Raw genomic sequence first — 72,089 nt, 5'->3', positions numbered from 1 at the left:
AAGTTCCCTTCCAAGTCACTCACCATCCTGGCTTGGAAATATATCACCGTTCCTTCATTGTTGCTGGGTCAAATCCCTGGAACTCCCTCCCTAACAGCACTGTGGGTGTACCTACACCACATGGACTACAGCAGTTCAAGAAGGTAGCTCACCACCACTTTCTCAAGGGCAACTAGGGATGGGCAATAAATACTGGCCCAGCCAGCGAAGCCCACATCCCGTGAATGAATTAAAAAAAATATTGAGCTCCTGGAAGCATCCTGTGTGATAAAGTAAATAACATAAATGATGGTATGATTGCTGGAGCAGTGCCACAGATAGATGCTGCAATGTGTTAATCTGACCTCAGATGGTCCATATTTATTTTTCAGATTTGTTGCTGTTTGTGAAAGAATATACTTAGAAAGCATTTCTGATCTTGCCTGATGCCTTCACCAGCTGCTGTCATATTGGGTCATTCAAATCAGCAAATTCTTGGTTCAATTTCTTACCTTTGCTGAGAGCTGTTTGTAACCACGTTGGACGATCTTAAACCCCAAAAGAGCATGGGTTGGGATGGGCTCAAATGTTAAATTCTAATCACAAACCTGACCCCAATCCACCTCCAACCCATCCAGGTTCAATAGCAGCAGGACAAGGAGCAGGCAGCAAGCATACTTGCTCCCAGGAGATGGATTGGCACTTTACATATTTAATAAGACTGACAGTTTTTTTTATTCATTCACGGGATGTGGGCTTCACTGGCTGGGCCAGCATTTATTGCCCATCCCTAGTTGCCCTTGAGAAGGTGGTGGTGAGCTGCCTTCCTGAACCGCTGCAGTCCATGTGGTGTAGGTAAACCCACAGTGCTGTTAGGGAGGGAGTTCCAGGATTTTGACCCAGCGACAGTGAAGGAAAGGCTGATATATTTCCAAGTCAGGGTGGTGAGTGACTTGGAGGGGAACTTCCAGGCGGTGGTGTTCCCATCTATCTGCTGCCCTCAGATTTAGCTGGTTTAGCAGTTGGACTGGAACACTACCCCACCCCAGCCCCACCACTCTTCAGAGCTGTGGATCGGATCCCCCCTCCTCTGGAGTCAGGGATCGGACCCAACAGCCCCACCCACGTTCTCCCAGCAACAGTTACAGGCTCAATCCCTGTTCCTGGGGCATAACACTTTAGGTGCTCACTGGCATGTTTGCAGGAGGGTGAGGCCATAACAGTCCCTGAGTAGTCTTCCTGCCACCTTCCTGCCAGCCCCAGCCCTGTCTGCAATTTTAGTGGGGTGGGTGTGGCGGCAGGTGAGGCCTAGGGCGGCTTGCCCATGCTCAGCCCAGTTGAGGCCCTTAAGTGGTCAATTGATTACCACTCAAAGGCCGCTTCCTAACCTGGCCTCAATTTTGATGCCGGCGTGAGGGGTTCAGGGAATGGGGAGGGGTTAGGGGATAGCGAGGTGGAGAAGCCCAGCAGGTTATTCTGCTTGGGCCTTGGGCAGGTGTGGTTGGGCATCTCCACGACTGACCCTCTTTAGCGATTGGGCAGCCCGCTAAGTGCCTAAGCCACCTGGGTACTACCTCCCTGCCCCTGCCCTTCAAATCATGCCTCCCAGTCCCCCACCCTCCCCTTCCTTCCACGCTGTGAGATCCTGGATTTCCCTGTGCCCTGCTTGTAGTCCCAGCAGTAGTCATCACTCCTGGTGGCGCTGCTGGGACTATGGACCTTCCAGTAAATCAGATTGGTCAGTGGCTCTTTGAAGTGGGTCCTCCTTCACAGTGAAGGAGGTGGGGGGGGTGTGGGGGTGGGGGGGAAGGCTCTTCTGCAGGCAAATAACATTCTGCAAAGCATCAAATGGCTGCAGGGCAGCCTGATCAATGGGGTCATTGTTTAAAAATAAGGGGTCACTCATTTAAGAAAGAGACGAGGCAAATTTTTTTCCCTGAGGGCCATGAGTCTTTGGAACACTCTTCCTCGAAAGGCGGTGGAAGCAGAGTCTTTGAACATTTTTAAGGCAGAGCTAGATAGATACCTGATTAACAAGGGGGTGAAAGGTTATCAGGGATTGGCAGGAATGTGGGGTTGAGGTTACATTCAGATCAGCCATGATCTTATTGAATGGCAGAGCAGGCTCGAGGGACCGAGTGGCCTACTCCTGCTCTTAATTCCTAAGTTCTCCAGTAGTGCGGATGGAAACCCCGTCATTGGAAAAACTCTGCCCTCCCTGGAGTCTGCCCCAACTGACTTCAAGCCAAACCCATCAATCAGACTGATGTCCAAGCAGGGAGCCTGTCAAGGAGAAAAGGCATGTGTTAGTTAAAATTCCACAGCATGTGGGGAAATCCAAACTTTCTATCCAAAGTCCTACCCCTCTCTGGCTTATGAAACCTGCCACTCTGAATGGCAGGGCCTATAATTGACCATCGTACATTGGGCTGTGGAAGGGAAACATCCTTCAAATGTCTTGTTCCGGAATGCTAATCCCAAACAGAAAATACACAAGTAGGCAGAATTGGATTTGACTGTGATCTCCGCTATGAATGATTATAGGGCAGGATTTTACATCCCACGGGTGGGCATGTGCCTGACCTGATCAGGCATAAAATAGCGCGTGATGATGTCAGGCAATCGCCCCGACATCATCGCGCACTCGCACAATATTTCAGCTGTGGGCATGCGAGAGAGTCGGCAGTGCGCCTGTCGACAATTAAGAGGCCAATTAAGGCCCTTAATCTATTAATTTAAAGCTATTTTCCGCTGCCTGCCCAACCTTACGGTGGGTGGGTGGGCGAATCAGCCAGGCGGCCTTTTGATTTTTTAGCAAACCTCATCCACAATTAAATAAAAAATAAATATAAACTTTTGGGTAGAAATTTTATTCTGTTTATGTTATTGTGAGTTAGTTCCATGTTATTTTCAGATTTTAAAAATCTTTCTTTTTGATTTTAAAATTCTTCAACTCCCTAAGGCAGCTCCCTGCCTTCAGGGAACTTTCAGTGCACGCCCCCCCACTGCCACGCATGCGCAAACTTTTGCGCACGCAGTCCTCCCGCCCCCTGCCTGGCAGCGCTGAGCTTCTCAGCTGTTAATTGGCCAGCCAGCGTGAAATTGCGGACGGGGGTCGATTGCAGGTGGTGGGCCGTTTCCCAGCTGTTCCCAGGCCAGCCTGCCTGGCGACCCAAAAACCCTGCCCATCGTCTTCAAGTACATCATAGGCAGCATTTTCCCCCCCGTCGGGGGCAAAGTTGAAGTGCGGGCACGCGGAGGCGCGCCTCCAATCGATGCCCCTGATCGGGGGTGCGCCGCCATGTTACGTTGGCCCGCCCAGCATGACGTCCGCATGGAAGCGCTATGCACTCCCTGTGCGGGCGGGGGGGAGGGAATCCCTAAACCTGAGAGTGTGCTCTTTCGCGCATGCGCATGAACGAGCGCACTCATCTCCCTGAAGCAAAGTGCTGGCTCAGGGAGATCAACTCTACTGTCAAAAAGTTCCGCCCGGTGTCACTGTACATCATTTTTCTCGTCGGCGAGTGGGCCCCGCCCCCCACTCCTGCCCCGTGCTTTGCCTATACTTGACAAATGGTTGCCAGAGGGCAATCTCCAGCCATGGAACCAAGTTCTCAACGTGATTCATATTTTCAGGAGAAGGAAAGAGAAATTGAGAAAAATATATTTACAGTTTGATGATACTTGATTGCCAATATGGATTTCAAGTTACTTGTTGTACTTTAAGAGAAGATTATTTCTGTATTTTATCAAATATTTGCTTTCCCAGCTTAGGTTGGTCCCAAAACTCACATTGAATATTAAGTTGTGGTTGGCAGATGGTCTGCTGTCACTTGGTAATGAGCTCTGTTGCTAAACTGATGATGATGTAACATAATTTGCTTATTTACTTGTGAAACAAATGATGTCATCAATCTGTGCTCTTCCTGAACATGCTGGGCTAGTGCAGGTACCAGAGACTGACAAAGAAATAAAACTTCCACAGTTCTGTCTGATACTGCAGTCAGCTTGCTGTGATATTCAAAGTATTTTATTTGTCGATGAAGCTGTGCTCATTAGTTGGTTTATTTTTATATTCAATGATCCACACACATTTTATTACTTGCTTTTCTAGATTCCTTAAAAACTGTAGAATTGATTCAATCGATTTAGCATTGCCATCATATCATTTTTTTTGAGTGGTGTGTCTGTATTTTGCAGAATGAAAGTTGATACCACCATTCTGTGACACATGATTGAAGCCCATGGGATCAAAAGGGCAGAGGCAGTGTGATCCAACATTAGCTAAAAGACAGAAATCAGTGGGTAGTGGTGAAAGGTTGTTTTTCAGATTGAAGGGATGTTTGCAGCAGTGACCTCAGAAGTTGGTATTGGGATTTTTGATTTATGTCAGTGATCTGGACTTGGCTTTGAAGAGCATAAGCTCAGAGTTTGCAGATGACACAAACTTAGTAATGCAGCAAATAGTGAGGAGGAAAGTAGTAGGCATCAGAAGGACATAGAATGATGAAATAGGCAGATAATACAGAGAATCATAGGGAACAAATTTCATTGGTGCAGTAAGCGTTGCAGGTCCACACCTGTGACCTGTGTTGGGTTACTCATTGATATAGTTGAAGAATACTACATGGACCAAGCAGCTAGTGGTCAGCAGTGCTGCCTGTCCCCAGGGAATCAACATAATTCTGGGTAAAGATGCTACATAAATGAAGTTCTCATCCACACCAACCTAACAGACAGAGGGAGGCCATTTCATCCATCATGCCTGTGCAGGCTCCTTGAAAGAACAGATATGTTTAATCCCACACCCCTGCTTTTTGTCCTCATGACCTAAGATCATCTGGGAATTAGCCACACCAACAGCCATCGCCTCTGTTGTCACCATGAATCAATTCCTGAAGAGCTGACTATAAGATTCTAGTCTTTGAATCAATCCATAGCATAGCTTCCTCTCTATTTTTGCAAATTTCCCCATTTCTCTGTCCCAACCCTCTCTTTGCACTATATGTATTCTTTCTCTCTCCACTTTACTATTGGTCAAGATTCAACAACCAGTCCACTTGTACATTCCAACAATCTTCCTAAATCACCTTCTCATGCTTCCTCTCTTTCCTTCTCAAAGAGTCACAGAATGTTTCTGCACAAAAAAACTCATTTAGCCCATTGGGTTTGTACTGATATTTTTCTCTATGAGCCACTATTTTGCCTGCTGTCAACATCCCTAACATGCTTCTTTGGCAAGCAAATAATTCTTCTTGTAAATATTTATGGATTATTCTTCAACAATGTGTATTTTGGTAGAGAATTTCACATTTCAACCACAAGCTCTAAAGAATGTTTCTTGTCTCCTCATTAACTGGAAGTTAAATGGATAACATAAATCATTGTGGTTAGGAGTGTTTTTGTTGCACTAAACTGCAAAAGCTACAGCTAAGTTTTCATCTTGACTACAAATTGTTTAATTTGTGAATATCCATGGTAGTGTAAGCATAGATCTTGTACAGTAAAATTATAGATTGTTTCCACTTTGAAACAACATGGATACTTCAGTTACTGTAAGGATCCTTTGCAGAAAACATAGACAAATAGAACTTGTAATAAATGTGGTTTTGGTGTCAAATGTTGTAAAGCACTTCCCAAAAATTCAGAATTGTACTGCATAATTTCCAGCACAGTGAGATTCAATCTTGCTTCTAAAAGGAGGAAGGGAATACTGGAGGACAAATCACCTTATCTTCTTGGCAATCTCCTGCATCAGATTATGGTATAGTGTTGGAGGTCACATCCGTGCTCCTGGTTACAGCCAAGGTTCCCTCTGCTGATCAGTACTTGATCAGTCTTTGCTGAAAAGGCAGAAAGGCTACAAGGAATGGTTGGTGCAGTAAGTTTGAAAAATTATAAATGACAGGAATTCTTTTAGTTGATTATATGCAGGAATAGCTAATTTGTTACAATTTTGTTTGGGACTGTTAATACTTAAAGAGAAACCCAAACGCCTCATCTTAACCAACGGAGCTACGCTACAAGATTTCACTTTTTTTAACAAAACAAACTTTATTGTATTGAAGGACTTAAACAAAATGAGCACTATTAACAATATGTTTTATAACAACGTATGTTATGCACTCAGGTTTGCTTCTTATTTCCCCCAAGAATTCTCTTAGAAGACACACCAATCTTAAAGTTATTTACTTCTGTAGGAGCCACCCACAAGCATGCCACAGCTCTCTGGAGAATTCTCCTTAGCTTTGGTTATTCTCAGTGGTAAAACTTATATTTACCCTCTCTTGACAGGTTTCCTCAGTCCCTTGTTCTGGTTACTTTTCCAATACTTTGAAGTTAATCTGCTTGTTGCTTTCTTTGGCACAAGACTGTGGGGACCACTGTAGATTCTCCCACTAGTTTAAAACTAGGCAATTTTCTAGTGTCTGTTCCCTCACAACATTCAAACTGAGATTAAACCTCATCCGCATTCCATGCAATTAATGATGAAGTTAGGTTTATACTCTGCTTACAATGCTATGAACTACTTTGATTATCTTCTCTGGTTGAACTGGAAACCACATGAGGTCCAAACTTCAACTCTCTCAGCAAAAACACCCAGATAGGTTGAAACCAGGGAAGCTTTCTAAACTCCACCCATCTCCATTATGACATATCATGCTTTTAACTGTCCTCAAACCGACCCTTAGATTAATTAGTCCTCATTTATGATGTATTTTTTGATCTGGTGAAGTAAATGGATTTTAAAGCCTTTCAGGGTTTACTAAATGCTTTTAAACTAATTTAATTCTAACTCCCAAAACAAAACATCTCTCTGGACTGTCATTACTGCAATCTCTAACTCTTTAGCTAAGTAAGTCTAACTGCTGCTTCATAGCTCTATTGCTTTTCTGATTTTATTAAACAAACATGGGTCATCTTTTGAACGAACATTTCTTGAGGTCTTCTAGCAATCTCCGAAGTCTGGCATTTTAATTAGCTTACTTTTACAACTTTAGTCTTCCCAGAAGTATAACTTACCTCTAAAATATTAACATGAACCATGCACTAGATATTCAAACAGCTGAAATTTATCCAAGGGAGAGAGAAACTGGATTTTTGATAAATTTTTCATCTAAGCTTCTAAAAGACGGAAGTTTGCAGAATTGACGGGTTGTATCAAAAAATAACATGGCAATAGAAAGCAGAAAATAATAATTAAAATTCATCGGTAGCATAGTGAGGAGTACAATTCAACAAGGATGCTTTGTGTGTTTCTTATTGCTGCCTTATTTGTAAGTCATACTAATAAATATTGTAGAGGGAGGGTGCTTGTGTAATACTGTAAAGTTTGCTTATGACATGAGTTAATGTGCAAATAGGGGAGATCAATTGCATCCACTGAGACTTGGATAATTAAGTGGATTTTATACAGAATTGGAAACTGATTGTAATGTGGATAAATGCAATTGGAAAGAGTGAGTTGATTTCCTTTGGAAAAGTTAGAGAAGAAATGGACTATGCACCATCCACTGTAGGAGCAGCTATCACTGACAGTGGGGGTGGGGAGTGCTCTCTGTGGGCCACAGAGTGCCTGATCAGGAGGGCACCTCCCACCATCCACCACCTTCCCCATTCATCTATATACAATTGAACATTCTCAGTACTTTAAAGCTCTCTCCCCCTCATGCCCTCATCCTCACCCCTTCACTCTCACACCCTCACCCCCCCACCCATGATTCACTTTATGAACTGAGCTCTCAAATCTATTATCACAGTTGGAAGCTGTTGAATAACCCATAAAACAATGTGAAGCACTTATAAAACAATAAGGCAGTTGGATTGCAACCAAGAGCCAATAAAACTCCATGGGCAGAATTTTACACCTCACGGGAGGACATGCGCCCAACCCGATCGTGCATAAACTAGTGCAAGAAGTAGACCCGACGTCATTCCACACACGCGCAATCTTCAGGTTGGCGGGTGCATGCTGGTGTCGGAGCTGCCATCAATTAAAAGGCCACTTAAGGCCATTAAAAAGCCAATTGATCCATATTTTACATTGCCTGTGAGATTTTGTGCTCATCGCACGGGCAAAATGGGTAGGCTGGCAGCCCACATTTTGCAAAACCTCATCCAAGGGTGGGATAAAAATGGTCAGCAGATTGCCAGTGTGAGCATTGAAGAGTTTAAGAGATAGTTTGCTGGTGGTTGCCTATTTGAACTTGACAGCTTCATCTCAGTTCTGAGCTTCAGTTTTAGCATTTCTAGGCTTCATTTCAGGACTCATTGGTGTCTCCAAGGTCCCTGGAGGATTTTGACCATGTGGACCCTTCCTGGTATCAGACATCCTTCTGAAAGCTTGGTAATGAGGATTCTGCTCTCTGCTGGAGGCACCTCCTCTGAGGAGGAAGAGAGGGGCAGAAGGGACAGGAGGCCAGTGTCCCAATGCAGCTTCCAAGGGAGCGACCTGTGGAAGGAGAGGCGCAGGCACAAGGGACGCAGAGCCAGCAGGAAGTCCAAGGCGGAAGGGGCTGCAGAAGATGCCACTATCCTGCCAGGGTTTACAGGCAGTGAGGCAGCTAACTCAATATGTCTGAACTGCCGAAATGCCGAAGGAGGCTCTGTCTCTCCAGGGAGATTGTGATCTCCATTTGTCAGATGATTGGGCCTGAGATCACCTCCAACTGTGTGGGTGGACACCCCATGCCAGTGGCCCTGAAGGTCACAGTGGCCCTCAACTTCTATGCCTCTGGCTCTTTCCAGGGCTCAGTGGGGGATCTTTGTGAAGTGTCCCAATCAGCTGTCCATAGTTGCGTCAAGCTGGTGACAGAAGCTCTGTTCAGGCAGGTAATGATGTTTATTCATTCCTTTACAAGCGAAGCCAGGCTGAGTGAGCCAGAGGCTTTGCAGCGATTGCTGGGTTCCCCCACATTTGGGGTGCAATCGACTGCACACATGCGGCCATCAAGGCGCCAGCAGGTGAGCCCGGTGCCTTCGTCAACAGGAAGGGATTCCACTCCATAAACGTGCAGATAGTGTGTGACCACAGGACGCAGATTCTGCAAGTCTGTGCAAGGTACCCTGGCAGCTCCCATGACTCAGACACTCCCAGTTGCCAAGGATATTCGGTGCTCCAGCCTGACTGGATGGATGGCTGTTGGGTGACAAGGGCTACCCGTTGAAGAGGTGGCTTATGATGCCTCTCCGCTACCCAAGAACAGAGGCAGATCAGCATTATATTAGCTGTCATACCTCCACAAGGGCGGTGATAGAGAGGAACATAGGTCTTCTGAAGATGCGTTTCGATTGCCTGGACCGTTCAGGGGGCGCACTACAATACCCCTCAGAGTGGGTGTCACTGATAGTGGTTGCATGCTGCGCTCTCCACAACCTGGTACCGGCAAGGGAAGATCCGGTGAGGAAGAGGATCTTGAGGCATCTCCACAAGCCACAGAGGATGAATCCAGTGCTGAGGGCGTGGAGGCAGACATCTGTATCCTTCAGGGAGGCAGGGACATCAGGGATGCCTTGATCCAATGCTCCTTCAGCTAGGCTGCCAAAGATCTGCTTCCACCTCATGCCAGGGCTGCCACCTCCATTCAGGGTGTCTGAAATGACCATTTCATTTGAACCCAAAGTCCACTCATTTCCTGTGCAATAAAGTTTAGAGTCATTCATGTTCAGCATTACATACTGGTGTACCCTGCACCAGAAAAAAAAAAGGTGAAGCATACTCAGGCCATTGTCACATAAACAAAATTTATGTACTTTTCACAATCAAAAAAAAAATTAACATGACCATCTCTGGTGTTCATTTTCACACCAGTAAACATAAACAAAACATTACAGAACGGAAGGTCACCCATGACCAGTCAATTTTGTGCTCAAGGTGCCTTAAACTTATGTTTGTTAGTGCTACGCCTTGGTGCCACCCTCGCTGGTGCCGGCATTGGAGGCAGCCTGCTGACTCTGCTGTCTTGTTGGCCTTGATGACCTTGGCGATCATCCTCCAGCCAGCGGAGCCTATGCTGGCCCTGCCTGGGAGGTAGTGGCCAGTGTCATGCATGGCATCTCCCCAGTCATCGCAGCCTCATGAGATGCAGATGCAGTCACTGGCAGAGGGGTGGAGGAGCTGCTGCCATCATCCAGAATGCCCTGAGAGGAGCCTGCTGAGACGACATGCAGCTCGAGTGCCAATGTGAGGTCGCTCTGGACCTCCCTGCTCGCCATTGGTGGATGGGCACCTAGCTGGAATACTGGGTGACTCGCCCATCTCCCACACTGGCACAGACCACCTGAGGCCATTGCCTGTGTGAGGGCTTGCAGGTCCGAGCACACCCCCAGGAACCCCTGATTCTGTTCCTGGAGCTGCGTCTCCATGAGAGTCGCCACTCTCTCAATGGAGGAGGCAGTGCACTTGGCCATGACGGTCAACACAGTGCTTATGCTCCGCATGGACTCCTCCACAATAGAGACCATGGCACCCATACTCTCATGGATCTCCGCCAGTTCCTCCTGCACATCTCACTGGATGTCCAACATCTGCCACCTAATGGACGACTCCAGAGGCTCATCATCAGCCTTCGACTCAACATCGTCCTGGTCCCCAGCAGTCCTCCAACTGCCGGCACCCTGGGCACTCTCTGCCTCCTCCTGTACCTCAAGCGGCTGTGATGTACCCTGCTGTGCACCGAGATACTAGCTGAAGATCTAACTCTCACTGAGGTGCTGGTATCTGCGCTCAGAGAGTGGGTGAGACGTAGCTGCAGATGAAGCCCGGCAGTCCCTTCGTGGCAGGGGTGCCTCTTCAGGGTCCTGTGAAAGAGTAAGTGCTAGTGAATCTAAAGGGGAACAATGACATGTCATTTATTTAAGTCATCACACTGTCACTGTGCATGCCAGGCACTCTGGTGAGACGATGGAGATTTGCATCATGGTGCCCCCATCTTTCAATGGGGACTCCAGTTTTGAGGCTCCCATCAAAGAAGAGACTGCACAAGAATGGTTGCACCACCTGAAACTCTCACCTCTGTGCACTGCACTCTTACCTCCGCCTGACACCCCAGCCTCTCCACGACCGGCTGACCGAGGTGTGTGGCGCCTCTCCAGCTCCAAGGCGTCCTGCTCAAATCTCATCAGGATTTGGAGGTTTGGGGGGTCTCCACCTGTCCACGACCTCCCAATGTTGTTATGGTCCGTCTTCTCCTGAAAGGACAGAGAAGCATTGATTAGTCCACCCTCTACCTGCAGCGCCATTGCAGCCTGGCCAACCCCACCTGAGGAACACCTTGCAGGGCACATCCGAGTCATGGCCCTCGAGTTGCAAGGCACTCAGTCCAAGCAGCCAGGGTTCAACCCCTTGGCCAGCTCCGGCATCATTGACATTTGGCACTCAGACTCTAACACTCTTGAGCTCCATGGGGGGGATGGCCAGACCATAACACTTCTCCACACTGATCCATGCCGACAGGGTACTCCCCCTTCCCGAGCGCAGCAGGTTGTTGAAACATTTGCGACACTGCACCCATGCGGTCTGCGCAACACCATGGCTGCTGACCTGGGCTGCCACCTCCTCCCAAGCTTTTTTTGTCAGGTGTGGTGGCCTCCTCCTTTCATCCCTGGGGACGAGGAGGTCCCTCCTGGCAGCCACCTCCTCCAACAGCACCGTGAGGCACTTATCCGACAACCAGGGGGGCCGGGTTGCTGCCCAACCTGCCATCCCACCTGGCGTCTCCATCCATTGTTGAGGCCATAGCTTCACTCTGCAGGACGCTCAAGAAATGTTCTTCCCTGGCAGCCTCCAAGGAGCTGCCTGTGCCATTTTTAAATGGCTCGTCGGGTCACCATCGTTCCAGGCGCCCGAGAAGCCCCCGCCCCCGCCTAGCCCTTCCTGACCATTGAGAAGCCGTGTTTCACGCTTGGCGGGTCTTCATTGGCCAGCCAGCGCGAAATCGTGGTTGTGGGCCGATCGCGGGCAGGGGCCTGTTTCCTGACTGGTCCCGGGCCCACCAATCACGCGCATGCACCTAGGGTAAAGTTCAGGCCCATGACTAAACAAAAAGACTATAGAACTGCAATCTTAACAGAAATCTAGACTAAATATATAAAAGCAGTAGGAAAAGATTGTTTACCATACTAGGCTGAGGGGTGGTCAGCTCAGTTGGCTAGCATGTGATTCAGAATAATCCAAAAGTGTGGAATTGATTCCCACTGCAGCTGTGGTAAATTGAAACCTACTTCTTAGCTCTGCCACTGGGAGTGGAAGGCAATGGCAAACTACCACGGACAAAAAACTGCCAAGAAAAATGGCTCAGGCTGAAGCATTAGCAGACAAAGAGCCAAGGACCTGCACTTGGGCAAGGCAGACATGAGGCAAAAATCTTTAGCTCAGCGGGCGGGCACGCGCCCGACCCGCTCGAGCATAAAATGACGTGCGTTGATGTCGGGTGAGCGTCCCGATGCCAACGCACAGTTGTGTGATATTTCATTCGGTGGGCACGCACCGGAGTTGGCAGGATGCCTGCCCACAATTAGAAGGCCTGTTGAGGCCATTAAAGAACCAATTAAAGAGACTTTCTTGCTGCCTGTCCAACCCTTATGATTGGCGGGCAGGCGAAAAGGCCAAGCGGCCTTTGCACTTTTTAGGAAACCTCATCCATGGGTAGGATGAAGTTTCCTAAAGCAAATAAAAATAAAATGAAAAATGTAAAATTTAATTAATAACATGTCCCTGTTTATATGACAGAGGGGACATGTTTTTTGAATTCTTCATCTCCCTGAAGCTCAGAGCTGCCTCAGGGAGATTTTCAAGCGCTCACTCGCGCACATACACAAAGTCCGCACTCGCCCTGTTCGCACTACCCCCAACTCCCCACCCCCGCACAGGCAGCGCTGAGCGCTGCTGCATGTGTTTCACGATGGGGTGGGCCTGATCGCGGACGGCCCCACCGAGCCCACCCGACAAGGGTGAAATTCTACCTGTATCCTGCCTTTTTTATCCAATAGCTCAACTCTTTTAACTCATCTGAAGACTTTTACACATTTACAATGTTGATCTTTTAATTTACAGCTTGCCAGTTGCAGAAATAACAATCTGGGCAAACACATTGTTTAAGGAACAGTTACATCTTCCAATCACAGCACTGTCATAACTTCATAACTCACCCTACTGAACACAGGCATAAGTCTTGCTATAGGATTTAATGATGGACTGTAAAGGAGGCAAACCCATTTCACTTGCCGTTTAAACTCGTGCTGCTTCCAATCCATGGTCCACACCTCCATGCAGCTCGTATAAAACCTGGCAGCTGCGAAAGTCTGGCCGCCTCCATGAAAATTGAAACAAATTACCAGGGGCAGGCCGACAATGCTGCTACTTGCCTCCTTCATAGGAAGGAGCGGACCCTGAGGCCTGCTCTCGCCCCCACCCCCATGCTGATGACCAAAGGTGGGATTGGAGGCAGGAATTCCGGCCGCCCTGCTTGGAGGTAATTTTATTTTTGTTCCCACCTCCATTTGGTCCCAGCTGGGACCATGGAAATCCAGTCCCTGGATTCAACATTCAGTTCAACAATCTCAGATCATAGCCTCTCCTTCCATTTTTCACAGAGCAGTTGCTGTAAATGATTCACCTCTCTTCCTCTGCATCCATCTTAAGTTTCTTTATTCGTCCCATTACCATCTTTTTTTGCCTTTCACCATCATCCCTCTTGTCATTTAATCTCTCCTGTCTTCCACCCTGTTACAGACTTTTCCTCTTGTTATTTCCTTCCACCCATCCCTTTCCCTGCTTCTGTGCTTGTGTAAGCCTGTTACGTCACTAACGTTTTCCAGTCCTGATGAACAACCATGAGCCTGAAACATTAACTTTGTCTCCCTTTCACAGGCGCTGCCTGACCTACTGAGAATTTCCAGATTTTTCTGTTTTTTAATCATCTTGTTGGATAATTATCTCAGGCAGATATCTTATAGAGGGGAAAGAAATTTTACACTGTTCTGCCTCTGATTTTTTGTCTATACTAATTCGCATCTATCAGTTTAATCAAGTCTACGATTCTGTCAATTTTCCGTGGGGGGCGGATTTTACATTCAAAGGTGGATTTACATGGTAAGCAAATGACTCGGGCCGATAAGGCCAATATTATATCGCGTGGAACTGTAAGAATAGGGCTTGAGCCATTTGCTCACCATGCAAGCTTGATGCTGAAATAGGGCATATCAAAGGCAAGATAATAGCGACCCGGATCAGATCATTTTGCGGTCTGTACCGTGCAAATTCATGAATGAGCGTAAAGTCGTCACTTTCAGCTCTGAAAAGTGCCCAGTCTACCGCCCCTTGCCCTTCCAGGGTAATCTATCTCAAAAACTTGAGCAACAGGTGAAGCTAGCTGTTTCATGCTGCTATTATGCAGTAGCAACACGAGTGGTATTCGCCACTAACAGGATGCTGCTGTCAAGCCAAAAAGACGTTCTGCCTATCACACAAATGAGTAATGTGGTATATGGATTTCAGTGCCAGTGTGATGCTAGGTATGTAGACCGGACATCCCAAAGACTGGTGGATCGTATCAAACAGCATGTCCCAGCCAATGTTCATAATGGGCAGGATACAGACCGTACCCAACCAGCCTCTGCTTCCAAAACTCAAAACACAGTGTCCAATGTTAGATGTGATTCCGCGACTGGTCAACATTTGCTGAATAATCCTCAGTGTGCTAAGAATTACACTGACAACCAATTTAAGATTGTCAGTCAGGCTCGCAGCGTGGCACATTTACGTGTACAGGAAGCTACATAAATTAATACACAAGGCCCTGTTCTTTGCAGACAGAAAAACACGTACACAAGTTGTGCCTGTTTCAGCTGAACAAAATAAGTGACAATCATTCACGGACTCATTCCTCAGGGCAATGCCTTAACCAATCAGAGTCAAGCTGCCTGGTTTAAATTTCAAACAATGCTTGGCAGTTAACTGTCAGTCACCATCAGTGGTACATTCTCCACCGCCAGCCAATCAGCACTCTCTTCACATACAGTATAAATTGTTGTCTTCCCCTTATATTGGTATTCTTGCAAGTGTCCTGATGATTGCAAGACGAGAAGCTTAAACATGTCTCTTTTTTCAGCAATACTCAAGTTCTGTACTACCAAATGACTATTAGAAGCACTTCTGAAACTAAAAGTTAACTTGGGAAAACACAGCCTGCACTTCCCTTCAGTTAGCGAAATCAAACCTTGTAAAGTTCACTGTATCACCCTTGTTTTCAACAGTCATCTATTTTGATGAGGTGCAAAGCTGGATCTTGTGCCCAGGGTTGTCCAATCTTTTCACCTGAGGGGCCACATTTCAATTTTTTTCTCTCTCAAGGGACTTTTTAAAATTCATTTATGGGATGTGGGCTTCGCTGGCTGGGCCTGCATTTATTGTCCATCCCTAGTTGCCCTTGAGAAGGTGGTGGTAAGCTGCCTTCTTGAACCGCTGCAGTCCCTGTGGTGTAGGTACACCCACAGTGCTGTTAGGGAGGGAGTTCCAGGATTTTGACCCAGCGACAGTGAAGGAATGGCGATATATTTCCAAGTCAGGGTGGTGAGTGACTTGGAGGGAAACTTCCAGGTGGTGGTGTTCCCATCAATCTGCTGCCCTTGTCCTTCTAAATGGTAGTGGTCGTGGGTTGGAAGGTGCTGTCTAAGGAGCCTTGGTGAATTCCTGCAGTGCATCTTGTAGATGGTACACACTACTGCTGCTGTGTGTCAGGGGTGGAGGGAATGAATGTTTGTGGATGTGGACATTCAGTAGCGCCACAGGGGCTGGACCGACAGGGTCTGGAGTCCTAGGATCACAGGGTGACCTAGGTCAGAGGTAAGTAATGTCGGGAGTGGTTTTGCTGGGTGGGGGGTCACCTGGAGAGGTGTGCAGGGGTGGGTGTTGGTAGCAATGACAGGTATATGGCTCTCAGTGACTCCCCCCCCAACTACTACTTCCCATTGTCAAGTCCGTTGATCAGGCACTGAGTGCCTTTGATTGAGGGTTCTGCTCCACCCCGCAACCCCGACTCCCCAGGAGCTGAAAAGCTGGCCGCACAGTTGCAGCTGTCATGCATGCCGCATGTCAACAGGCCCCCAACCTGCAGCTGACTTAATCCAACAGCAGTGTCATGAGGCCCTTAAGTGGTCATTAACTGGCCACTTAAGGGCCTCAGTTGGCTTTCCCTCACTGCTCACATCACTTCAACCCTCCAAGAACTCCCAAGCCCCATCCATGCCAACTCATGCCAACCCATGCTCCCCACACAGCTCCAATGGCCCTTCATATCCTCCATGCCAACCCATGCCCTTTCACCCACTCACAATGGCTGTTTATACTCTCCATGCCAACTCAGGCTCCCCCACCCACCCCCAGTGGCTCCTTATACCCTCCATGCCAGCTCACAGCGTTTTCATGCCCATTCAACTAGTATGCACTTTGTACGGGACCAATGAACCCTATAGTAACAATGACATATGTGGAAGAGCTTAGAAAAATAGCCATTCATATCTTTCCTAAAAAAAAACTGCTGTTACTACAATCCTATAAAAGTGTCAATCAACCAGACCTTATCGATAGCAGAAACTACATGCGCTTGACACCTCTTTATCTTGTGTAAATAAACATTGAGCAATTGACAAAATAATGGGGGAGCATGAGTTGGCATGGAGGGTTTGAAGGGTCATTGGAGATGGGTGATTGGGAATAGATTGGCATGGAAGGTATAAGGGGTCAATGGAGGTGTGTGAAGGGGCATGAGTTGCCATAGTGGGTATGAGGGGCCTTGGGGTAGGTGGGATGCATGAGTTGGTAGGGGTAAATGGGTAAGACATTTTGAAGCTATCTTTCAAAAGTTGCCCTCACCCAGGCTATCAGTCAAAACACCTCTGAGGGGCCGTGAACCAAGGCTCCTTGAAAAGCTGGCCTGACTACACGAAAATCGTGGGGTGCCTACCCCTGCAATGGATCCAGCCAGGTTGGGAGTACGGGGTACGGGCTTGCTGGCGAAAATCGGGGGTGTCGGGAATCCTGGAATTGGGTCCCGCCCACATTTTTTAAAGGCCCTTGGCGTCTCCCCGACTGCACGAAAATCCAGGCCTTTGGGCCTCTGCTAAGCCTTCTGCCTCCATCAATAAGTTTCCACTTTTACTGTCAATATATCTATTGAAAACTTAAGGATTCTGTTTTTCATTAGTTGCCGATCTATTCTCGTACTGGCTCTTCACTCCCCTTTTTCCCTTTTTTCACTTCTCTGTATTTTTTTATGTTGAACTTGATTCTCCTTCATATTATACACCTGACATCTATCATATGTCCCCTTTTTCTGCTCTATCCTTTCCTCTCACTCCTACATCATCCAGAGAGCTGTGCATTTGGTTGTCTTCCCTTTTCTCCTTGCGGGATCATACCTAGGCTGTACCCAAACCGTCTGCCCTTTAAAGGCTGCCATTGCTCCATTACATTTCTGCCTGCCAGTCTTGCTCCAATTTACTTGGGCCATGGATCAACCCCATTATTTTTAAATAGTTAAAATCCTCATTAAAAGAACACTCTATGAATGCACAAAGCATCAGCAACAGTAACTTAAAAGCTCATAACTGAATTTGCCAATTTGTCAAAAAATGTAGATGTTTGATTAGAGCTCAGTCATATCCCTAGCATGCTAAATGATCTAAGGGAAGCAGTTTAATAAACAAAATCATGAGCTTAGCTTTCACCCATTTTTTTTAAATTTGCATTTTTTTTACTTCTCATTAATATCATTTCTTGTCATCTTGAAGTACATACATAATAAACCAACAAATCAAATTAGCATTCTGGGCAATTAATTCAAAAATTCCATCATTTGGTGTCAAGTGTTTTTAAAGCGGTTGAAACATTTGAAAAGCTGAACATCTATTTATGCATCATTTCATTCCAAAGCATCAAAATATCAACTAAGAACTGCATAATTGCCTAAATGTCACCACGGTCCATTATTTATGCATTCACTGCATCATTGTAGGAAGTGATTGATGGAATCAGTGGTGTCCTCTTTTCTTTCTGAGATCTTGTGTTGTTTATACTGGAACACCTCTCTGTTTTGCCTCTGAATATGGAACCATGCTTGGCTGCATATTAAAAGCCTGAATCAATCTTGCAAAGCCCCGTTAAGCCAAGAAGTAAAACTTGGCATGTAAATACAAGGAGGTGAAACAATATCGGATCTAGATAATGTCCTCCCTTCGTTACACACAGTGGGCAGGAAAGATGGCTCTAAGTCAAAACTGGAAGGAAAGGAAAAATGAAAGTTACTTTTTTGTTTGTGCAAGGCAAATTATCCAGGAACTGCACCTACATGGAAGCATCCCAGCACAATTAAAGTTTCTCCTACCTCCCCCTGGACCATGACCCTACCACTGAACATCAAGCCATTGTTTCCAGGACTGTTAATGACCTCATCTCCTCTGGAGATCTTCCTTCCACAGCTTCCAACCTGATAGTCTCCCAACTTGGACGTCCTGCTTCTACCTCCTACCCAAAATCCATAAACAAGGCTGTCCCGGCAGACCGATCGTGTCAGCCTGTTCCTGCCCCACGGAACTCATTTCTTGCTATCTTGACTCCATTCTCTCTCCCCTTGTCCAGTCCCTTCCCACCCACATCCGTGATTCCTCTGACACCCTACATCATATCAACAATTTCCAGTTCCCTGGCCAAACCGCCTCCTCTTCACCATGGACGTCCAATACCTCTACACCTCCAACCCCCACCGGGATGGTTTGATGGCTCTCTGCTTCTTCCTCGAACAGAGGCCCGAACAATCCCCATCCACCACTACTCTCCTCCGTCTGGCTGAACTTGTTCTCACACTGAATAATTTCTCCTTAAACTCCTCTCACTTCCTCCAAATAAAAGGTGTGGCTATGGGTACCCGCATGGGCCCCAGCTATGCCTGTCTCTTTATGGGGTATTTGGAACATTCCTTGTTCCAGTCCTACTCTGGCCCCCTCCCACAACTCTTTCTCTGGTACATCGATGATTACTTCGGTGCTGCTTCATGCTCTCGTCTGGACCTGGAAGAATTTATTAATTTTGCTTCCAATTTCCACCCCTCCATCATTTTCACATGGTCCATCTCTGACACTTCCCTTCCCTTCCTTGACCTCTCGGTCTCAATTTCTGGTGATAGACCGTCCACCAATATCCATTACAAGCCTACCGACTTCCACAGCTACCTCGACTACAGCTCCTCAGACCCCGCTTCCTGTAAGGACTCCATCCCATTCTCTCAGTTCCTTCGCCTCTGTCGCATCTGTTCTGATGATGCCACTTCCCAAAACAGTTCGTCTGACATGTCCTCCTTCTTCCTTAACCGAGGTTTACCACCCATGGTAGTTGACAGGGCCCTCAACCGTGTCCGGCCCATCTCCCGCGCATCCGCCCTCACACCTTCCTCTCCCTCTCAGAAGCATGATAGGGTCCCCCTTGTCCTCACTTATCATCCCACCAGCCTCCGCATTCAAAGGATCATCCTCTGCCATTTCTGCCAACTCCAGCATGATGCCACCACCAAACACATATTCCCTTCACCCCGCCCCCGGCGGCATTCCACAGGGACCGTTCCCTCCGGGACACCCTGGTCTACTCCTCCATCACCCACTACACCTCAACCCCCTCCCACGGCACCTTCCCATGCAACCGCAGAAGGTGCAACTCCTGCCCCTTTACTTCCCCTCTCCTCACCGTCCAAGGGCCCAAACACTCCTTTTAAGTGAAGCAGCATTTCACTTGCACTTCCCTCAATTTAGACTACTGCATTTGTTGCTCCCAATGCGGTTTCCTCTACATTGGAGAGACCAAACGCAGACTGGGTGACCGCTTTGCAGAACATCTTCAGTCTGTCCGCAAGCATTACCCAGACCTCCCTGTCGCTTGCCATTTCAATACTCCACCCTGCTCTTATACCCACATGTCCGTCCTTGGCCTGCTGCATTGTTCCAGTGAAGCTCAATGCAAACTGGAGGAACAGCACCTCATCTTCCGACTAGGCACTTTACAGCCTTCTGGACCAAATATTGAGTTCAATAATTTTAGATCGTGAACTCTCTCCTCCATCCCCACCCCCTTTCCGATCCCCCCCCTTTTTTTCCGAATAATTTATATAGATTTTTCTTTTCCCACCTATTTCCATTATTTTTAAATGTATTTCCATCCATTGTTTTATCTCTACCTTTTAGCCTTTTTCAATTCCTTCACCCCACCCCACCCCACTAGAGCTATCTGCACCTTGCTTGTCCTGCTTTCTACCCTTAATTAGCACATTCCTTAGATAATATCACCACCTTCAACACCTCGTTGTCCTTTTGTCTATGACATCTTTTGGCTATCTACACCTATCACTGGCCCTCTATCCAGCTCTACTTGTCCCACCCCCCCTTAAACCAGCTTATATTTCACCTCTCTTCTATTTTTACTTAGTTCTGTTGAAGAGTCATACGGATTCGAAACGTTAACTGTGTTTCTCTCCGCAGATGCTGCCAGACTTGCTGAGTTTTTCCAGCTATTTTTGTTTTTGTTTTACAATTAAAATTTGATTGGCTGTCATCCTCTCTAAGTACACAACTTTATTTGTTGAAGGACGGCAATAGCATTGATTTCAAACAACAAATCCCTACAATAGATAGGTATTACAAGCACCTCAGCATGAGTTTGCAAAGTTGAAATGACTTTTTAATACATACATACTATTTGCTGTGGGATTTAAGATAGTGACAGGTATCAAGGCAGCTACTGATGGCCACTGTATTCCATGTAATTTGATGCAATCAACACTGAAGGATCACAAACTGTGGCAAAATCACCACAGTTTTAGTGAATGATAGTTGATAATAAGAAAATAAATCAATCAGTACATGCTACACAGTAGGATAACAGACAAATCAGAAGATATTAGGAAATGTTAGAGGGACATGTTAACCTCTAAATTGTGAGAGCAAACTCCTGGTTTGAGTGATTCACTGAAATTTACTGAATCACGGAATGTGTTATATTTGTTATGGTTTATAATGGCACAGATATTGCAGTCAGCAGCAAAGGGATGGTGCTCACCATTCACAATGCTGGCGTCTGCCCATTGGCTTTCCTTAGGGTGACAATGTAAACTCTACAGGGATCTCTGGCATGTATGAGCAGATCAAGCAACAGTGTGGTTCTTCAGCGTGGCATATTAGACGGAAGAATTCTCACTGAGAAGGCAGGCCTTGATATAAACCTGGAGATGTGTTCTGTGCGAGGAGTGTGAGAATTCCTGTGAGGCAGGGAAACCTGGAAGAATGGGTTTCCTGAATGCCCTGCAGAATTTAACTGCAAGGCACCTTTGAGGGAGGTTCTTGCTCATAGGCGCCCTGATGGACAGGTTGGAAGCTTCTTGGCCAGGATGTCTACTTCACAGGGTCAAAAACTAGGGGAACAGGTAGAGTAAGACAGGTGTGGAGTGCAGGAGGTGAATTGTGGGGGATCCTGACTGACCAGGGTTAACAATAGAATGACTGTTTAAAAGAAGTCACACAGCTTCCTTATAATAGTTTAATAAACAATCAAACTTGGAATCGGGCTGATTCAAGCTGGGTTAGGTTCCTGTTTCAAGTTTTTTTGTATTTTAAACTCTGACATGGCCCCAACTCACCCATTTTTAGAAGGTAAAATTCAGCTCACAAAGTATAAACTTATGGCAAAAATGTCTAATTTCATGATTCTTTTGTTTTAGGAGTATAACTTTTAGTTTGGGGATTGAAATTTTTAATTGTAAGATAAAGGAAGACCCCTGCTTTGAGAAGCTAATAAACAGACCTCAAGTAATTGCAGTTCAAAGGGTGGCCTTTGTTTATTTAATAAGGTCAAAGTTGGAAGTGGGAAAAATATAAACAACTTAGCTTCGTAATGATGCCTGTAATAAGTCTGATAAGATTGCAGTTGTTCTCATCAGAAAGATAGATTATTCATGTAATTTCCCCAGATCAAAGGAAGGTTGGAAAGCAACTGGTAAACAAGGGATGATCTTAAAGTATCTATGAACTTTTCAGATCAACGAGAGGTTTAAAGCTGGAGATAATTAGATTAAATCTTTATCTGGGACATCCTAGGTGTTCCATGGTGTCTTGGGGATTAATTGCAGGGAGGTTGTTTTTGGTTTTTATCTGTTTTTTTCTCACAGAAACAGGCCTTTTATGTCTGGAACTGGAATAACTTGGGAACAGGCGGAGAGAAAAAGCTGCCAGCAGTTGGTGCTTGGAAACATCTGGAACAAGTACCAGAGAGCTATTGGTCATAATTTTGACACCGGCGTGCAGGAGCAGGCCCAACGCGCTGATGCGTAAAATGACGCGCGGTGACTTCGGGCGTGCGTCCCAACATCACCGGGCGTCATTTCTATCTTTCGTTCAGTGGGCGTGTGCCTGAACTGTCAAAGGCCTGTTAAGACCATTAAAAAAACAACTAAAGTAATTATCAATGCTGCCCGTCCAACCTTAAGGTTTTTCAGGAAACCTCATCCACGGGCGGGATGAGGATTTCTGAAGGTTTTATTACATAAATAAATAATTTTTGCAGGATTCATAAACATGTCTCAGTTCATGTGTAAATGTGTAAATATTTTTTATGTTTCTTTATTCAAAAATTTCAATCAGTACTTCATCTCCCTGAGGCAGCTCCATGCGCAAAAGAACGCAAGCTCCAACTCTTCCCCCTTCCCCCTGCCCTCACAGTGCTGCACCACCAGTCATGTGTCAAGCTGGGTGGGCCTTAATTGGCCCGCCCACATAAAATGGCAGCGTGGAGCTGATCGCGGGCGGGGTTTTCCCCGACATGGGGAAAATTTTCCAAATCAGAAACCAGGGGTTTTTTCTGAAGTGGAATCACTAAGCAAGAGTGCTGTGAGGCCCATGCTTGAACTGGGGAGTCCATAATCGTGCTTAATCGTGAGGTGCTTAAGGACTTATAGGGTCACCTAGTGGAAAGACCCCAAGAAATTTCATACCTCAGAGAATAGCAGGAATACAGGAGAATCAAAGTAAGTTCCTGAGAGCTGTGGCACACCATGGCTTGATCCCAGGAGTACAGAAGAAACCGTCAAGATCCTGTAGAGTATAGCGGTGAAATGGTCGGAATAGAAATAGAATGGGCAGTGTCCTGTTGAGATTTTTGGGTTTAAAGAGGAAGTGTTTAAAAAAGTATTAATTCAGTGGTTCTTGTTTTGTTTAAGTCTTGTAGAGTAAAAAAGTGAAACATTGTGGCATAATTCTTTCAGTTAATAACTGGGAGTTCGAATTACTTTTAAAAAAGCTACTGGTTTCTACTGAGATCATAATAAAGTATAAATTACATTTAAATCATGGACAGAAAACAAAAGAAAGAAGGAAAGAAAGATGGGATTAAGAGAGAGATAAAAGAGACAGAACAAAAAAGTTAAAAAAATAAATCTCCAACAACAATTAAATTCTGAAGGAATGAGAAACACATTTGTAAAATTATTTTTTTGGGCCAGGAAGATTGTTTGGCAGTAAATATGAATTATTACACCATTTAAAATTCACTTACACCTGAATATGCCAGTCTAACTTGGAGTCCCATATTTACAGGTAATAAATGAGTAGTTAGAGCAAGTTCAGCAATCTTATTGAAATACTTAAGATCCTGAGGGGACTTGACAGGATGGATGCTGAAAGGATGTTTCCCCTTGTGCAAGAGACTAGCACTAGGGGACATTGTTTAAAAATAAGGGGTCTCCCATTTAAGATGGAGATAGAGAAAATTTATTTCTCTCACAGGGTCATGAGTCTGTGGAACTCTCTTCCCAGAGAGTAGTGGAGGCAGGGTAATTGAATATTTTTAATGCTGAGTTAAATAGATACTTGATTGACAAGGGAGACAAAGGGTATACGGGGTAGGAAGGAAATTGGAGTTAAGGCCACAATCGGATCAGCCACGATCTAATGAATGGCTGTGCAGGCTCAAGGGGCCGAATGGCCTATTCCTGCTCCAAATTCGTATGTTTGTATGTTTATGCCCTCAGTTGGATTTCAGTGCCAGGTCTGTCAGCAAGGCACTGGCATAGCACAGCCCGTAGAGAAGTAGGGTAACTCGGACAACAACTTCTGGATTTGTGTTTAATTGCGTATGTGGGAACTTTGAACGTTGCAGTCTGATTTATTCTATAATATCTTTTAAATGCACAATCCAGCCAGTGTATCCATAATGATGCTATTTTAATTTACTTAGCTGCATGTTCTGCCAACAGCAAAAATATGAACACCAAAATCTAAAGTCAAATTGAAGTGCCATTGACCATGAGATTTGAAATACAGTGATTTTGGATTATAATTCCTCACAGTAGTTTCTTTTGGCCTAGATTATTTATTTTTTCTGTCTGCCTCTTTAATCTCCCACTCTTAAGCCCATATTTCTTTCCCAATCTTCATTTTCCTTTTTGTATATGATACACGTGAAGCTAGCCACTGCATGCTGTTACTATGCAGTAGCAACACGAGTGGTATTGTCCACTGACAGGATGGGTCATCAAGCCAAAATGATGTTCTGCCTATCACACAAATGAGCAATGTGGCATTTGAATTTCAGGAACCAGCATGATGCCAGGTATGCAGGCCATACATCCCAACGATTGGTGGATCATATCAAACGGCATATCTCTTCAGATATTCGCAAAAGGCAAAGTACTGACTGTACCCAACCAGCATGTGCTTGCAAAACTCAACAATGTCCAACATTAGATATGATTCTGTGATTGGACAGCACCTGCTAAACAATCCTGATTGTGCTAAGAATTACACTGAAAACCAATTTAAGATCGTGGGCTCACGTGAACAGTTTGGCTCACTTACACATGCTAGAATCCACATACATTCACACGCAGGGCGCTGGCCTTTGCAGACAGAGGAACATAGAAAATGCCTACACTTCACACCCTTTTCAGCTAAATAAAAACTTAGGGAAGTCATTCCCTGGTTCATTCCCCAGGTCAATGCCTTGACCAATCAGGGTTGACCTGCCCGGTTTGAAATTGAACAAAGCTGGGCAGTTAACTGTTCCATGCTTCATTTTCCATGACACCTCAACCAATCAGAGTCCACTTGTCAACCGATCAGCATTTTCTTCTTATGCAGTATAAATCGTTGTTCCCCTGTTACAATTGATAATTCTTGCGAGCTATCCTGATGAGTGCAAGATGAGGAGCTTTGATAGCATGTCTCTTTTTTTCAGCAATGTATGATTCTTCATTGAATTAAATCAAATATTTAAATTCCTGGCCTAGGCCTGAATTTTTCGTCAGCAAGTTCGGGGTGGGGCCCACTCACCGACCCAAAAATGATGCGGGATGACGTCAGGGGGAACCCCCAACGTCATCCCGCCCCATTTAAATATTGAGGAAGGCGGGTGGACAGTGAAACCATCTGTCTGCCCGCTGACCTGTCAATGGCCAATTGAGGCCATTGACAGGGTAGTTGAACCAATTAAAGGCCCTCCCCGTCCAACCTTAAGGTTGGTGGGCAGGCCAGGAGCCCCAGCGGGCTTCTGAAAAAACATGAAACCTCATCCACTGGCGGAATGAGGTTTCATGTCTGTTTTTAAAAAGTTTAATAAAGTTTCTGTGCTTTTTATTAACATGTCCCACCTTGTGTGACATTGTCACATGAGGGGGACATGTTAATAATTTTTTAGTTTTTCTGTTTTTTAAGTTAATAAACCTTTCACCAATCTCCCTGAGACAGCACTTAGTCTCAGGGAGCAGTGCGCTCTTTTGCGCACATGCACGAAAGAGCGCACTTTGACAGTTGGGGAATCCCTGCTCCCCGCACAGGGAGCACATAGTGCTTCCTGTTGGGCAGCCCGTTGGGTGGGCCTTAATTGGCCCGCCCACTCAAAATGGCGGTGGGGCCCGTTTTGGTGGCAGCGGTCGGCTGCCTGCCTGCTGCTGAGCCGGTGGGGCCCGCTCGCCCACCAAGGGCAAAAGTCTGCCCCTAGACTCTGCATGTCTCAGTGAGGATTCTTCAGTCTGTTCAGTTGAAGAGCTTTACTGTTTCTTGCCCTGTTCAATGATGCCACGGATCATCTGTGGAAGGCACTGTGCTGGAAATGATTCCAAGTAGCACAAGTTGCCCTCAGAAGCTCACCAGATGTCTGTGGGCCGCTGTCAGCATGGTGAGTAACAAGTGCAGTTCCTTCACTACTGACCACACAATCTGGGCCAATGTGTTCTTTTGTAATTTCCCCACCTTCAACAACGTACAGAATTTTCCACTCCTGCCAGCAGTGGGCCTCATGGCAGGCAGGGGCACAAGGTTTGGAGTGATGGCAAAAGTCAGCTTCCCGCCGACGGGAAATTAGTTTGGAATTTTGTTCTCCCAACTTTCATGGTGGGCTTAAGGTGGACTAACGTTCCCGCTGATGATTTCGGGAACCACATCTGTATCCCTTTGCATCTCATGAATGCTCGTTAAAAATACGACTCACCGGAATCACGTTCTCCCTCCAAATTTAAGTGCCCCGCCAGCGGATCATTAGAACGGTCTGTTTCACGACTGTTCGTATGTGGCTTGCACCTGGTGACTTTCACTTCACCAGTGGCTTTGGGGTACATAGATGCTGCTTTCGCCTACCTTTAACAGTGGTACTGCTAGATCTAGGTTGTCAGAAGATGTGCCAAGGTTGATGCACGGGAGCCAAGACCAGCGGGGAGGGGTAAGGCAGAGGCATGACTGGGGGAGGAGTGAGTGGCACACAGGAGGGAAGAGGGGAAGGCAGAGGCATGACTGGGGGAGGAGTGAGTGGAACACGGGAGGGAAGAGGGGAAGACAGAGGCATGACAGCGGGAGGAGTGAGTGGAACATGGGAGGGAAGAGGGAAAGGCAGAGGCATAACTGGTGGGGGGGGGCGTTAACTGGAGCACAGGAGGGAAGGTGGAACACAGACACATGACTGGGGTGGGGGGTGGTTGTTATAGGTACAGAGGGTAGTAGTGTGAGACTGTCCTGGGACTGAGGCCATACAATGGGGGCAGATTCAAAAGACAACCCTGGGGCTGAGGCCACATGTCTTGGTTCCAGTCCTGGGAGGGGGAAGACCTCTCTGGGCATCCAGAAGGATAAAACAGTTTAGACCAAGACTCTTATTTCCCAGTTTTTACTGATGTTCCATTTTAAGGTATGCAAGACCAGCTTGAACCAGTACTCATATTTCCCAGTTTTTACTTTTTTTTGTTCTGGGCAGTGATGGTCAGGCACAGCAGGGTGTGCGGGGTGTGGTCAGTCGGTTACAGATTTTGGGGTAAAGAATTCCAGACACTCACTACCCTCTGAGAGAAGAAATTCCTTTGCATCCCAGTTTTAAATGAATGCCCCCTTATTCTGTAACTATGTCCCCTAGTTCGAGATTCCCCCACTAGTGGAAACATCATCTCAACACCTACCTGTCAAAGCCCCCTCAGAATCTTGTGTGTTTCAATAAAATCACCCCTCAATCTTCTAAACTCTAATGAATAAAAGCCTAACCTGTTTAGCCATTCTTGATAAGTCAACCCCTTCATCCCAGGAATCAGCCTAGTAATCTCTTTTAACAGTCTCCACTGCCAGTATATCCTTTCTTAAATACGGGGACCAAAACTGTACACAGTGCTCCAGGTGCGGCCTCACCAACACCCTGTACAGTTGTAACAAGAGTTCCCTATTTTTAAACTCCAACCCCCTAGCAACACAGGCCAAAATTCCATTTGCCTTCTTAATTACTTGCTGCACCTCCATGCTAACCTTTAGTGTTTCATGCACAAGAACACCCAGATCCCTCTGTGCTGCACTTTTTGGAGTCTCTCTCCATTTAAATAATAGTCCGCCTTTTGATTCTTCCTATCAAAGTGCTTACCTAGGGATGTGGTGGCTCATATCTGCCACATTCTCCGTGAGGATCTCACTTTGCAAGGACTGGGAGACCATCCAATGCCGGTCGCACTGAAGGTCACTGCCGCACTCAGCCTTTTTTCCAGTGGATCGTTACAGGACTCCACTGGGGACCTCTGCAGAATCTCACAATTGTCCAATTATAAATGCATGACCGGTGCCCTTTTCAATAAACCTCCCCATCACATGCAGTTCACTGTGGATGAAGCAAGCCAGGCTGCCAGAGCTCTGGGATTCGCAGTGATCTCTGGCTTCCCACAAGCGCAGGGTGCCATCGACTGCATACATGTGGCATTGTTTGCTGCGCCCAACACAACCTAGCACAGCAGAGGGGGATGAGTTGCCACACGGAGACATGGGGGAGGTACACATCTCCTCAGATTTGGAATGGGATGATTTCAAAGAGGGTAAGGATTCTGACATGCCACATGAAGAGGCCATTGCACGGGCAGCACATGGAAGACGTGCCTGTGAGACCCTCATAGCAACAATGTTCCAAGGTGAATAAGCTGAAGACAAACTGATTCAAGCGCAGTTCTCCAGTACCTTTGATGCAGGGTAGACATTAAGACCTTCTTGCCATCTTCAACATCTCAGGTCATCAACCTCAGAATTAATGGTTACATTCATGCATAACGATGGCCTCATCTTTGGAAGGCTAAGCACTCCAGGGAGCATGTGGTTGTTCTGTAATGGGATAAGCACTCCAACAGTGCTCAATCTGAAGCAAGTACACATTGTGCTGTCCTTTCAACCATGGCACCAATGTTTCACTGGCCATGGCAGCCTTCAAGTGGCAGAAATGTTACTGCAAATATCAATGCACTCATGGCAGTATGCCAGGAGCTTAGCAAGTGGCTCAAAGAGGGAAATCATCAGTCACTGGTTATCACTTGGCTGTCTGAAGATGAATCTAAATCCAGGCAGCAGCATCTCCCCAACTGCCATCTCTCATACATAATTAATGCTGAGGCTGCATCTTGATACTGAGCCCCAGGTTGACATCACTCTTCAGGATGCTGTGATCTGCCACTCTACAGCATGGAAGCGAACCTACAAGTTTGGTTACGTTTGTAAGCACAGAGAATGCTTCAGCAAGACCATAGAGTGGCCATAGCGCTCATGACCCTGCCTTTGTCGGAATCCTGCCAAGTTAACAACCAACATTTTCCTTGGCATCTGGGAGAGACATGGCCCAGTCAGTATTGACATGGCATTTAATGATAACTTTGTGCCCTCGTAAATATTGAAAAGCACTCAGGAGATGTGCAAGAGCATCGCTCGCATCCCACTGCAGTCCTCCACGTTTTCAATCCATCAGAGTGCAGTATGTACGAGGAACCTATGGCATTGATTGCACTGTCACGTTATGAGATCCATGTCGATTGTCCTTCTGAGACCGAACATAGGGATTTTGTCAAGCTGTGTGAGGCAGACTTCCAGGTGCATGCTAACACCCTCACATGTAATAGGCCAACATCATCAGGCTGGGCACTCAGCTATGACATCACAGAGTCATTGCCGTCCAGCAGACATTTCAAATATCACTAAGTGCAAACAACTTCCATTGCTCTGCATCATGCATCATGGAAAGTGGGAACCAATATAACAGTAATGTTCAGCAGTAAAGGCGGTAAAGAGATAATGCTGCAGGCTGACATGAAAGGTTATGGTCCTCAATGATTAATTAAACTGTAACCCAAACCTGACAGTCATTAAATGGAAGCCATTGCAAAGTGCACTTGGCTGGAATGACTCCAACACAGGCCGCAATAAAAACCTATAACATACACAAAGAACAGGCTTCAGTGCAGCTGCATCAGGATAATCAATAAACTTCCAATAACATTACTTATGAGGCCACATTATATAATCCTCTGATGCAAGGCTTACGTATGCATTGTCCAACCATCATGTTCATATAGGAACTGCCTTTGTTAATGTCGCTTGTGGGGAACTAAAGGTGACTTACTGAAACGAGATCGAGTGAGATAACATGGAACTGAGGGAGACGTTGGGAGATACTTGGGAGGGGGGGGGCACTTGTTATCCTTGGATGAATGCGGAACATTGCATCACATGGAAGACCCATTCAACACCTGAAAATTTGAGGGAGTGAAGCAAAATAGATTTATAAAGGTGCAAAGTATATACAGTGATTGACACCCTTCCACCATTATGCATTCAGAATTTCTTAATCTTTCTTACTGTACCACAATGCCTTGGTGCAGCCCCAACATACGCAGCAGAGGTAGAGGCAGCCTGCTGACTGATATGCCCTGTTGTTTGAGATGACTTTGCCGGGCATCCTCTGGAGGCCCAAGGCCTGGAGGGCCCCAGCTTGTTTTTTTTTTAAAAGAGCATGCGGAGAGCAAGAGGAATTTATTTCTAAAAGAGCGCAGAGAGCGAGGCGAGTTTATTTTAAAAAGTGCGTGGAGAGTGAGGGGACTTCATCTTAAAAAGAGCGAGGAGAGCGAGGGAAGTTTATTTTAAAAAGCGTGTGGAGAGCGAGGGGAGTTTATTTTAAAAAGCGAGTGGAGAGCGAGGGGAGTTTATTTTAAAAAGAGCGCGGAGAGCGAGGGGAGTTTATTTTAAAAAGAGTGTGGAGAGCGAGGGGAGTTTATTTTAAAAAGAGCGCGGAGAGCGAGGGGAGTTTATTTTAAAAAGAGCGCGGAGAGTGAGGGGAATTCATTTTAAAAAGCGTGTGGAGAGCGAGGGGAGTTTATTTTAAAAAGAGCGCGGAGAGCGAGGGGAATTCATTTTAAAAAGCGTGTGGAGAGCGGGGGGAGTTTATTTTAAAAAGAGCGTGGAGAGCGAGGGGAATTCATTTTAAAAAGCGTGTGGAGAGCGAGGGGAGTTTATTTTAAAAAGAGCACAGAGAGCGAGGGGAATTTATTTTAAAAAGAGCACAGAGAGCGAGGGGAGTTTATTTTAAAAAGAGCACAGAGAGCGAGGGGAGTTTATTTTAAAAAGCGTGCGGAGAGCGAGGGGAATTCATTTTAAAAAGAGCGAGGAGAGCGAGGGGAGTTTATTTTAAAAAGAGCGCGGAGAGCGAGGGGAGTTTATTTTAAAAAGAGCACAGAGAGCGAGGGGAGTTTATTTTAAAAAGCGTGTGGAGAGCGAGGGGAGTTTATTTTAAAAAGCGTGTGGAGAGCGAGGGGAGTTTATTTTAAAAAGCGTGTGGAGAGTGAGATGAGTTTATTTTAAAAAGAGCGCGGAGAGCGAGGGGAGTTTATTTTAAAAAGAGCGCAGAGAGTGAGGGGAGTTTATTTTAAAAAGAGCGCGGAGAGTGAGGGGAGTTTATTTTAAAAAGAGCGCAGAGAGTGAGGGGAGTTTATTTTAAAAAGAGCGCAGAGAGTGAGGGGAGTTTATTTTAAAAAGAGCACGGAGAGTGAGGGGAGTTTATTTTAAAAAGAGCGCGGAGAGTGAGGGGAGTTTATTTTAAAAAGAGCGCAGAGAGTGAGGGGAGTTCATTTTAAAAAGAGTGAGGGGAGTTCATTTTAAAAAGAGTGAGGAGAGCTCATTTTAAAAAGAGCGCGGAGAGCGAGGGGAGTTCATTTTTAAAAGCACGTGGAGAGCAACTGATTGGTGAGTAGGAATGGTGAGTATTTCTAGTCTTTAAAGTAAAATTAAGGTGTTTGGTTTTGTGTTTAGGTCTCTAGTCTTTATTTTTTTCAACAATAGCTTGTTAAGAATAAGATTGATACAGATGTAAAAATTAATTACATTAAATTGTAAAGTGTGAGGGATTCTTCAAGTGTAAAGAGCAGGGATACTAGAGTAATTAATTAAATAAAATAAGTTAGCGATGGCAGGACGGGTGTTGTGTTGCTGCTGCAGCATGTGGGAGCTGCTGGACATCAAGGTGATCCAGGGCAAACACATCTGTAGTAAGTGTTTGCAGCTTGAGGAACTTTGGATCAGAGTTGAGGAGCTGGAGTCTAAGCTGCAGACATTGCGCCACATCAGGGAGAGGGACAGTTACCTGGACACTTTGCTCCAGGAGGCGGTCACAGCCTTCAGATTAGGTAATTCAAATCTGGTCTGTGATCAGGGGCAGGAGGGTGTGACTACAGGTGAGTCAGGTATGGGGACCCGGGGGTAGCGTTTGAGGAGCTTCGGCCCCTGCAAATGTCCAACAGTTACGAGGTTCTGGCAAGCTGTGTGGACGTGAGCGTGGACTGCAGGGAGGATCAGCGAACTGACCACAGCTCAGTGATACAGGGAGCCATTCAAGTGAGGGGAGGAAATAGGAACATAGTAGTGGTAGGGGACAGTATAATTAGGTGGATGGATACAGTTCTCTGCTGCCGTGAACGTGAGTCCTGAAGGCTGTGTTGCCTGCCCAGTGCCAGGGCTAAAGACATCTCCTCAGGGCTGGAGAAGAACTTGGAGTGGGAGGGGAGGGATCCAGTTGTCATCATCCACATTGGTACCAATGACATTGATAGGACTAGAAAGGAGGTTCTGCTGAAAGAATTTGAATTCGAACCTCCGAGGTAATAATCTCGGGATTGCTAGTTGAGCCACGGGCAAACTGGCATAGGGTAAATAAAGTCAAGGAGTTAAATACGTGGCTCAAAGATTGGTGTGGGAGGAATGGGTTTCAGTTCATGGGGCACTGGCATTAGTTCTGGGATAGAAGGGAACTGTTCCGATGGGATGGGCTTCACTTGAACTGTGCTGGGACCAGTGTCCTGGTGAATTGAATAACTAGGGCTGCAGAGAGGGCTTTAAACTAAATAGCTGGGGGGGGAAGGTTCTGGAGGGAGGATACATAAGCTTACAAAGCAAAAGGATATGGCAGCTTTGCAGGGCAGTTATTTAGGTAATGATACCCAGAGTGTGACAGGAAGGGACAGAGAGTACAAACATGAAAAAAACAGCAGCAAATAGGGTCAAAGGGGGAAAAAATGGTAAAAAGGCAAAATTAATGGCTCTTTACTTAAATGCACATAGTATTCGGAACAAAATAAATGAATTCATGGCACAAATAGAGGTTAATGGGTATAATCTTATAGCCATTACGGAAATGTGGTTACAAGGAGATCAAAGCTGGGAACTAAATATTCAGGGGTATGTGGCCTTTCAAAAGGACAGATAGGAAGGAAAGGGTGGCGGGGAGCTTTATTAGTACAGGATGGAATAAGTACGATAGCAAGAAATGATCTTGGATCAGAAATATAGAATCCATATGGGTGGAAATAAGAAATAACAAGGGGAAGAAGACACCGGTGGCAGTAGTCCATAGGCCCCCTAACAGTGGCTATACTGTAGGACAGAGAATAAATCAGGAGATAATAGGGGCATGTAAAAATGGCAGTACATTAATCATGGGTGACTTTAATCTTAATGTAGATTGGGAAAATCAAGTTGGCAGAGGAAGCCACAAGCAAGAATTCATAGAATGTATTCAGGACAGTTTCCTAGAATAATATGTTGTGGATCCAACTAGGGATCAGGCTATCTTGGATCTGGTAATGTGTAATTAGGCAGGTTTAATAAATGATCTCAGAGTGAAAGATCCCCTAGGAAACAGTGACCATAACATGGTAGAATTTAGCATTCAGTTTGAGAGTGAGAAAGTTGGGTCAGAAACAACTGTCCTAACCTTAAATAAGGGCAAATTACAAAGGAATGAGGGCAGAGTTGGCTGGAGTAGACTGGGAAAGTAGTTTAGTAGAAAAGACGGTTGTTGAACAATGGCAGACGTTTAAGAAAATAGTTAATGACTCACAACAAAGATATATCCCAGTGAGGAAGAAGGATTCTAGGAAGTGGGTAAGCCACCCATGGTTAATCAAAGAAGTTAAGGATAGTATCAAATTGAAAGAAAAAACGTACAATGTGGCAAAGATTAGTGGTAAGCCAGAGGATTGGGAAAGTTTTAAAAACCAACAAAAGATGACCAAAAAACTACTAAAGAGGGAGAAAATAAACTTTGAGGGTAAACTAGCAAGTAATAAAAAAATGGACAGAAAGAGCTTCTTTAAATATATAAAAAGGAAGAGAGAGGCCAAAGTGAACATAGGTCCCTTAGAGAATGAGGCCGGGGAAATAATAATGAGGAACCAGGAAATGGCAGAGGAGTTGAATAAATACTTTGCATCAGTCTTCACGGTAGAAGACACTAATAGCATTCCAAAAATACTAAATAATCAAGGGGCAAAAGAGGGGGAGGAAATAAATACAATAACTATCACGAGAAAAAAGTACTAGGGAAACTAATGGGGCAAAAGGCCGATCTGATGGGTTGCATCCTAGGATGTTAAACGAAGTAGCTACAGAGATAATGGATGCACTGGTAATAATCTTCCAAGAATCCTTAGATTCTGGAAAAGTCCCAGAGGATTGGAAAACTGCCAATGTAACACCTTTTTTCAAAAAGAGGAGACAAAAAACAGGTAACTATAGGCCAGTTAGCTTAACATCCATTATTGGGAAAATATTAGAGTCTATTATAGAGGATATAATTTAGAAGAGCATTTAGAAATGCATAATATAATCAAGCAGAGTTAGCATGGCTTAATGAAGGGGAAATCATGCCTGACAAATTTATTAGAATTCTTTAAAGAGGTAGCAAGCAGGATAGATAAAGGGGACCCAGTGGATATAATATATTTGGACATAAGGCTACATGAAAAGATAAGAGCCCATGGTGTTGGGGGTACTATATTAGCATGGATAGAGGATTGGCTAATAGAAGGCAGAGAGTTGGGATAAGGGGAGCATTTTCAGGATGGCAACCTGGAACTAGTGGAGTGCCACAGGGATCAGTGCTGGTGCCATCATTATTTACAATATATATTAATGACTTGGATGAGGGCAGTGAATGTACTGTTGCCAAGTTTGCAGATGATACAAAAATAGATGGGAAGGCAAGTGGTAAGGATGACACAAAGAGTCTACAGAGGCATATAGACAGGTTAAGTGAGTGGGCAAAAACTTGGCAAATGGAATATAATGTGGGAAAATGTGAGGTTATGCACTTTGGTAGAAAGAATAGAGGAGCTGAATGTTATTTAAATGGAGAAAGACTGCAGAAAGCTGCAGCACAGAGGGATTTGGGGGTCCTCGTGCATGAATCACAGAAAGCTAGCATACAAGTTCAACAGGTAATAGGGAAGGCAAATATAATGTTAGCCTTTATTTCAAAGGGAATGGAGTATAAAAATAGGGAAGTCTTGCTAAAACTATACAAGGCACTAGTTACACCACACCTAGAATACTGTGAACAGTTTTGGTCCCCTTATCTAAGGAAGGATATACTGGCATTGGAGGCAGTCCAGTTCACTAGGTTGATCCCGGGTAAGGTAGGATTTTCTTATGAGGAAAGGTTGAGTAGGTTGGGTCTGTACTCATTGCAATTTAGAAGAATGAGCTGTGACCTTACTGAAACATATAGGCCAGAATTTTTCTATCGGCGATCAGGGGGCGGGGCCCGCTCACCGACACGGAAATGATGCAGGATGATGTCAGGCGGAACCCCCAACGTCATCCCGCGCCATTTAAATCTTCAGGAAGGCGGGGGCACAGAGAAATCAGCTGTCCGCCCGCCAACCTGTCAATGGCCAATTGAGGCCATTGACAGGATAATTAAGATAATTAAAGGCCATGTCCTTCCAACCTTAAGGCTGGCGGGCAGGCCAGGAGCCCCAGTGGGCTTCTGATAATACATGAAACCTCATCCACTGGTGGGATGAGGTTTCATGTCTGTTTTTAAAAAGTTTATTAAAGTTTAAGTCATATTTATTAACACGTCCCATCTCGTGTGACATTGTCACAGGGGAACATGTTAATAATTTTTTTGCTACTCTATTTTTAAACTTGGAAGCACTGTCAGTAATCTCCTTGAGACAGCACTTGGTCTCAGGGAGCAGTGCGCACTTTTGTGCGCATGCGTGAAAAAGCGCACTTTGACAGTTGGGGATTCCCTCCACCCCGCACAGGGAGCACATAGCGCTTCCCGTCGGGCAGGCCGCTGGGCGGGCCTTAATTGGCCCGCCCACTCAAAATCGCGGCGGGGCCCGTTTCGGCGGCAGAGTTTGGCTGCCCGCCACCGAACCAGTGGGGCCCGCCCGCCATCCGAGGGCTAAATTCTGCCCATAAGATTCTTAGGGGCTTGACAGCGTAGATGCTGAGAGGCTGCTTCCACTTGTGGGAGAGTCCAGGACCAGAGGACATAATCTCAGAGTAAAGGGGCACCCATTTGAAACAGAGATGAGGAGGAATTTCTTCTCTCAGAGGAAGTGAATCTGTGGAATTCTTTACCAAAGAGGGATATAGAGGTTGGGTCACTAAGTATATTCAAGGTGGAGATGGACAGATTTTTAATCAGTAAGGGAATCAAAGGTTATGGGGAAAAGGCAGGAAAATGGAGTTGAGGATTATCAGATCAGCCATGATCTCATTAAATGGTGGAGCAGACTCGTTGGACCAAATGGCCTACTCTCCTATGTCTTACGGCCTTGTGGTCTTATTAGGATCTCCTGCTAAGGGGTAGGCGCAACCCCCTCAGACTGACCAACTGGAGTTGATGGGGTCATAGGCAGAGGGGATATGGAGTGGCTGGACACCCTTTGGACGTCATGGGTGGATGACCCTGGGGCGTCTGCAAGAGGACCCCTCCCTGACTCCTTCTCGCTTAGCAACTGCTGGAATGTACCCATGGCTAGAGCAATGGTATGCAGGTCCAAGCACATATCTGGCAGAAACTCTGCATTCTGCTGGACCTGGATCTCCAAAGCAGCCGCCACCCTTCCAAAGGAGACTTCGGTGCACTTAAACACCAGAACCATGACATCAGACAAAATGTGGACAGACTCCCCCGTCCTTCATTCCAATCTGCTGATGGCCTCTGACAACTCTGGCCGGGATTTTCTGTTCTGCCGGCGTCGGGCGTGTTTGCTGGCGTTAGCGGAAAATATGGTGCGATCAGTTTCATGACGGCGCAAAAGCAGTTTGCGATCGTCGGCTCAGCCCACCGATGGTGGGCCATGTTCTCCGCCATCAGGCGCCGGGGCTGCGTTCTCCGCTATCAGATGCCGGGGCCGCGTTCCCGCCATCAGGCGCTGGGCCGCGTTTTCCACCATCAGATGCTGGGCCGCGTTCTCCACCATCAGACGCTGGGCCGCGTTCTCCGCCATCAGGCGCTGGTCTGCGTTCTCCGCCATCAGGCACTGGGCCGTGTTCTCCGCCATCAGGCGCTGGGCCGCATTCTCCGCCATCAGGCACTGGGCCGTGTTCTCCGCCATCAGGCACTGGGCCGCGTTCTCCGCCATCAGGCACTGGGCCGCGTTCTCCGCCATCAGTCAAAGGGCCACGTTCTCCGCCATCAGGCACTGGGCTGCGTTCTCCGCCATCAGGCACTGGGCTGTGTTCTCCGCCAACAGGCACTGGGCCGTGTTCTCCGCCATCAGGCACTGGGCCACGTTCTCAGCCATCAGGCACTGGGCCATGTTCTCCGCCATCAGGCACTGGGCCGTGTTCTCCACCATCAGGCGCCGGGGCCGTGTTCTCCACCATCAGGCGCCGGGGCCATGTTCTCCACCATCAGATGCCGGGGCCGCGTTCTCCACTATCAGACGCCGGGACCTCATTGTGATACATCGCATATCATTATGAGGCCTGCCCGCCAGAATCGCACCCCCACCCCCCCCACCCCAACTCCCGCTGGATCGTCCACCCATATGGGTGGGAAAATGTCTTGACAAGTGTGACGTGCAGAAGTCGGGACTTATCCACCTCATATCACGGACATCCAAGGGGCAGATGATGCTGGAGCCCAACAGCAACAGGCCTCCATGGCATGCTGGGTGGATTCTCACGGACATGGCTCTGCTGTGAAGCAACTCACGGAAGTTGGATAGTCACCGTTGATGCTCACCACAGATAATGGTCAAAGCGATGGGAGAGGCAGGGCTATGATCGGCTGGGAGAGGAAGAGGTGTCGGTGGGGTGAGTTTTGAGGGGAATGAAGGTGTCGGTGGGGGGTGAGGATGGGAGAGGTGGAATGAAGGTGCCGGGGGGAGGCTGGGGTCGATGGGAGAACAGAGGGAGGAGGGGCTAATGGGGGAGAAGACTGGGGAGGTAAGTGTAAGGGGGGTGTAAGGTGTAAGGGAAGGAATGCAGAGAAGGGTAGGGGTGTGGAGAGGGGAGGGAGTAAAGGTGGAGCAAGAGGTAAGAATGGAAGAAGGGCTTAGGAAGGGGGTAGGAGTAAGACTGGAGGGAGAATTTAAACTGGAGGAAAAGGTAAGGCTGGAGGAAGAGGTGAGGATGGAGGAAGAAGACAGGAAGGGGAAGGGACTAAGCGGGGAAGGGGTTCCGGGGGGCAAAGGGTACAAATGAGGGAAGGGGTGCGAAGTGGGGACGTGCAGGTGAACGTGCTCGGGAGGGGTACGATAAGTCCATGACTACCTCCTGGGGAACAAACTGAGGGTGGGCGTGGTATGGAGGAAGGGTGAGAATGACCGAGGGCAGAGTGAGGCGGTAGGATGGGAGGGTGAGGATTCGATGGTAGCGATAGAAAGGATGGCGAGGGCGGTTGGTGGGGTCATGGAGGCAGTCACGGACCCTGGGGGGTGGGAAGGAGGAGGTCAGGAAGGTGAATGTGGATGGGGGTGGGATTTTCAGGAAGGAAGGAACGTGCGCGTTCACCTGGATTCCCCGAAGGAAAAGGGTTGTGTCTGGTAGGTAACGGAGGGAGGTGGAAGGTGATGCTGGGAGGGTCAACTGTGATGGGGGAGAGGAAATGGATGAGTGGGGAGGAGAAACGATGGGGGAGCTGACAATAAAGCGATTCCAGACCATGCTGTCCAAATCGAAAGTGAAACGAGAGTTATGGTGGGTGAGATCAGGTGCTGCATGGGTGGGCGGAGATGCAAGTCAGTTCAGATGGACAACTGAAAGCGAACCCCAGCAGGCAGCATTCAAAACGCTCAGGACATTGAGATGAGTGTGAAACATGAAGGATCCGCATGCGTGTGGGAGAGTGCTTGTATGAGGCTCCAAATGGCCCTGCCACACACACACACACTTTTCACTCTAGAATCACTCATGAGATGGCTGCTCCCTCTGTGGTGACAGAGGACGAGGTTGAGGGGTTCACAGAGAAAGGGGACTCAGAGGGAGAGGACAGCGAGATTACTGAGTGGATGACTCAGGGGTGTCCAGTGTCGCTCTCCTCCCCTCGGGTGCCTCAGGGCTCCGGCCTGACTCCTTGAGGGGAAGGAGCATCTGGAGGGACATTGAGGTGCCCATTTCTCTCTCGTTGCCACTGCAGTAACTCACCCATGGCTCCTACAATGGAGTGCAGTTCTGCACGCATCTCAGCATTCTGCTGGACCAAGGTCTCCATGGCGTCCGCCATACTTCCCATGGAGGCCTCCATGCACACATATTTGGGTACCACTTCATCAGAGAACAGGTGGACGCAGTCCTTCGACACACATGCCACTCTGTTGAGGGCCTTCAAGAGCTCTGTGTGATGTTCCCCTGCCTTCTGCTGACCCTCCACGATGAGTTGGAAGGCCAAATCCAGAGGCTCGTCATCGGACTCGGACCTCACAGATGCCTCTTCCCCAGCAGTCCTCCGAATGCTGGGGAGCTTGGCTGAACCTGCCTCCTCCTCCTGCGGACACATGTCCGCGTGGTGACCACCAGATTGTGAACCTGAGCCTGCTCTTGATCTAGGTCGAGGTGTGTCTCCGTGCTGGTGGAGGGTGTGGGTTGTGGCTGTGACGGGTCTTCCAGGCTTCTTATTTCCAGCTCTTCAATGGAGGGGGTCTCCTCTTGGCTGGAGGTGAAGACATGGATGGAGCTGAGGGACTGGTTGGCTGAGGGTGTCGGCCCCTTGGTAGAGCTCCCTGTGAACCAATGTGGAGATAATTAGTGCATGGCAGCAGAGTCAACAGCAGGAGAGAGAGAGAGAGAAAACACTCATAATTGTGTTGAGAGAGGGATGCTGTGGCGCAGGACCCTCAGATGGGTGTTCGCCACTGACCTCACAGTCACTACAGGCAGGGTCCATATCCTCACCAGTCAGCACGGTGGCAGACTCCTCAAAGTGAGTGACGGGCCTAATGTAGGTCTGGGACTTGCTGTTGTGAGCCAGCTTCTCCTGCATGAAATCAGATGGAGAGAATGTGAGCAGGACACATGGCACTGCGTGGAATGTTTGTGTGGTGAGCAGCACCATGGACAGGAATGAGGACATGAGCCCCAGAGGATATGAGCCTGATGGAGATGTGAGGGTGTGTGTGAGAGTTAGTGCTGTTGTCCCTTGAGGTGTGAGATCCCTGTGGATGTGTGATGGGTTTGTGAGTGTGTGAGTTGAGAATGATGAGAAAAATGAGTTACCCTAGCGGAACAGATGAGACCTCTGAGTGTCAGAGACCTCAGCCGACACTACCTCCCCCTGCTGTGGACCCATGTCTGTGAGGAGATCACCAGATTGTGAACCCGAAGCCACTGGAGAAATCGGATCCACTGAGGTGCGGGTATCTGCGCTGGTGGGGGGTACAGGTGAATGCAGTGACAGGTCTTCCTCGGATGCTTCCTCAGGATCCTCATCTGAAGTGGTCTGGGGGCTGGGGCTGATGGGCTGGTTGGTGCTCTCCCTCTGCCTTTTCTTGCTGGTGACTGGGATAGAGAAGAGAGATACTTGGTGTTTGACTGAACAGGCAGCTACTATAAAGGTCACTCACACTCATTGTCCACATGTGTCCGATGTATACTGGATGGAACCTCACTAGCTTGCTGGGGGAGTTTGCCATGCACGCAGGAATGATCCCTATCCTCGCCAGCGAGCTCTGTGGCCTGTTTCTCGCAGGGGGAGAGTGCCCTCAACTCTGGCATCCCCCTCTTGTTGTGGGAAATCTTGTCCTGCGCACAGACAGATGGATTCACTGTGAGCACTATGGATGAAAGAATAATTCAGAAGCATGCAGGCTTTAACATCACCATCTTACAGGAGATGGTGATGTTAAAGTGGCTGTCAGACAATCAGTGCTGATGTTCCAGCTGCTGTTAGCCTGTGACATCCCTGTGGGCTGTTAGACTGCCTGAGCCCTTGTGAGAGTGTCAGTTTGGAATGAGGAGAAGGTTCACTTACCCTGACGGAGCAGGTGAGATCATTCGTTCTCTTCCTGCACTGCAGGGCAGTCCTTTTTGTGATCCATAGGCCTTGACCTCCCTGGTGACCTCCGCCTAGGTCAGCATGGTCAGGTTGGAGGACCTTCTGCTCCCTTCCTGAGGTAAAGAGGACCTCCCACCTGTCCTGGATGGTCTGGAGGAGTCTCTCCAGGGAGGCATCACTGAACCATGGAGCTGAGGGTCTCAACCGTTTAAGCACCATTGAGAACTTGAACGATCAAACTCTTGTCCTGAAGTGAGTGAGTGAATGAGTGAGAGTGTGTGTGTGAGTGTGTGTGAGTGAGTGAGTGTGAGTGAGTGAGTGAGAGTGTGAGTGTGTGTGTGTGAGTGAGTGAGTGTGAGAGTGTGCGAGTGAGAGTGTGAGTGAGTGAGTGAGTGTGTGGTGTGTGAGTGAGTGAGTGTGTGTGTGTGAGTGAGAATATGTGTGTGTGAGTGAGAATGCATGTGTGAGTGTGTGTGTGTGTGAGTGAGAATGCGTGTGAGTGTGAGTGAGAGTGCGTGTATGAGTGAGTGTGTGTGTGTGTGTGTGAGTGAGAGTGTGTGTGTGTGTGTGAGTGAGAGTGCGTGTGTGTGTGAGTGAGTGAGAATGCGTGTGTGAGTGTGTGTGAGAGTGCGTGTGTGAGTGAGAGTGTGTGTGTGTGAGTGAGAGTGCGTGTGTGTGTGTGTGTGAGTGAGTGTGAGAGTGTGCGAGTGAGAGTGTGTGAGTGAGTGAGTGTGTGTGTGAGTGAGAGTGTGTGTGTGTGTGAGTGAGAGTGTGTGTGTGTGTGTGTGTGAGTGAGAGTGTGTGTGTGTGTGAGTGAGAGTGTGTGTGTGTGCCATTTAAAAATGGCACCAGGTCCTTCAGCCCCATGAGGTAATGGAGGGGCGGACAGATTACTGCCTGCCCTACCATGAGAATTTGACAAGCTTCTCACTGATGCATAAATGATGAGCTGAAAAGCAGAAGATCGGATGTGAGAACCCGCCCCGCTGCCCAGTGAGAATCACGCCGATTTTGCCACCGGCCACTGCGCTTAGGGCTGAATTTTTCCGTCGGTGAGAAGGGGGTGGGGCCCGCTCGCTGACATGAAAATGACGTGGCATGACGTGGGGGGAACCCCCGACATCATCCCGCCCCATTTAAATTTTCAGGAAGGCGGGGGCACAGCCAAATCAGCTGTCTGCCTGCCGACCTGTCAATGGCCAATTGAGGCCATTGACAGGATAATTAAAACAATTAAAGGACCTGCCCGTCCAACCTTAAGGTTGGTGGGCAGGCCAGGAGCCCCCGGTGGGCAATAGAAAAAACATGAAACCTCATCCATGGGCGGGATGAGGTTTCATGTAGGGTTTAAAAAAGTTTATTAAAGTTTTTGTGCACTTTATTAACATGTTCCATCTTGTGTGACGTTGTCACATGAGGGGGACATGTTAAGGATTTTATTATTTTTCTATTTTTAAAGTTTATACAGCTGTCAGCGATCTCCCTGAGGCTGCACTTAGCCTCAGGGAGATGTGCGCTCTTTCGTGCGCATTCGTGAAAGAGCACACTCTCTCTTTTGGGGAATCACCCCCGCTCGCACAGGGAGTGCATAGCGCTTCCCGGTGGACGTCACACTGGGCGGGCCTTAATTGGCCCGCCCACTTAAAATGGCGGCAGGGCCCGCTTCTCCGGCGGGGTTCAGCTCCCCGCCCGCCGGAGATTGGGTCGGCTCCCCGCCCACCCGACAGGCAGAGAATTCAGCCCTTAGTCTCCAGAATAGAACATTCCACCAAAAATATCCATTGCTACATCTTTACTGATGTTCAAATATTTTTGACCTGATGTATTATTCTATCTGCTAGTCAACAAAACAGAGGTTCTATAATAACGAACTTATTAACAAGGCTTAACAGCAGACATCTATTATCTATACAAGCAAAATGATCATTTAAGTTCCCCAAATAATTGTAAATATAAAAGTTATGGTTACATTAAAGTAATCATACTAACATTAGGGGACTGTGTGCCATAGCATTACTTGGAAATAAGAACATAACTTCATATACAGTTTGAAAAAAAGCTTTTTCCTAAATGAAAAGAATTAATGATTTTTTTTATGGTCAGTGGAAAAACAAGGGCTGTTGCCACTAACTTTGAATTAAGCCTTACTGAGTAATCTAACCATCTCTCTGGTGCGAATTTCACTTCTATCATTGTGCAATGGTGCTTGTAACTGATTGCAGCATTATTTACATGGGATTTGCAGTGTGGAGCTGGAGTGCTGTTATCAGGTAGGTTGTCCATGCAGCCAATCCGATTAAAGAATTTTCACCCACACCCAACCAGGAGACAAAAAGCAGTCAGATGAAGTCAATTAAAAATGATACAAATTAAAGATTGGGACATATGTTGGAGCAAAGGTAGAAATTAACATTTTCTGAAAATACTTGTATTTTAAAAAAAAATCGAAAACCTACTCATTAATTATTTAACATTACTCCATGATTATGAAATTACCTTTTCAGGACTAATTCTGTTGTTCATTAAATTTCATTAATCACGATCACATCATCATTAAAAAGCCAGTTGCACCTGATTGAACAAGGTATCGTTTTTTACGGGTTTCGAACAGTGGTGTGGGAGAGGGAAAGTGGGAGTTCTCACTGTTTTTAGCGATTGCCTGCTCTGGGAGGGTTCACAGTGTAGCCTGTGGCGGAACACAGAGTGACAGGCTGCAATTTCAGGGTTTTGACATGAATCTCTGCATGCCCAACATCACAAAGTTGTTAACAGTTTCAGAGGGATAATGAAAGCTAATGCTGACAGCTCGCTGTCGTACCCCATCACTCGCACACCCTTCCCACAAAATCTGAGCCATTCTCTCTGACTAAACAGATTGAGATGCTGCTCAATTGCACAAGAGACCATCATTTCTTCCCGAGTACTCTTTGGGCGGAATTTGTCCCAGATTTGCACTAAGTGCGGTAGCGGGCAGGTAAAACGGCATTTTACCCGCTGGCCGCGATGGCTGCTTCCTGTCCCAAACCCGCTGCATTAATTATGTATTCCCGGGAAACACGCCATTTCCATGGCAGGTGGGCTTCGATTTGCCTGCCACGCCATCACCTTGCCGCTTCATCACGCCGGGCACCACGTTTAAGTACAGCCAGGCACACGCCTGTCAGTGCTTCCAGCCCAGGACTGCTGCAAATAAGACATGGCCCCGAAAGACAAGAAGACTGCAGCCTCCAGGTTTAGTGATGCATCCCTTGAGCACCTTTTAGACACTGTGATGGCCTGCTGTAATGTTCTCTACCCTGGCTCTGGCCACAGGAGGGGCAACAACATTATCACTCCAGCTTGGTAGGCGATGGCAGTGGTAAAAGCATAAAAGCAAAATATTGCAGTTGCTGCAGATTGCAGAGGTGATCAGTGCCAATGCTGAACAGATGATGAATGACCTCATCCATTCCGCCAGGGTATGGCAACCATCTCATCACTCTAAACTCACACACTCAAGCCCATCACACTTTCACTGGCATCTCACTCACTGCCAGCTCAAGGGACATCACCACTTACTCTTTCACACGCACTCTCATATCTCCATGTGGCCTCATCTTCTCTGGAGACCGCCGCTCCAGCCCTCACCATCTTCAGGCCACTCGCACAGATCAACATGTGCCTCCACACACCCTGGGATACCCCCCTTCCCCAATACAGTCCTCGCCCTACAGCCTCTTCCCTTGCCTGAGGCCACTACTCCCCCTTCCCCAAGCGAGCCCTAGCCCTGCAGCCATACAAAGCCACCCCTGCCTTATGGCTGGTCAGGTAGGTAGAGACCTGTCCGTGAGCCCCCCTAAAAGTGCTGAGGTGCCGTCTGCCAAGCCTGGCGCTGATGGCTGCGAGTGCTGTCCAAAATCCCAAGTGACGTGCAGCTCACCAGGTGCACGTCACTTATGTGCGGTTGTTAAACATGTCAGCATGCAATCACGCTGATGTGGGCAGATGATCCAGCGTGGAGGATAAAGTCACGAAACCAATTTTTGGCCTTCTCACCATATTCTTCACTCAGGCTGCCGAGCACGTCTGACACTGGCACGGATGGACAATTCCGCCCTTTGTGTTACCTGGCGACAACATCATTTCCCAGCCCCACCAATACTTTATTCCAAGTACTGCAACTTCACATCCAAAAAAACTTCAAATATTGCCTTTGTGTTCAATAGTTCCCGACCAGCATTCTTCTTAACCTTTTATCGCAGATGTATTTACTGTCACGAGACTACTTAATGCGCTCAGATTAAATTACAAAGATATTAAATAATCTGTATGGGAAGGTATTTAATTGGTTAAGTGGGTAATTAAGAGATTGAACTATATGGCACGTTCCATGTATAATATTGTATGTAGTAGCATTTTGTTCATGTAATGCAGTTTAAGTTTAACAGGACAAAAAAATGACTAACAATGTTCTAGTCGTGTTCTGAGAGGATGCTCGGATTTACTTCTCGATTTGCTGTAATGCTGTTTGGATTACTGAAACTAGAAAAAGTGAGACCATTTTCAGTGGTGTTTTGTAAAGCCATTGTAGGATAAATAAGCTCTTATTCCTGTTTCTTCTTTTCTATAATGATGCTGTCTGATCATGATTAGTATATTATCTTTTTCAGTTATTGTATTATCAAATTGTCCATTTAATCAAATTATCACATTTCTGTAGACGTTGACCTATCATAGAAATACAGAATAAGTTACTGCAAACAAAAAAGGAAAGGTTATCACAGAATCATAGAATTATATAGTACAAAAGGAGGCCATTTGACCCATCATTTCTGTGTTGGCTCTTTAAAACAGCTACCTAATTAGTCCCACTCCCGCACCCTCTCCCTCTAGCCCTGCAAAATTTCCAATTCAAGATTTTATCCAATGCCCTTTTGAATGTTATAATTGAGCCTATTTCCCTTTCAGGGAGTGCATTCCAGGTTTAACAACGTGCTGTGTAAAAAAATCTTTTCATTATCTCACTTCTGGTTCTATTGCCAATGATCTTAAAAATGGTACTGGAAGTACCTTGTTTCCTTGTTTTCTGTATCAAAACCTCCATGATTTTGGAAACTTTTGCAAAATCATCTGTTAACCATTTTTGCTGTAACGAGAACAACTCCAACTTTTCTCATGTCTTCACATAACTGATGTCCTGCATTCTTGGCACCATTCTAGTAAATCTCTTATGCCTTGACATTATTCTGGAACTGTGAGTCCTAGAATTGAATACAATACTCCAGCTGGTTTAGTATAGCATCCTTGCTTTTGCACTCTGTGCTTCTGTTTGTAAACCAAACAATCCTGTATGTTTTTTAAAAAACCTTCTTAACTTGTCCTGCCGCTTTCAAAAATTTCTGTTCATCTCCAACCTTGCTGTTCACGCGTTCCCTCTAAAATTGTACCATTTAGCTTATATTGCCTCTTCTTAGTCTTCTTACCAAAATGCATCATTCATGCTAGTCGTTGTTAAATTGTGTCTGCTATGTATCAACCCCTTTCATCAGTCTCTCTACATCCTTCTCAAGTCTGTTACTAGCCTCCTCACTGTTTGCTACATTTCTGAGTTTTCTGTCAACTGCGAAATTTGATATTATGCCTTGTGTGTCCAAGTCTAGGTCACGAGTATATCAGAAAGAGCAGTGGTCCTAATATTGACCCCTGGGAGAGACACTACTGCACACTTCCCGGCAGTCTCAAAAACAATCATTCACTATTACTCTGCTTAGTTCTGTCACTGCCAATTTTGCAACCACACTACCACTGCCCTGTTGGGCTTCAACTTTGCTAACAAAATGTTTTATGTGGTACTATTTCTAACTCCTTTTGGAAGTCCATATACACAACATCAACTGAACTATCTTTGATAACGCTCTCCATTACTTCAACAAAGAACTCAATCATGTTAGGCATACATGATTTTCCTTTAATAAATTCTGTCTGTCATTTATTAATTAATTTTGTCTTGGATTATTGTCTCTAAAATTTTCTCCATTATAGACGTTAGACTGACTGGCCAACAGGGATGTATTAATTACAATTCTTCAGTCCTCTGGTGTTACAACCTTTTTTTTGATTCATTCATGGGATGTGGGCATCACTGGCTTGGCCAGCATTTATTGTCCATCCCTAATTGCCCTTGTGAAGGTGGTGGTGAGCTGCCTTCTTGAACTGCTGTCATCTATGTGGTGTACGTACACCCACAGTGCTGATAGGGAGGGAGTTCCAGAATTTTAACGTGAAGGAACGGCAATATATTTCGAAGTCAGGATGGTGAGTGACTTGGAGAGGAACTTCCAGGTAGTGGTGTTCCCATGTGTCTGCTGCCCTTGTCCTTCTAGAAGGTAGTGGTCGTGGGTTTGGAATAGGCTGTTCTAAGGAGGCTTAGTGAGTTCCTGCAGTGCATCTTGTAGATGGTACACACTGCTGCTACTGTGCATTGGTGGTGGGGGGAGTGAATGTTTGTGGATGTGGTGCCAATCAGGCAGGCTGCTCTTTCCTTGATGGTGTAAAGCTTCTCGAGTATTGTTGGAGCTGCACTCATCTAGGCAATTGGAGAGTATTCCATCACACTCCTGACTTGTGCCTTGTAGTTGGTGGACAGGCTTTGGGTACTCAGGAGGTCAGTTACTCGACACAGGACTCCTAGCCTCTGACCTGCTTTTGTAGCCACAGTATTTATATGGCTAGTCCAGTTCAGTTTCTGGTCAATGATTACACCCGGGATGTTGATAGTGGCGATTCAGTGATGGTAATGTCATTGAATTTAAAGAGGCGATGTTTAGATTCCCTCTTCTTGGAGATAGTCAATACCTGGCACTTGTGTGGCGTGAATGGTACTTGGCACTTGTCAGCCCAAGCCTGGATATTGTCCAGGTGTTGCTGCTTTTGGACATGGACTGCTTCAGTATCTGAGTATCGTGCAATCATCAGCGAACATCCCCACTTCTGATCTTATGGTGGAAAGAAGGTCACTGATGAAGCAGCTGAAGATGGCTGGGCTATCTAAGGAGGATTGGAATATTATGGCTAGAGCCTCAATTATCTCCAGCCTTGCTTTCTTCAGCAAACAAGGATACATCCCATTCAGACCAGGTGGCTTTTTTACTTTGAATGCTGGAAACCTTTTAAGTATCTCCTCTTTATCTATGTTTATCTTATCCAATCTCTCCACTGTCTTTTCCTTTCCAGTGTCATTGCCAACATCCGCTTTAGTGAAAGCAAATGCCAAGTATTTATTTAGTATCTCAGCCTTGCATGCTGCCTACACCAGAAGGCTGATCAACCCTATTCTTCCTTTGACTACCCTTTTACTATTCATATATTTATGAAAGACTTATGTGTTCCCTTTTATGTTACCTGCTAATTTCTTCACCCTTCTTTATTCGTATTTACTTTCTCAGTCCTCCTCTGGATTTACTATATTCAGCTTGGTTCTTCAGTACATTATGCGCTTGACATTTATCAAATACCTCCTTTGTTTGTTTAATTTTATCAGTGGCAGCAGAAATGTGCACAAGTGAGACACAGAGTTGGACAGTTAACATGAATGTTATACCTGATAGTCGAGTCTTGATAAATGAAATTGTCATGCAAGGCTGAAATTCCAAAATGCCATTCCCAGTCTATCCAATTAAGTAGCTACTCTGATCCAAATGTAACATCTCTTGATAAAAAGCCTACCTTCACTGGTCAATATATGTGTTGGGATTCTTACAGTTCCACATGCTATAAGATTGGCCTTATCGGTAACTTTGTAAATAGGGCCCAAGGCATGTTCACCACGCAAACTTGATGCTGAAATAGAGCGTGTCAAATGCATCCTGCAGGACAATAGCTGCTCTGATCAGATCATTTCACGCTGTATATCACGCAAACTCATGAACGGGCCTAAAGCTGTCACTTTCGGCCCTGAAAAGTGCCCTATCTCATATTACCCTGGAAGGGCAAGATATCTCAAAAATTTGAGCAACAGGTGAAGCTAGCTACTGTACAGTAGCAACACGAGTGGTATTTGTCATTAACAGGATGCTGCTGTCAAGCCAAAAAGATGTTCTGCTTATTACACAAATGAGCACTATGGTATATGAATTTCAGTGCCAATGTGAGCTAGGTAAGTAGGCCGTATGTCCCAAAGACTGGCGGATCGTACCAAACAGCATGTCCCAGCCGCTGTTCGCAAAGGGCAAGGTACAAACCATGTTCAACCAGCCTGTTCTTGCAAAACTCAGAACACAGTGTCCAACGTTAGATGTGATTCCGCGACTGGACAACATTTGCTAAATAATCCTCAGTGTGCTAAAAATTATGCTGACAACCAATTTAAGATTGTCAGTCTGGCTCACAGTGTGGTGCATTTACATGTGCTGGAAGCTACATATCTTAATACACAAGGCCCTGTTCTTTTCAGACAGAAAGAATATGTACATACGCTGTGCCGTTTTGAGCTAAACAAAATAAGTGATAGCCATTTTCTGGTTCATTCCTCAGGGCAATGCCTTGACCAATCAGGGTCAAGCTGCCTGGTTTAAATTTCAAACAATGCTTGGCAGTTAACTGTTAGTCACCATTAACTGGTGCATTTTCCATGGCAATGCCTCTACTAATCAGAGTCCACCTGCTAACCAATCAGCACTCTCTTCTCATACAGTATAAAGTTGTTGCTTCCCCTGACATTGGTATTCTTGTGATTGTCCTGATGAGTGCAAGACAAAAAGCTTCAACAAAATGTCTTTTTTCAGCAGTACTCAAGTTCTGTACTACCAAACGACTATCTCTTGATAATGTAAATTTCATTTTATCAAATCATCCTGAAAGTAACAAACTCAAGTCTAGGATGGATCTAGCAGCTGTGAAATATGTTCGGTAATTCAGGATAAACTCTGAAATGACTTTTCCAGAATGTACTGCTGCCTATGCTAGCACCTCAATGCACTGTCAAAGGTGTAGTCTTGGATGGTCAAAACAACAAATTACGTTATCTGAATAAGGAATACAAGGGGTAATCTTGAGACCTCACACTCACAGAACTGGGCCAGATGTACCCAGAAAATGGTGTACAATGACTTGCTGCCTCATTTCTGGGAACAATGTAGTTGTCTTTGGAATGAGTTTTTGACAGGAACCCTCTTCAGCGAGTTAACTTTCTCCCCAGCGTGGCAGCCGGAGGCCTTTGTCAATTTTAATTGCTGGACCACATTTAAATATTGTCGGTCCATTTCCCACCTGGAACAGGGGAGAAGAGGGTACAGAGCAGCACCCTCCGTTGGGCTTTGGCTGACAAGTGGCTTCCAGGTAAAGGCCAGGAAGGTTATGAGACAGTCAAATGGGAGGATGAAGGTGATGTGAGTCTCAGAGGAGCATCCTGCTGGAAAACCATGGCAACTTCCCTATTCAAGCCTGAATTATAAAGCAATCAGCATTCTGTTGAAATAATAGGAGTCTGATTTGCATGAATTCCTGATGCACCTTAAGCAGGTGCCTCAGCTGCAATGAACCCTGAAGCTTAAGATCGCAGGCAGTGAGAAAGAGACAGTTCACAATTTCTAACTAACCTCCTCAGTTTTAACTGTCCACCTTCCGTGTTTCCACCTGACGCATCCAAAAGTTATCACGAGCAGAGTTAAAATCAACCCCTCCATCTTCCCCAATAGCTACCTAAATAGTATGTTATCAAACCTGAACCAATTAGAAGCATGACACAAAGTAGAGGATAAGAAGTTCCAGAAGCTGGTGATTGGTGGCGAAGTTCCCAATGTCAATGTTAACAATGATTTTTTCTGTTTCAATAACAAAAGTTTACATTTTTTTAAGCTCTTCTAGCACAGTAAAACATTCTGAGGCACTTCACAGATAGAAAATGGGCACATAGCAGAAATGGAAGTGTCAGGAGAGATGATCAAAAGCAGGGTTGTATAGACTTAAAAGGAGTGCAGAAAAGTGTAAGGCACAGCCATGTAGGGGAGAGTTTTAGAAAATAGGTCAAGAAAAGGTTGAAGGCTGTGTCACTGCCAATAGAATGGAAGGTGGATGTTGCAGAGAAAGCCCGATGGAAGTCACAGGGGTAGGATAGGATGAGGCTGCAGGGATATTTTGAATTCAATGCATTGAGGATAGAAAGTCAAGATAGGTTGGTGTTGGATCTAACGTGGGGAGCAAAATCTTGGGCAAATTGGAGGTTACGTAAGGTGCAACTCTGGCGACTGTTCAGGAAGCCACTGGAGAAATCAAAAAGGTGGAAAATGCATTCAGAGGTGTAGGACAGATGTAAGGAAGTAACCAGGTAATAAATATCAAGTCATATCAGGCTTAAAAGTAAGCAGTCCGAATGATAGATTTGACATTGACTTTGAAGCTCAGTTCAAGGCCAAACAAGATATTGAAATTGTGCAGTATTTGGTTTAGCCTAAGCAAGCACCCAGGGAGATGGATGGAATTGGGTAAGGATATAAAGATTTTGGCTGGATCTGAAATGGGTGGCTTTGGTCCTACCAGTGTTTAATTAAGATTATTATGGTTCACTAGTGCTAATCAAGCAAAGCAGGCATCGCTGGCTTCGGCATGTGCACAGGGTGGAAGCTGGCTGTATCCTCAAGGACATGGGAGATAGCCTGTGCTAAGTCTCCAGCAGAGTGCTCAAAGCTCTGATTCTTGGTCATTGGCAAAAGAGACATAAAAGCCCTCAACATCAATCACAAGTGGGAAATTCTAGCTGGCAATTGATGCAAATGACGAAACCAGCTGTGGGCAAGAGTTTGTCACCATAACAACATGTGCTTTCGGAAACTCCAAAGCAGGCGCCAGCCCTGCAAAACAAGGCTTCAGCAGACATCATCCTGCACCACTGGCAAGAGACAACTTCATGTGTGGCACTTGTGACAGACTTTGCCTTTCCGGAACCAGATTGTTCAGCCATCAAAAGAAGTGCTGGAGATGAGCTCATCTGTTCCCTCACCAATCTTACCAAGGGTAAGGAGGGATATTGTACCATCTCCACAGTCACAATAGGTATTGTCTCAGAGAAGTCATTGTGAATAGTAATTACCTATTTAAGAGCACTGCTATAACAGTAACTCTTAATAGTTTGCTGTTTGGTATATGCTGTATTATTTTATGTTTCAGATTTGCATATAATTTATAAATAAATAATTTATGTTGTTTAGCTTGTACAAACTTTGGTTTGGGATGTAATATTCCAGCAATTTGAACAGGATATTATTGTAGCATGCCTCTGCTGCTAATCTAATATGCAAATTAGTGGAAATAGAATAATTGATAATCCATTGGATCAGGAAACTCTACAAAGGCAGATCAGGGTGAGTTTCTAGTCTGCAGGGGATAAACTCCAATTACAAGACCTGCTGTGAAAATATTATTTGAAAACCTTTCCATAAAACATGACAATTGTAACACTTGATCTTCTTTTCCACTATCCTGTGGTTAAAAACTGAATGAAAAGCAAGCTGACCTACATAGCTTGTGCATGATACAAAGTTTTTTGAATGTCAAAATTTATCATGTCAGACTTCAAAGGATGCCCTTATGCTAGGGTAGTCAATAGATAAAAGGTGTTTGCCTGGGGATCTGTGAAAACAGCAACTAAACTAAAAGCAGGAACTACTGCAAATATATTGCTGCCTGATTCCTTTTTATTTTGCTTTCTATGGTGTTCTATTAAATGAGATGGAAAGTAATATCATTAATGCAGTTCAAACACAAACACCTTGTCCCACCATAACACAATGTTATCCTTAGCATATTACAAGTTATGTTTTCTAACTTATAATTACTTTAATTATATGGCGATTATTTCATTAATTTCACACAATTTAGTATTCTGAAAATGTCCCAATTATTTGCATAACAGATCCTAGGTAGATACAGAATAATAACTGGACAGGATAAATTGTGATGAGGAGTTGAAATGGTTCTGAGCTTTGTTCTGTGGAAAATTAATTAGAATCACTGCCTGATGGAATGTCAGTGAAAGCCTTTTGCAAATATTGTGCTATAAAGAAATGTACACTTCATCAAATGACTGTTACCAAGTGCAGAAAAATGTACAATATAATAGGTGAACAGCTTGGTGTAAGTAAAGATCATCATGGATTGGTTAGCATACAATAAAAGAGGAAGAATAGTAACCACAGGGGCACCCTCGATGTGATTCAGCAGAAGGTTCATAACATCTAATAGGAAATAATTTAAATAATAGTTTAACATTGCAGAGGCTGATACTAATATTTTTGTATTGGAAGAATTTACAAGAAAATATACTCTGCAGATTAACCAACAGCCTTTGAACAAAAAGCTAAGTTTGTTGAAAAAGATTTACCTGAATGTATTGAATGTGGAACCTGGAGATGTAAGTGTGTTCCTTCCAGCTCTACCACAGTATTGGAGATCATTGTTGGCCCTCTCCTGATTGCCTCCCTATCCCGATCCTTCCTTTCTCTTACACAACATAAAAGCAAAATACTGCGGATGCTGGAAATCTGAAACAAAAACAAAAATAGCTGGAAAAAACTCAGCAGGTCTGACAGCATCTGCAGAGAGGAATACAGTTAATGTTTTGAGTCCGTATGACTCTTCATTAGAACTAAGGAAAAATAGAAATGAAATTAAATATAAGCTGGTTGAGGGGGTGGGACAGGTAGAGCTGGATAGAGGGCCAGTGATAGGTGGCAAAGGAGGCAAAGAAGAGATTGCCAAAGATGTCATACACAAAAGGACAAAGGGGTGTTGACGGTGGTGAAATTAGCTATAGAATGTGCTAATGGTGACATTAAGGGTAGAAAGCAGGACGAGCAAGTGACAGATAGCCCTAGTGGGGGTGGGGTAGGGGGAAGAGATCGAAATGGGCTAGAAGGTGGAGATAAAACAATGAATGGAAATACATTTAAAAATAATAGAAATAGGTGGGAAAAGAAAAATATATATATAAAAAAAATATATATTAAAAATATATAAGTTATTGGAAAAAGGGGGATCGGAAAGGGGGTGGGGATGGAGGAGAGAGTTCATGATCTGAAGTTGTTGAACTCAATGTTAAGTCCGGAAGGCTGCAAAGTGCCTAGTCAGAAGATGAGGTGCTGTTCCTCCAGTTTGCGTTGAGCTTCACTGGAACATTGCAGCAGGCCAAGGACGGACATGTGGGCATGAGAGCAGGGTGGTGTGTTAAAATGGCAAGCGACAGCGAGGTCTGGATCATGTTTGTGGACAGACCGAAGGTGTTCCGCAAAGCGGTCACCCAGTCTGCGCTTGGTCTCTCCACTGTAGAGGAGACTGCATTGGGAATAGCGAATGCAGTAGGCTAAATTGAGGGAAGTGCAAGTGAAGTGCTGCTTCTTGATTCTTCTCTTGATTGCTTCCCCATCCTTTGATCACTCCTTTCATCTGATTGCTTTCCCCCAATGATCATCCCTTCCTTCTGATAGTCTCCTCTTTCCTGATTGCCACCACTGGTCACAAAGGCTTTCACTGCCCTACCAGAAATGAGCTTAGGGTTGTTGCTTACAATGCAATAGATCAAAATCAAATGCTAATTTACATTCCATTGGAGCTCAAGGCCCAATATTGGGTGTTTCTTCAGCCCTACCCACTCCATCACAGGGTTCCCAGGAGGTGCAAACCAATTTTTTGTATATCTGAACTTTATGATTGATACCTTGAGAAAAAAGTGAACAACTATACAACAACAGTAACAACAGTGCAAGTTACTCTTATCTTCTCCAGATCAGAAATGGGACAACCAACATTTCAGTGAGAACAAAGTATTTTTGATGCAACAGTGCCATCAACTGGTGCAATAACATATGACACAAGGATCACATGACAGTAATCTCAGAGTTAATAGGTTTGAGCAAGTCACTTAATGTTGCTTAGGCATCACACATCTAGGTAGTAAATATCAATTACTTTCTGTAGTTTTTCGGCATTCCTTAGTGGTAACTCACCTGAATTGCTTAGCAGTACACATCTCCTGGTGGGTATCCCACTTGTGAGTATATAGATATGTAAGTTTGCTTGAATTTTCTGTCGCTGTTAATAAAACTAGCTTGTTAATTTATCTCCGGCATCCAAATCTATTATTTGGATTGATTGATCGAGCACTGAAGTAATTTTGTGTCATGGAATTCTTGATACCTTGTAAATAATATATTAATAGGGCTGAGTAAAGAACCAGAATCTGAATCCAATTTGGTTCATTTAAAGAAATCCTGATTGTGGTCAAGTTCAAACAACTCAGATACATACTAGTCTGTACAGAAGGACAGTTTCTCTAGCTTGCCAGTCTTGGCATAGTTGAAGCATTCTCACATCGGAGTCAACAGATTATGGGCTCAAGACCAATAGCAGGACTTGAACATACAGTCTAGGCTGACACTTTTGAATGTGGCATTAAACAGATGCCCTGTGGGAGATCTTAAGCCCTCATGGACTTCTGGCAGATGGGAGGGTGAGGAGACTGAAAAACACACTCTCATGCTGTAGTTTGAGGCCTGGGCTATTTCAACACCCAGGCCTCCTCTGCAAAACCATCTGAAATGGGCAGAATGCGGCAGCTGACCAGTGAACCATGTTGGCAATTCAGGTGGCCACTACCCAGCAATAGAGGAAAGCTTGCTGGGAAGCAGGTAAGTCAAGGGGCAGGGAATTTGGGAAAGTTTTGTAGGAAAGCAGAAGGGGAACCTGGGTCATAAGAGGCCCTGACATCCCTTTCAATTGCCTTGGAGTGCTTCCTTGATCTCCCAACAGCTGGCAATCTGTTTATACCTGGCAGGAAAGCCACAATGGTTTTGCTGCTCAGGCCTAGTTTAAAATGTTATCAGGGTCCCATTGACCCCGAATTGCATTAATTCATGAGGCATCTGCCAACTGCCAAACACTGATGTTAAAATCCAAAATCGATGGGGATGGAGCTGCCACAATTTAAAAACTCTCCCACTCCATTTGTGAAAAGTTGGCTGATTTAGAATTCTCCTGCTCCTGATCTTCTCTCTTAAATCAATGTTAATGATCCTATTACACTATTCAAAGAAGAGGAAAGGACTTCTCCCAGTGTCCAGGCTAACATTTATCCCTCAACCACTGCCACTAAAAACAGATTATTTGGTAATTTATTTCTTTGTTCCTCCTTTCTTTGCATCTCACTTTATTCCAACCCTCTCATTCAAAATCATTGCTCTCTACTGCCTTCCCAAGTACAATAAAACATTTCTCATCAAGTTTCCTTCACTGCTCCTCTGCCTCTGCTCTGAACAACCTCCCAACCTCAGTGACTTCAGCCTCCATCTCAACTCATCATTAAGTGTGAAGATAGGATTGGGGTCATGGGAGGAAGACTTCGGTGAAGTTATTCACTTTGGTCATAAGAATGAAAAAAGCTGAATATTTCTTAAAAGGTGAGAAACTTGCAAGTGTTGATGTTCAAAGAGATTTGGGTGTGCTTGCACAAGGAACACAGCAAGTTTGCAAGCAATTAGGAAGGATAATGTCATGTTGGCCTTTATTGTAAACGGATTGGAGTACAAGAATAAAGAAGTCTTGTTACAGTTGTACAGGGTTTTGGTGAGACCTCATCTGGAGTACTGTACAGTTTTGGTCTCCACATTTAAGGAAGGATATACTTGCATTGGAGGCAGTAGAGTGAAGGTTCACTAAATTGGTCCCTGGATGAGGGGGTTTTCCTGTAATGAGAGGCTGAGTAAATTGGGCTTATATTCTCTGGAGTTTAGAAGATTGGAGACAACCTCATTGAAACCTACAAAATTCTGAAGAGGCTTGATAGGGTAGATACTGAGAAATTGTTTCCAGTGGGTAGGGAATCTAAAACACGGAGGCCCAGTCTCAGAATCAGGGACCAATCATTTAGGACTGAGATGAGGAGAAATTTCTTCACTCAAAGTGTTGTGAATCTCTGGAATTCTCTACCCTGAAGGATTGTGAATGCTCCATTGTTGGATACATTTAAGGCTGGAATAGACAGATTTTTGGTCTATCAGTGAATTAAGGGATATGGGGAGTGGGCGGGAAAATGGAGTTGAAGCCCAAGATCAGCCATAATCGTACTGAATGGCGGAGCAGGCTCGATGGGCCCTGTGGTCTACTCCTGCTCCTATTTCTTATGTTCTTTTGCCTTTAAGTTCCCTCTTATCCTCCTAAATCTCTTCCTTCATGTAAACTCCCCAACTCATACTCACATATCCCTTGACTTTAGCATCTCATGTGGTCTTGCAAGTCCCATCCCATCAATCACAGATAAGGCCATCTCTGATCACTTCCTTATATCACTCTCCACCCAAGTCTTCCTTCCATGACCCCAACCCTCCCTCCTTGTGTATCTGCTCCTTGGGAAAAAAAATCTCCAATTCACTTTCAATATCCCATCTGTCTAGCATTTTGTCCTCTGTTTGCCACAACATTTCTGCAGTTACTAATTTGCTCAGCTGCACCCTCACCTCCATCTTTGATGCCTTTAACCCTGATAAAACCATTACTCTCACACTGGATAGTCCCCTGCTACGGCCCTCATTTCCATTCCCTTAAGCCCAAGGGACACAGGCTTGAAAGGATATGGCAGACAATGATTTAGCCATCCACTACCAGGTCAAACTGGATCATATAAAGTACTACTGGGTCCTGCTCTCATCTGTTAAATCTCACCACTATTCCAGGATCATCTTGAAATTCAAAGTAAACCCCCGGCTTTGATTCTCTATTGCAAACCATCTTCTTAAACTCCTCTCTCCTGTTTCCCCCACCATCATTTCCAACAATAAGTATGAGAAGCTCATGGATTTCTTTGTCACAAAGATTGAGACCATCCAATCAGCTGCCTCTGCCACACACCTCCATTTCACTAGCCCACCTGGCCAAACTTCCTCTAAAGTCCTGTCCCACCCAAGCCCTGAACTCCCATCATTCTGTAGTGTCTCTCCTATCTCCCCTCATGCTCTCTCCGAGCTCATCTTGTCATGAGTTCCATCTCCTGCTCCCTCAATCCTATTCCAGCAAAACTGCTGACCACCCAACTGCCCATCTTGGCCCCTATGTTAGCTGATATTGCTAACAGTTCCCTCTCTTCAGGTCTTCCCCTCCCTTTTTTATATCTGCTGTCATCATCCCTCTCTTCAAAAAGCCAACCCTTGACCCCTCCGTTCTTGCAAACTACCGTACCATCTCCAGCCTCCCTATCCACTCCAAAGTCTTTGAAAGTATAGTCACCTCCAAAATCCATGTAATTCATAAATGATGGCTTGTAGTTAATCAAGTCTGGAACTCCATATTTGTTTCCGACCCTGCCAAAGTACCAAAACAGCTTCTATCAGTCACAAATGACATCCTATGTGACTGCGACAAAGGTAAACTTTCCATCCTCATCCTTCTTGACCTACCTGAAGCTTTTGACATGGTTGAAATCTCCTCCAACACCTCTCCACTGTTGTCCAGTTGGATGGGAGTGCTTTCACCTGGTTCCATTCTCATTTAACTGTATCCAGACTATCATTTGCAATGGCTTCTCTTCCTGCTCCCACACCTCTGGTGTCCCCAAGAATCTGTCCTTGGCCTCCTCATATTTTTCATCTACCCCTTGGCGACATCATCTGAAGACATAGCATTCGTTTCCACACGTGTGCTGATGAAACCCAACTCTCCCTCACCAGGAGGGTGTCGACCTCTCTCGACTCCCCCACCGTTGTTAAATTATCGGACTCCTTATCTGATATCCAGTACTGGGTGAGCAGAAATTTCCTCTAATTAAATATTGAGAAGACTGATGCCATGTTTTCTGTTCTCACTCCAAACTCTGTTCTATAGCTACTGACAATACCCCTCTCCCTGGCGACAGTTTGTGATTAAACCAGTCTGTTCACATTATTGGCGTCATATTTGACCCAGAGATGAATTTCTGACCACAAATTCATGCATCATACAGACTGCCCATTTCCACCTCCATAACATCGTCCATCTTTGCCCCAGTCTAAGCTCATATACTGCTGAAACCCTATTCATGCCTCTGTTACCTCTAGACTTTACTATTCCAATGCACTCGGTCCTGATCTCCCATATTCTACCTTCTGTAAAATTGAGGTCATCCAAAACTCTGTTGCTCGTGTCTTAACTCACATCAAGTTCCTTTCATCCATTGTCCCTGTGCTCACTGACCTACATTAGGTCCCTGTCAAGCACTGTCTTGATTTTAAAATTCTTAGCCTTGTTTTCAAATTCCCCCATGGTCTCACCCCCTCTCAATCTTTGTAATCTCCTCTAGCCACGGAACCCTCCAAGACATCTGCGCTCCTATAACTCTGGGTTCTTGAGTAATTCCAATTTTAATCGCTCTGCCATTGGTGGCTGTGCCTTAAATTGCCTGGGTCCTAAGCTCTGGAATACCCTTCAAAAACCTCCCTGCCTCTCTACCTCCCTAAAGACACATCTTAAAACCTACCTCTTTGACCAAGCTTTTGGTCATCTCACCTAATATCTCCTTATGTGGTTTGGTGTCATGTTTTGTGTTATAATGCTCCTGTAAAGCACGTCCGAACATTTTATTATGTTAAAGGTGCTACATAAATATAAATTGCTGTTGATGTTTGTGTGGTTATGGTGCATGCAAATTGGCTGCTGTATTTCTGACAGTACATCAGCAAATATATTGAAAGTAGTTGGGAAATGCTTTGGGATCCACTGAGGTTATGAATGGGGCTATACAAATGCAAGCCCTTTTTCCAGTTTTTGCTTCTTCTGGGTATTATTATTTTGAAGTTGTATCAGAAGATTGTGCATCCTCCAGTACAGTGCATTAGCGCTGACAGGTGGAATGGAGTAAGTGGCAGCAGGCAAGTTGCTATTTTTTTAAATCTCCACACTCTAGCGATTATGCATCTGTTCATTTATCCAGATTCTCTGACAATCTGCAGTGTTTGGGGTTAGGAGTTGGGAGGGGCAGACATGTTCATGGCAGCTCTCTGGCAAACTGCTGATCAGTGAGATGAATTTTGTTTTCCTAACAAACACCCTTATGTGGTGTTGGCCACTTGCACTTAGTTGCTTGTTTAATGATTTGTGTTTTATATTTAAACCATCTCAATTTGGACAATCTATTTCACTTTATTTCTTGTATAGCTATGGCTTATGCACTACCACATCCCATTAAGGAGTGGAGCGGTGCAAAACTGCCAGCAACTTGTTGCAATTCGCAATTCATTGGGTATATCTTCCTCGCTACTGGTTACTGTTCCATTCACACTTTATTAATGATGTACATCATTCAGCCACCAGTATTGTTTCAACAAAATCTGGCCTCATGGATGCATTTAATGGGAAGCTGGATAAATACGTGAGGGAGAAAGGAATAGAATGTTTTGCTTGTAGGGTTAGATGAAGGAGGGTGGGAGGAGCCTCATATGGAACATAAACTCTGCCAACAACTAGTTTAGCCAAATGACCTATTTCAGTACTGTATTTTCTATATAATTCTAAGTATCTTGAAGCTGTGTGATGACTCAGTTTAAACCTCACTGCAATATAGGTCTCAATTCAATACTTAATTTGTGCTGAATGGCCTCACTGGGACAATTGTGGGGTTGACCTGTTTCCTTGGGAGAAAGGTAAATGGGATTAGGTTAGGTAGGTCAGGTGTTTCTCACGTGTCGGTGCAGACTCGATGGACTGAAGGGCCTCTTCTGCACTGTGTGATGCTGTGATTCTGTGAAAGGGAAAAATTGACTGGGCTTCTTGTGCCCAGTTACTGGAGACCACTGCTGGCTATGCACCATTTTTGTCAAGGACTATGCTCAGTTTGGTGGTCTCAATGAGCTGGCAACTTTGAAATATTCAGCTTCTAAGCACACATTTGGATAACATACCAGAGAAACTGAGGAACAATAACCTGAAAAGGAAGGAGGAGGAGCAAAAAAATCAATTGGTAAACTGGAGGAAAAGGAAAAGAAACTTGAAGGCTGATGTTCCTCTGCCCTATTCCCAAAGAGTTTCCAGAAATTGTAAAAATGTGTCTGCTAATCATTTATTCTCATTTTGCTTCAATATAGCACTACCTAAACATCTCTATGGCTTTTCTCATACCTGCACTTGACTATATCTGAGGAGGGTATTTCATATTATTTACAGCTTAGAAACAGATCATTTGGCCCACAAGTTCATGCATGCAGTTTATGTTCCACACAAGACCCTCATCCTTCTTCACCCAATTCCATCAACATATCCTTATATTTCCTAATGTGTTTGTCTAGCTACCCCTTAAATGTATCTATGCTAGTTGACTCAACTACTCCTTGTGATGGATTGATCCCTTTGTGCCTGTACTCCATTTAGACTCCAGACCCCAGGAAGTCTCATGACATCAGGCCAAACATGGGCAAGGGAACCTTCTGGTGATTACTACGCACCGTTCCTCCTCAGCTGATGAATCAGTGCTCCTCCATATTGAATACCACGTGGAGGAAGCACTGAGAGTGGCAAGGACACAGAATGTACTCTGGGTGGGGACTTAAATGTCCATCACCAAGAATGGCTCAGTAGCACCACTACAGACCGAGCTGGCCAATTCCTAAAGGACATAGATGTTAGACTGGGTCTGTGGCAGGTGGGGAAGGAACCAACAAGAGTGAAAAACATACTTGATCTCACCCTCACCAACCTGCTTGCCACAGATGCATTTGTCCATGACAGTGGCAGTGGAGTGACCAATGCACAGTTCTTGTGGAGGCAAAGTCCCATCTCCACATTGATGATACCTTCCATCATCTTGTGTGGCACTACCACCATGCTAAATGGGAAAGATTTCAAATAGATTGAGCAACTCAAGACTTGGCAACCATGAGACATTGTGGGCCATCAGAACAGAATTGTACTCAACCACAGTCTGTAACCTCATCCCCCTTTGTATGCTTACAACTCAAACCTGTCTCTACATTATAGACTCTACCTTTACCTCTGGACTACTCACTACTGACTACTGACTAGTAAGGTAGCCTGCGCTACTTTACTATTGGATACTAAGATCATGTGATCTTCCATTGTAACATTCTTCTTAAAGGTATATTACACATCAAATTACCACAGTAATATTTCCAAGTTTTCTGATGACACAAAAACTAGGTGGGGATGTGATCAGTGAGGAGGATGTTAAGAGGCTTCAAAGTGATTTAGACAAGCTGAGTGAGAGGGCAAATACATAGCAGATGCAGTATAACGTGGATAAGTGTGAAGTTATCTACTTTGGTAGGAAAAACAGAATGGCAGAGTATTATTTAAGTGGTGATAGATTGGAAAATGTTGATGTACAAAGGGACCTGGGTGTCCTTCTACACCAATCACTGAAAGCAAGCATGCAGGTGCAACAAGCAGTTAAGAAGCCAAATGGCATGTTGGCCTTCATTGTGAGAGACTTGAGTACAGGAACAAGGATGTCTTACTGCAGCTGTACAGGGCCTTGGTGAGACCACACCTGGAGTATTGTGTGCAGCTTTTACCTCCTTACCTAAGAAAGGATATACTTGCCATAGAGGGAGTGCAGCGAAGGTTCATCAGACTGATTCCTGGGATGGCAGGATTGTCGTATGAGGAGAGATCAGGCCAACTAGGTCTGTATTCACTTCAGAAGAATGAGAGGGGATCTCACTGAAACATAAAATTCTGACAGGGCTGGACAGACTGGATGCAGGGATAATGTTTCCTCTAGCTGGGGGGGGATACAGGGTAGGCCATTTAGGACTGAAATGAGGAGAAACTTTTTCACTCAGAGGGTGGTGAACCTGTGGAATTCTCTACCACAGAAGGCTGTGGAGGCCAAGTTACTGAATATATTTAAGAAGGAAATAGATAGATTTCTAGACTCTAAAGGCATCAAGGGGTAAGGGGACAGCACGGGAGTGTGGCGTTGAGATAGAGGATCAGCCATGATCATATCGAATGGCGGAGCAGGCTCGAAGGGCCGAATGACCTATTCTGGCTTCTATTTTCTATGTTTCTATGTAAATAGTGAATGACAATGGCCCCAGCACCAGTTCCTGTGGGACAACAAATTCCACTCTCCACTAGTTTGGGTAAATACCTTTAACCCTTACCCTCTGGATCCTGTTTTGTAACCATCTTGCTATCCATTCTGCTACTTGTCCCCTGGCTCCATATACTGACATAGGTACTGGGCCCCTTACCCGGTGTCCCAAAATCTGAAAGGACCTGAAAACCAGCTGGCAACACTCCTACCCTGGAAACTACTGTACAATCCCCATCAGGCATTGCTGTCTGTTATATCTTTTTTTAAAAAAGGGTCAATTTACAGGATTCCCAAACACAATTATTTCCCTGCCCTCCCCTCTATTCGTTCTTCTACCATTTATTTTTAAATTTAAAAGATTTATTTTGTGTGAAGCGTTAGCAGCGGAGGGGTACTTCCAGGATGCTGCATATCCCGGTCGTGGCATGCTGATGCCCTGCTCCTTGGGTCTGAGTTTATTTATTTCATGTTGGGATTAATGATGTGGAAGTCAGCCTGATCCGCCCCTCATCCCTTCCCTGCCCCATCTCAGCTGAGTTCGGCTCGGTGGAGAAATCAGCCCAGCTTTCAGTTTTAATTAGTTCTTATCCTATTTCCCCTCCACCTCCGACCCCCACGCAGACCCAAAATCTCGAAAATCCCCATATCAGGCAGAGCTCTGAAGAAGAGTCACACGGACTCGAAACGTTAACTCTGTTTTTCTGTCCACAGATGCTGTCAGGCCTGCTGAGTTTTTCCAGCATTTTCTGTTTTTGTTTTAGATTTCTAGCATCCGCAGCATTTTGCTTTTGTATTAAGGGCTATCTGGTCCATATTCCTTCGACTCGTTCTATCCCCCTTTTTGAATATTAGACTAGCATTAGCTGTCGACTAAAACCAAAAAACTACTGCGGATGCTGGAAATCCAAAACAAAAACAAAAACAGAATTACCTGGAAAAACTCAGCAGGTCTGGCAGCATCGGTGGAGAAGAAAAGAGTTGACGTTTCGAGTCCAATGACCCTTCAACAGAACTGAAGGGTCATTGGACTCGAAACGTCAACTCTTTTCTTCTCCACCGATGCTGCCAGACCTGCTGAGTTTTTCCAGGTAATTCTGTTTTTGTTTTTGTGTTAGCTGTCGACTAGTCCACTCTCATTATCCCCTTTCCTAATGAATTTTTAGAAATATATAATAGTGCCTCTGATATCTCTTTTTCTGCGTGGATACAATCCATTGGGATCTTCTGCTTTTGATGTCCTTTCATGGGGGTCACCCACCCGAAACTTTAGCTGTGTTTATCTCTTCCCAGGTGTTGCCTGAACCACTGAGCGTTTCCAACATTTTCTGTTCCTACTTCCGATTTCCAGCATGTGCAGTATTTTGCTTTTGTCTTATCTTATCCCCTCTGAGCGCTCAGTTAATCAATTATTTCCTTTCCACCTTAAAAGTATTCATTTTGTTTATTTTTTTCTTCTTGTGCTTACTTCAGTTCAAACTCCAGCTTAAAAAGATATTGCATTTTTTCACTGTCCCTTATTCCAGTTTTCTCAGGGTAATTAGGCCATACTTTGACAAGCAGATAGTGATTTATTCCCAGGATTCTTCAAACATTTTGTGTTAACTGGTACTCTAAAACAACAAACAATTGGCAGACTGTGAACTCAGAAGGTGATGTTATTGTGTTTAGTGGTGGCTGGTGCAGAATAGTCAGAGACGGTAGGTAGATCTTTACAACCTAGGACTCCTTCATACGTTCTCCCTATGGGCAGGATTTTGAGGTCTTCGGCCAGGCGCGGTGGGTGAGCCTGGGAGGGGCCAGGAAACAGCACGCCGCCCGCGATTGGCCCCCGATAATGATTTCACGCTGGCAGGCCAATTAAGGCCTGCCCAGCATGAAACGTGGCTCGTCACTGGTCGGGAAGTGCCGAGCGGAGGCGGATGCCTGTCGGCCGCTTGGTCCAATGGCGACCCGGTGGCGGGTTTAAAAATGGCCCAGGTAACCCCTAGAGGTCTGCCTTGGAAGTACGTGTCCTCTGCATCTTCAACATTCAAGTTATGGAGTCAAGTGCGGCTGGAGACGCCAGGTGGGAGGGCAGGTCGGGTGGGCACTTTTCCTCATTTGGCATTGCACCTTGGACATATTGACATAGCTGCATCGCTGTCTGTAAACCCTGGCAGCAGTGATGCCTTCTGCTGCCCCTTCTGCCTTGGACTTCCTGCTGGCCCTGTGCCCCTTGTGCCTGTGCCTCTCCTCCCAGGAAGCTGCATAGACACGTGGCCTCCTTCTGCCCCTCTCTTACTCCTCAGAGGAGGGGTCTCCACAATCCCCATTACCAGGGTAAGGGAAGGCTGTCTGATACATCGAAGGGTCCACACGGCTTGAGTCCTCCAGGGTCCTTGGAGACACCAAGGAGATCTGAAGTGAAGCCTGGAACTGCTAAGAATGAAGCCCCGAACAGAGATGAAGCTGCCAAGTACCAATAAGTCACCAGCAGCAAACTATCTATCAAACTCCCCACTACTCACACTGGCAATGCTGCTCACCCATTTTATCCCACCTGTGGATGAGGTTTTTGAAAATGTCAGCTGGCCGTCTGCCCGTTTTGCCCGTGCAACGGCGTCAATTTGCTTTTAAATGGCCTTAAGTGGCCTCTTAACTAATGGCGGGCGCGGCTCTGGCACCTGCTCATGCCCGCTGACCGAAATATCGCGCGAGTGCGCAATGATGTCAGGGCGCTCGCTCGATGTCATCGCGCACTATATTCCACTGGATTGGTTTGGGCACGCGCCCGCCCACAAGATGTAAAATTCTGCCTGATGAGTACTTGTGGTGCTTCTTAATAGATGCTGTACAATTCAAATTAAATTATTATAATTAAAGAACAAGGTGCTGACAAAACTTTCAACAGCTTGCTTTGTAGATTCAGAGATATGTTTGAGAATGACTAAAGGTGATTACATCCCCTCTCTGGGAGAAGGAGAGCAGTTGGCCTCCACTCTGCCTTGTTCTAAGAGAATTATAGAAGTTGACAATTTGTTTTCACAGCTGTATGTTTTGCACAAAATGCTTTTCTGTGGAATCTCGGAAGCCTTGCAAAGTCACATATGCCTGATCAGGTCACCATATTTGTCATATGATGCAGAATATGTGAGAAATGAATAAAACCAATGCACAGCATTTTTAAAATAGGTTTGAGTTTGTAAACAATCGACAATCAAGACCAATACATTCACCGTCAGAGCCAGGAGAACAGCTTCAACAGGGTTTTAAAATCCAACTGTTCTACAAAGCACACCTACTATATACGCTCTCAAAGTGGGGGGATGACAACCTGTTAACTGAGGTGATCTGCTTCTGATAGTGTGCTCCAGTTAATTTCAGAAGAAAACAAAGTTCTTTAAGAGTAACCTGTCTCTATTTTATCAGAATTGAAATATTAGGAGACTAAGAGGGAAAAGAATCAACAAATCTCTCCGTATTGGCATCTGCGCTCTGACTCTTGCCTTGCCTATGCTCTGTCACCTGCCATTTCTGAACACAGCATCCAGACAATTAATAAACCTTTGGCTCTTGGTCAATTTCATGTAAACCCTCCTTTTACACCAATGTTATCCTATTCCTTTCAATTGCTCATTTCATCAGATCTATTAAGATGAAGGCTGGACATATTTCAATGTTGCTGTGCTGTTCCAGCTTGGAACAATTTCTCAATCCTCACTGGCACCCACTGCAGTGCCGTCAGTTGCTCACGTACCTCAACAGTTTCACAAAAATCACCAACTACCTGGTAAACAAAAGCAAGTTCTTCAGTTAGCATCCCCTGTGTGACTATGATTCCTCCCAAAAATTTCAAGAGCAATTGAACCACAGTTCTTCCGAAGGCTAGCCATGCTTTTATGCAGTGGTCCTGTATACGAACATGCGCACAAGGGGCAGGAGTAGGCCATTCAGCCCTTCAAGCTTGCTCCACTTTTTAATAAGATCATGGCTGACCTTAAATCTGCATCCCACCTACCGCCGATAACCTATCATCCCCTTGCTTACCAAGAATCTATCTAGTCATTCTTTGCTGTTCCTTGTTCTGCCCAATCTTCTGGCCTTCCACTTATCTTTGCACAATTATATGCTTTTTCTATAAGTTTGATACTATATTTAACCTTTCTAGTTAACCACGGATGGTGTGTCTGTGCCTTGGACATTTTCTTACTCATTGAAATGTATCTATTCTGTGCATTCTCAAATATCCCTTTAAATATTAGCCACTGCACCTCTATTGATTTATCCCTTAACCTAATTTGCCAATTCACTTTCACCAGCTCAGCTTTCATGCCCTCACAATTGCCCTTATTTAAGTTTAAAAACTTAGTCTCAGACCCACTCCTCTCTCCCTCAAACTGAATGTAAAGTTCAATCATATTATGGTTGCTACTACCTAGGGCCACCTTCACTATGAGATCATTAATTACTCTGATCTCATTGCACAATACTAGGTCTAGTATAGCCTATTCTCTGGTTGGCTCCAGAACATGCTGTTCCAAGATACTATCTTGCAAACATTCAATGTACTCCTGATCTAGGCTATCTTTGCCCATCTGACTTTTCCAGTCTATATGTAAATGAAAATCTCCCATGATTATCGCCATGCCTTTCTGACAAGCTCCAATTATTTCTTCCTTTATGTTCAACCATACCATGTGGTTACTGTTTAGAGGGCCTATACACAACTCCCACAAGTGACTTCTTGCCTTTACCATTTCTCATCTCCACCCAAACCACTTTCACATCCTGGTTTCCTAAACTTAGGCCATCCCTCTCTAATGCGCTAATACCATCATTAACTAACAGAGCCATCCCTCCACCTTTTCCTCACTTCCTGTCCTTCCTAAATATCCTATACCTTACAATATTCAGGACCCAATCCACATTCTCCTGCAGCCATGTCTCCATAATGGCTATCAAATCGTCATTATTTATTTCTATGTGCGCTCTCAGTTCACCCTGCAGATCTAAATGTTTTGTCATTTAGAGGCACCAAGAGAGACCAGGAACACAAGGTAACAAATGATTGGCTATTTTTTCTATTTAATTGAGCAAATGGCCCTCCAGGTGTCAGGTCAGTAGAAATCTGACAACTGAACTATATGACCGATATGTGACTTCTGTCCAATAGAAATGTGGTTGATTCTTCCTTGCTCAATTAGAGATGGATGACAAATAGCAGACTAGCCAGTGACACCCATAATCATGCCCACTGCTGCAACTTTAACACAACTGAGTATTTGTGGCTCTAAAAAATGAACAGCATCAAATTGCCACATGTCTGTGGCCATTTGACGTGGTGAGTCGCGTGTATATTAGACAATACTGCCCAAGTACAAACTGGCAAAAAAGCATTCTGCTGAGGGTAGGTAAGGAGAGGAATTCCTGATATTTGTACAGGAGAACTTTCATGATCAATGAGTTGGATTTTCCTTCCAGAATCAGGAACCCGATGTCTGGAGAACCTTCAGGTCTTGCCCCTGTACATTTCAGAAGTAGACCCTCAATGTAATTTTTCAGTGCCAGGCCAAATAGTACCCTGAAGGTGCGCTCACCGTCCAATTAAGGATGGCGGACTACCTCCTGAGGTTGGAGATGCAATCAAAGCCCTCCATCAGTGGCACATTGGCAGCCCCACTGTCCGATGTGGGAGATGCCTCCTCCTTGAGGTGCCCTCCACACACTTACTAAAAATAAAAAAATACAAAGAGGGCATAGCTGCCAGGCTACCCTCGTGGAGGGGGATCACCTCCACAGGTGACCTGCAGCTACAGCTGTGGCCATCGCAATGTGGCAGCAGTGGTGGTGGGGGAATTTAAAGGTGGCAGGCAAGTTGAGAAGGTGGTTAAAAAATATGGATTATGTGGGTTTATAAACAGAGAGCAGAATATAAAAGCAATGAGACCACACAAGAACACTGTAAAGCACTGCTAAAGCTCAGCTGGAGTATTGCAGACAATTCTGGGTGCCACACTTCAGGAAAGATGTAAAGGTCTTAGAAAGACCCAGAGAAGATTTACCAGGATGTTACGAGGGATGAGGGACTTCAGTTATGAGGAGAGGTTGTAAAAATTAGGACTGTTCTCTTTGGAATGGAGAAGGTTAAGAGGTGAACTAATAGAGGTATTTAAGATGATCAAGTAAATAGAGGTAGAGTAAATAGAGAAAAGCAAACCCCACTGGTGAGTGGATTAATGGCGAGAGGTCATAGATTCAAAATTACTGGCCACAGATCATGAAGAGAGAGGAGAAGAAATGCTTTCACTCAGAGAGCGGCTGGGATCTGAAAAGGAATCAAGCAAAATTTCCAGTTCACTTCTGAGTATTGAGGGAAGCACAAGGCCTTTATGTGGGGGAGTTGAAAATATTTTTATTGACTTTATTGAAGGGAGTTTGTTGTATGTTGGCTGTGACTGGCTAAGGAACGATAGGTATGTCTGAACTATAACTGGTTTATTGGATGAATGTAATTATATACAAGACTAGGTGTAACTCAGTCTGAGCCATAAACATTCTCTCTCTCAACTCTTGGTCATGTGTCTCTTACATCATCATGTGGGCGGTACTGTTTCTCCATTAACCCTTTCAACCCTGAACACCCTAATACTACAGAGTTAGGCAGTTTCTTGCAGAAGAAGAAATTACAGAATAATGGACAAAAAGCAGATATTGGGCTCTAAGCTCTGCTCTAAGAACTGCTCCTTCAAAGGACCAGAATGGGCATGATGGTTCAGGTGGCCTCTTTCTGTGCTGTAATTTTATATGATTCTTAAATATATTATCTACACCTCTATGAAGTAGATTAGATCCTGCCAACCCAGCAGAGCGTTAGAAACTTCAAAATATATGAACCTAGTAGACAATTGGGTAGAATCCTGACAGCAGTTTCTCTTTTAACAGCAACACTATCTTGAACAAATTAGCAAATTTCAAATCTGTGCAGTCAATCACAGACCATACCACAGTGGGATGTCAGAGGTTGATAGGGGGCTCATTAGAGGTTAAATTGCTCATTTTTCAGGCATCACACACCCACCTTGAGTACTGGGCAAGGACAAGAACAAGGTGTCCTTGCTCACACATGGAACAGATGCTAGGCCATTTCAATTTCAAGTAAGGGAATTATCGCCACTTCTTCCAATCCCTTCTGCAATATTGTTTTCCTCTGAGGCCAGAAAAAATAACCTTAATCATTGCCAACAGAAATAAAAACGTACACACTGACTACAATTACCATGCCAATCGGCACCATTCCCAAGCATAAGAGGCCTATTGCCTCTCGATCTGACCGCTGAGCCCCCTGACCACTGATCATGATCACTCTGGCCCCCCAATCAAAATCCTCCCCTAACCGCCACCCATTTTCACAGTCTCCACCTGATCTGGCCCCAAGCCCATGATCTGGCTCAGCTTCATACCCTGTCTTCATTGTAATGAAGTCAGAGACCCAATATCTGGGCTCCTCAGATTCGTGTGTGAGTTACTGATGATGGACCAGAGAACACCTGGAAAATGGGCACTCCTGAATTCATGCCATTATCTCTGGGGCAGGTGACATAACTCCAGAAATGGTGCGGAGACCACAGTTCTAAAGAAAGCAAAGAAAACTACCAAGCTGAAAACTGATCTGTGCCAAACCTAGCTGCTTGGGCAGCGCTATGAAACTGTGGCCATATTTACTGAGACACCAAAAGATCATGCCACCCTATCTGTGATTTCATGCCAGTCATGCGCTAAACAAACATGAATTAGAGGCTAAAGTGTATATGTTAATAATTGAAGTTGCACCCTTTGATGTGTGTTACATGAGCAGAAGGCCAAAAACCTCTGGAGAACCACTTAGTCTCATTTTCGTTAATACTGTTGTAACTTAATATATTTTTTTAAATGACTTAGTCATAAACTGCATCTTCCAGTTTATTATTATTGCTCAGAAACATCTTGATTATATCAATTAGAATTTACTTAAACGGCCTCATCTGTCCTTTTGTGATTTACCTGCAGATCATAATTTTCAGAACACTTTAGCAGAAAGGACTGAAATGAATTAATAATGTGCTCCATATGTTCTCCCTCAGTAGCATTTTATCCTTTGTGTATGTGTGTGTGTTTATATGTGCAAATGTAATGACGAGGCACTCCAGAGCTGCTTCAGCATATTGGAATTAAAATTTCGACTCAACAATAAAGCAGATAAACACAACTGTGAGTGAAGAGTGTCCAGTTAGCCTGGCAGGGGAAAGTATTGGCTATAATCTGCGATCCTTTGGATGCAACTGGAAACGAGGAGGATTTTTGTTACAGGGACAGTTGCAGTGAGTAAGCCCTTAACATGTTTATTTCCAAGCAGTTCCTACTGCAGATTGACATTGCTGTATTTGTTTTCCTTTTGGTAACTCAACCATTGAGGGATTAGGCCTTCGAATTGTCTAATTAGATTAGCGCACTGTGTTCAAAAATAAAGTGGGAGCAGAATTTTTATTTCTTCAGACTGTATTCTAAACATAGATGGGCTGCTTTTTCCTATATTCTCTTTGACAATCAGTATCATGACTGATCCATTTCAAAAACACACTGATGTGCTATAAATACTGGCCTTGCCAGGGATGCCCACCTCCCCAGAATGAATGGTCATTTCTTGGGACATATGGGCAGTCTAATGATTAGTATTTCTATTTAAACTGAATTAATAATCTAGTGACCCAAAGGTTACAAAGAGAAAAAAGGAAAAAAGCACCCCATTCTTCAGCTGTTGCCACTTCTAAAAGAGGAATAATTTTGTTTTTATTTATCCTTTTGTGGGATGTGGGCATTGCTCAACCCTAATTGCCCTTGAATTGAGTGTCTTGGAAAGCCATTTCAGAAGACAGTTAAGGGTCAACCATGTTGCTGTGGATCTAGAGTCATATATTGACCAAACCAGGTAAGGGTGGCAGAATTCTTTCCCTAAGG

This window comes from Cetorhinus maximus, chromosome 15, assembly GCF_964194155.1.
Source record: "Cetorhinus maximus chromosome 15, sCetMax3.hap1.1, whole genome shotgun sequence".
In the NCBI taxonomy this organism is placed as follows: domain Eukaryota; kingdom Metazoa; phylum Chordata; class Chondrichthyes; order Lamniformes; family Cetorhinidae; genus Cetorhinus; species Cetorhinus maximus.
This window is presented reverse-complemented; position numbering follows the sequence as displayed.